General features: G+C 44.9%; 2 protein-coding genes across 4 annotated transcripts; both read right to left on the reverse strand.

The window, feature by feature from the left end:
- Nucleotides 1-20,167: 20,167 nt before the first annotated feature.
- Nucleotides 20,168-23,865, reverse strand: LOC126526760 (sulfotransferase 2A8-like). 2 transcript variants are annotated; one of them, XM_072289073.1, is made up of 3 exons: nucleotides 23,779-23,865; nucleotides 22,053-22,217; nucleotides 20,168-20,695 (listed from the first exon to the last, which is right to left on the reverse strand). In XM_072289073.1, the coding sequence occupies exons 2-3, from the start codon at nucleotides 22,194-22,196 to the stop codon at nucleotides 20,213-20,215; spliced, it is 627 nt and encodes a 208-aa protein (XP_072145174.1). In that variant the 5' UTR covers nucleotides 22,197-22,217; nucleotides 23,779-23,865; the 3' UTR covers nucleotides 20,168-20,212. The 2 variants fall into 2 exon arrangements, with proteins under 2 accessions (XP_072145174.1, XP_050030566.3); XM_050174609.3 differs by having other exon boundaries at nucleotides 21,741-22,217.
- A 28,987-nt stretch (nucleotides 23,866-52,852) lies between these two features.
- On the reverse strand, nucleotides 52,853-56,561 carry LOC126534786 (sulfotransferase 2A8-like). 2 transcript variants are annotated; one of them, XM_050182024.3, is made up of 3 exons: nucleotides 56,464-56,561; nucleotides 54,426-54,902; nucleotides 52,853-53,380 (listed from the first exon to the last, which is right to left on the reverse strand). In XM_050182024.3, exons 2-3 carry the CDS (start codon nucleotides 54,879-54,881, stop codon nucleotides 52,898-52,900), a joined length of 939 nt encoding a protein of 312 aa, XP_050037981.2. In that variant the 5' UTR covers nucleotides 54,882-54,902; nucleotides 56,464-56,561; the 3' UTR covers nucleotides 52,853-52,897. The 2 variants fall into 2 exon arrangements, with proteins under 2 accessions (XP_050037981.2, XP_072145175.1); XM_072289074.1 differs by having other exon boundaries at nucleotides 54,738-54,902; nucleotides 56,464-56,559.
- Nucleotides 56,562-72,089: the final 15,528 nt, after the last annotated feature.

A 72,089-nucleotide genomic window follows, 5' to 3' on the forward strand; every position in this document is an offset into this window, starting at 1 on the left:
CATCACAAGCAAATTTCGCAGTTCTGTGAACTGCATCCGTTACAGCACCTAGAGCGGACAAATTTCGTACGTATTTTATGTCTTACGTTATTTTTTTTCTGTATTTGCAAAGTTATTGCAAAAGTCCTAGGCATATACAAGTGGGAATATTAAAAATTCACGTACAATACACCAAAGCTTGCGCGCTTTAAATATAGTAGCAGATGCAGTTAAAAGAACTATAATGTCGATATTCTATGCTTAGTTACAAATTTATACATTTGAACAAGCTTTACAGTTTTGTTTTCTGAAAATTTGCGAATACAAAAAATGCCTAAAACACTACACCTAACCCTAAACTCCACTTCCAACAGTCACATTTTTACTGTTTTCTTAAAGTGCAACATATCTCATCAAGTTGGTTCAGAGGCTGCCGAGAACATGATTCCTCAGTTTTCATGTGTTTAGTGAAAAGCCCCTGAATTAGGCTTTCTGTGAACGACATTACAGAAATTATTACATCAGTAACGCTCATCTGGGATTTTTACTAAGTTCTTAAACACATCATCTGAAATTCTACTTTGATAACTTTGTTTTCGTCTCGCTGACAATACATGTTTGTTAACACACCTAGAGAAAGTCATGCCCCCCTCCCCCCCCCTAAAAAAATTACAGCACAGACAGGTCAAGAATTGCAACTATTCTTCACTTGGACTTTACAGTGGACGCCGTCGGCACCTGCCATGAAGCTTCGCGTATATACACGCAAAGGCGTGTAGGAACGAAAAATATAGGACGCGGCATTACGTCATGCAGCCAGCCTTGGCAAGCGAGCGCTCCGCGAAGCTACAGTGGTGGCCCAGCACGTGACCTCTTACCTTGAGATCCCCGAGCGAGAATCGATATTTGCTGAGATGTTACATTCCCGGTAGCTATGCGAGTAGTTTTATTCGGTGCAGGTTTGTTCGGCTGCCCGGCCCTGACTCTGCCTGCCGAGTGGGAACACTAAAAGCAACCGCGCACTTTGATGTGTGATCACGTGTTGGGCCACCAGGTTGGCTTTAATCGCTTTGCGGTATGCTCCCTCCTATATTTTTCCTTCCTCCATGTGTATAAGTATGCTATATGCCACCATGCCATGCTGTTTGACATGCTGCATTCGAGAGCTATATGGCCCCACCATTCTATCACTAGATTTGCGCATACAAGGCAGTGCATTACTTAAACAAATTTCTCCTAATGACATCATCATCATCATCATCATCATCAGCCTGATTACGCCCACTGCAGGGCAAAGGCCTCTCCCATACTTCTCCAACTACCCCGGTCATGTACTAATTGTGGCCATGTTGACCCTCCAAACTTCCTTATCTCATCTGCCCACCTAACTTTCTGTCGCCCCCTGCTACGCTTCCCTTCCCTCGGAATCCAGTCCGTAACTCTTAATGACCATCGGTTATCTTCCCTCCTCATTACATGTCCTGCCCATGCCCATTTCTTTTTCTTGATTTCAACTAAGATGTCATTAACGCGCGTTTGTTCCCTCACCCAATCTGCTCTTTTCTTATCCCTTAACGTTACACCTATCATTCTTCTTTCCATAGCTCATTGCGTCGTCCTCAATTTAAGTAGAACCCTTTTCGTAAGCCTCCAGGTTTCTGCCCCGTACGTGAGTACTGGTAAGACACAGCTGTTATACACTTTTCTCTTGAGGGATAATGGCAACCTGCTGTTCATGATCTGCGAATGCCTGCCAAACGCACCCCAGCCCATTCTTATTCTTCTGATTATTTCACTCTCATGATCTGGATCAGCAGTCACTACCTGTCCTAAGTAGATGTATTCTCTTACCACTTCCAGTGCCTCGCTACCTATCGTAAACTGCTGTTCCCTTCCGAGACTGTTAAACATTACGTTAGTTTTCTGCAGATTCATTTTTAGTCCCACCCTTCTGCTCTGCCTCTCCAGATCAGTGAGCATGCATTGCAGTTGGTCCCCTGAGTTACTAAGCAAGGCAATATCATCAGCGAAGCGCAAGTTACTAAGGTATTCTCCATTTACTCTTATCCCCAATTCTTCCCAATCCAGGTCTCTGAATACCTCCTGTAAACACGCTGTGAATGGCATTGGACAGATCGTATCTCCCTGCCTGACGCCTTTGTTTATTAGGATTTCGTTGCTTTCTTTGTGGAGGACTACGGTGGCTGTGGAGCCGCTATCGATATCTTTCAGTATTTTTACATACGGCTCGTCTACACCCTGATTCCGCAATGCCTCCATGACTGCTGAGGTTTCGACTGAATCAAACGCTTTCTCGTAATCAATGAAAGCTATATATAAGGGTTGGTTATATGTCGCACATTTTTCTACCACCTGATTTATAGTGTGAATATGGTCTACTGTTGAGTAACCTTTACGGAATCCTGCCTGGTCCTTTTGGTTGACAGAAGTCTAAGGTGTTCCTGATTCTGTTTGCGATTATCTTAGTAAATACTTTGTAGGCAATGGACAGTAAGCTAATCGGTCTACAATTTTTCAAGTCCTTGGCGTCCGCGTTCTCATTCATTAGGATTATGTTAGCGCTCTTCCAAGATTCCGGTACGCTCGAGGTCATGAGGCATTGTGTATACAGAGTGGCCCGTTTCTCTAGAACAATTTGCCCAGCATCCTTCAACAAATATGCTGTTACCTGATCTTCCCCAGCTGCCATCCCCCTTGGCATAACTCCCAAGGCGTTCTTTACTTTTTCCGCCGTTATCTGTGGGATTTCGAATTCCTCTACACTATTCTCTCTTCCATTATTGTCGTGGGTGCCACTGGTACTGTATAAATATCTATAGAACTACTCCGGCATTTGAACTATCTGATCCATATTAGTAATGATATTGCCGGCTTTGTCTCTTAACGCATACATATGATTGTTGCCTATTCCTAGTTTCTCCTTCACTACATTTAGGCTTCCTCCTATCCTGAGAGCATCCTCATTTCTATCCATATTATACTTTCTTATGTCAGCTGTCTTACGCTTGTTGATTAACTTGGAAAGTTCTGCCAGTTCTATTCTAGCTGTAGGGTTAGAGGCTTTCATACATTGGCGTTTCTTGATCAGATATTTCGTCTCCTGCGATAGGTTACTGGTATCCTGTCTAACGAAGTTACCACTGACTTCTATTGCACACTCCCTTATTATGCCCATAACATTGTCGTTCATTGCTTAAACACTAAGGTCCTCTTATAGGTAATCAAATTAGGTAATACTGCCGTTAAACAGGGATTCCTAGGAGAGCAATAACTCTTATGGCACTAAATAGACGTTCTGGATGAAGCTACAGAGTTGGTTATTATTGAGACAAAGTTTATATAAGCTGACCTAACATTGTCCATTGACGTAACACAAGACAAATGAGAGCTAGACATTATTAGTGCAAATTTAACACCAAATTCAACACCATCATTCGCATCAATTACACAACAAAAGTTGTGTAATTGATGCGAAGGCTGTTGTGAAAACAGAAAGCTATGGGAAAATGATCCATAATATGATTTTGAAGAATGAATGCGGAAGGATGGGAGTGGAGGTTGGACAGCGCATGATCAATTAGTGTTCCTGAGCCATCAACAGAGCAGCGAGTAGGAAGAGAAAGAGATTCAAGGCTGTTACCGTGAAAACGGCTAACCTATTGGAGAAGGCATGAGAAAGAAGGGTGAAGTAGGTTAATGTTTATGTAACCCATGAGGACAACAGACTTGCTTTCTTTCGAGATAATGCCAATAACGGTATCGAGTATATCCCAAAAAGGCGGAATTCATCATGAGAAGGAGCAATCAACGTAACTCTAAACTGACTCCCAGTCAATGATGTTTACATAAAGATCTAGCCGTCGTCTATATCTGTTCCCAGAAAATATAGACATGGCTACACCACCATGTTGTAAAGGCATACGGTTGCAAGATTCGGCATTATATTATGAAAAGCAGCAGAAATTTCCATAACTAACACTAAGCCATGTCTCTGAAACACATATTATTGAGAATGAGTGGAGGCGTGAGGATAAGAGCACTTGAAATTTGTGAAAATACTTACGCAGACTACATGCAATAAAAGGAATCACTGAAAGATAGCTATTGAAAAAATCGGATTTATTGTCATTAATGGAATTATGCACCATCGTGATAAAGTGATGAAAGAAGTTCATACAGCCACTACACGTACGAGCACGTACACTTCGTGTAATATTATAACTTATTGCTGCCGGATTCAATGCTTCGCCATGATGGCGAAAACGGAATTTTTTTCCACACAATCAAAAATATTTTCTATATTTGTCATTTAAATAAGTACACTGAGAACAAATGCAATCCGCAAACGCTTTTTAGCATCCATGCAGTTCAATGAACAAAGTAAATTATTGCTCATCCGTACGGCTGCGAATTCACCGTGACCCTTGTACTTCAAAAACAAGCTGTGCAAAGGAAGTGTCTGTCACAAAGATTCATGCTGAATCGCAGTGGAAAGTATAAAAAGGCACGTTACAGACAATAAAATGTCAGCAAATAGGCGACGCTGCGAAACAAGTTGCAGCCCCGGTGACACGTGTACTCCGGTATTGTCACTATTGCTCGCCGTGCAGTATGGAAACGTACACTTCGTGAAACGTGTTGTAGCGGACTTGCTCGATACAATACATTAATAACTATACAAGACACAAGGAGAACAAAAGTAATAACAGAACTTTGCATAAGAAGGAGCCCTTGAATCGTCACTGCATAATGCCGCCATTTATAGTGATAACGAACGTGCACGAAACTCAAACGACAAACATTAACGATTACTGAGCACAGGACAACGTTCGTCGCAATATTTGCTACGTTGTGTCACATCAGCTGAGGCATTTGGGCATTATATCATTGCACGTACAATGGCTACTGCGCGCTCATACGTACGCCTGAAATTTTGCCTCAGAGGCACGAATAGAGGTGTTCGTGTTGTTTCGCCTAAACTGCAATTCTCACTCATTCTTCAGTGACGTAACGCCACAGCAGGCCGCTTGCGTTTGGTTCGCTGCTTCTGAATCAACCACTTATGTTTCCATAGGAAATATAGTCCATATTATGCAGAAATAATTGCTTTATCAATTTTAGTTTCTCGGAGAATATGTTCAACTACCACAGCAGCTGCGAAGACCCCTTGTGCCTCGTCGAATTATATTATTTTGTAGCATTCAATGACAAGCTGCTAGAAACATTCCGTACGCAACCAGAGAACTCCTTTCCGATGCAGCCCGAGAATACGTGATTTCAGCGCATTCTGTACGCGGTTGATAGCTCTCATCCGAAGTGGTGTGACAAACGACCCAGTTTCCACGATAACAATAAGCGGGCTATCGCAAGACATTTGACCAGCCCGCCTGCTATTCAACGTTAACCATATTCCATACTTAGAAGGGAGGATTTATTCGTAGAACAGAAATTGCTAGGCCTAATCTACAAATACGGAAAGGAAGTAGTACTGGGCACCCAGATGAACTCGAGCAGTGAAGATGGAGGTTGACGAAAGTAACCCGAAACGAAAGAATGCGCCACTCGTTGTCAATATTGCATGTGCGTGCAGCTGTCTGCTCTCTGCTGCCTTTGACGGCATTCATACGTTGTTTAAGCCGCGTCGAGCACCGTGCTAACAAATTAGGACGTACCTCGCTAAAGAGGAACCATTGAAGATATCTGTAGCATTGCAAGATCATTGGCGTTATACAGAATATATTTGTTCGGCGATGTAGATATATGCGCTTCTCACTCGTGCTTGTCACACTCATATATATAAATAGTGCACACATACATGTACATAAGGGATGATGTATGGCGTATAATAGCACAATGGGGAGCGCCATGGCATGCGGTAAGGAATTGTGTAATATGTGTAAAATGAATAAAGAGAAAATCAGACATCCACCCGTTCGTAGCAATTACTACAAAGGAAACCCATACGGGTTCCTCGAAAGAAAAGCCTCTTAGTTGAAGAAAAATTCGTCCTGGTCCGGGACGATGTCTGATTTTCCCTTTATTCATTACTTCTCTCCACCTTGCGGGTTTCCGCAGAACTACTATGTGTAAAATGATCAGACTTCTAAATGTAGATGTGATGTGGCTGTAAGGAGGCTTAAGAACTTGTCGCTGTAGAATGTATAAAATATGCAAGCATGAAAATCATAAGAATCACTCACGAGAAAAAAGAGCATAAATGCTTCAGTATGGACAACTGACATATAAGAACGCATACAAGCACTACTGCCTCCACAGGGCTCCTGAAGTAAGAGGTGGGATGGATAGCCTGTAAAAACGTTTATCAGCGCAGCTACAGCCTGAAAAGCGAGTCTGCTTCACATGAACCGGCGAAATGATTTCTAAGATGCTAATCCCACTAAAAAGCTAAAAACTTTTCCCAGGTTAAAAATTCGTTCGTTACTAAGGAAAAATACTGCGTGAAGTTAAATGCGCTGACGATACGCAAAATAAGGGTATTTTTTAACCTCAGATTCTATTTCCCTGTTGTGGACGAGGACATGTAGAACTGTGAGGCTGTCATCACACTTCTATATGAGGGAGGGTGACTTCCAATCAATAGGTAAGAGTGTGTGCCGAAGGTATGACCTATTCTTAGTCGAGAAAGCAGCACTAGAGTGGTGCAGTTCGACCTCGTCAACGAAAAACCCTTGGTCCTGATTGGATCATTCAGCGCGCAAAATGGCACACGACACGAAGTCGAGAGCAAAGCACTTCTTGTTAGGTTCACGACGCAGTTCGAAGTCGCAGGAATCGGAGAGAACGTCAAGCTGCATTATAGAGTCAACATGCCAGTGTCCTTGGTGGGGCTGTCTTTCAGGGTCAAAGGTTTGGATGAGAACAGCGACGAAGTTCTGAAGATTGCTGCTTTCCTTCAACCCCACTTTCTTCGTGACATGTGGCATGGCATGCTCTTCTCGGAACTTGAAGCCCTCTTCTCTGAAATTCTGGAGAAGAGTAAATAAGAACATGGCTGCTCTTGTGGTTAAACAGGGTCGTTATGTAAATATAGCTTAAGCGTATCGCTTGCTCTGCAAGCTCAGTTTCTTCTCTGTTTCCTGCATGATACATAAAGAGAATATATTGTTATATTTCGTGTGCGCTAACGCAATTCTGCCACTGCCTAAATGATGTCTTGGAAGTAAATATGTTCTCTCCGGCTTGTACTCAATATGCGACTACTTTGCTAAGGACAGCCGCCATTTCTACCCTTATGACGTATAAGTAATAGACGAGAAGCGTTAGAAGAGGAAAACTAATAAGTATTGCTCTGGCAGTAAACAATAATTTCACTGCTGGTTAACAATATAAAGAGTGCTTGTTACGAAAATAATTTTACCATTGTTTACGTAACACATTATGTTGTGGACGTTTTTTTTTTCTTCAAATAAACAGACGCACGATTTGCGCTTTGTACACTACCTTTGCTTGTCTGCTTTTTCTGCAATGGGATTCTGCTGTTGGGAAAGATACTATTACGATATTATCGGTAGATACCCGAGAGACGAGCCACCGTGAGAACGACGACGAAGTGGGTCGGTGCCCTTGGCGCGAGTGAATGTCGGCCTGGCGCTCAGGCTCCAGTGTAATGTAAATAGTCTGTAAATAGCTTCTTTTGTCTGTGTATTTCTACACGTAACATTCTGGTGGAGGTCAGCGATCCCCGTCCTCACTACGGAACTCCGAAGTGGTCGGTACGTCGAGCTTGTCACCATGCCTCCCGGTGACGAGCCCACCTCTGCAACGGCTTCGCCTGGTCCGACTGCTCCCGTCGTCACGGTTGCCCAACATCGCGACCGTGGTGTGTTCTCTGGCCTGGAGGGACAGGACGTTGACGAATGGCTCAAGCTATATCAACATGCCAGCGCTAATAACAGGTGGGACCCAACCATTATGCTCGCCAATGTCATCTTTTATCTTGGCGGCACGCCACGCGTGTGGTACAAGACGCATGACGAAGAGATCAGCAGTTGGGACTCTTTCAAAGAAAAGCTACGGGAACTGTTCGGCGACCCCATTGGCCGCAAGGTTGCCGCGAGAAAGGCTCTTGCGTCTCGCGTTCAGACATCTACAGAGCCGTACGTTTCCTACATCTTCGACGTCTTGGCTCTATGCCGCAAAGCTGACGATGCTATGTCTGAATCAGATAAAGTGTCACATGTCGTAAAAGGCATCGCCGACGACGCTTTCAATTTGCTTGTTTTCGGCAATGTCTCGACAATCGACGCCATCATTAAAGAATGCCGTCGCCTTGAACAAGCCAAGAGCCGTCGTATCACACACCCCACCACGCGGCTACCCAACACCGCTGCTACGTCGACTTGTGAGGGTCGATGGCGTCAGGCCACCACCTGTGACGACGTCACCCGTATTGTTCGCCGCGAGCTTGAGGCCGCCTGTTCGCCAGCTTTCTCCACGACGCCTCCCGATCAGCCAGCAACCACGATTGCCATGACTCAGGCCGTAGTCCGACAAGAATTTGAGAACATTGGTCTGAACTCCGTGTGTTCAACATCTAAACCCAGCGTTCCCCAGTTCTCCACCCGCCCTCCTCGTCCCCGACAGTCCTTTTGCGCCACATCTCGCCGCAACCCGTCCGATTGGCGTACCCCATATGACAGACCAATCTGCTTTCACTGCTGTCGCATCGGCCACGTCGCTCGTCACTGCCGCAACCGATGGTCTCCACCTCCTCGGACATACGCCGCCAATTACTCCCGCACCTTTGGACCTTCTGTTCCCTATGCCACCCGCCGTGAACCCACTGCCGCTGATGCTCCTGCTCCGAACCTTCGCTACAGCCGCTCGCCCTCACCTCGACGCCGCCAGTCCCGTTCGCCCCAACCCCGCCGCTTCTCTTCGCCGCCTATCACCTCCCGGGCCCAGCCGGAAAACTAGGCACTGCAGCTTCTGGAGGTGAAGCTGCGTTGTCGACACTGCCCTCAAATCCTCTGCTCACGTTAAACACGAACCAAAACCTTCTTGACGTTGACGTTGATGGATATCCTGTCACGGCACTCATCGACACAGGGGCACATCTTTCTATTATGAGTGCTGCCTTCAGACGACGACTGAACAAGCTCCTCACCCCAGCGTCGGCACGCGTCGTCCGCGTTGCAGATGGCGGTACTGTGCCTATCATCGGCATGTGTACGGCACGTGTTAGCATCGCCGGCCGCCACACTCCTGTCCTCTTCACCGTGATTGCTCATTGCCCCCACGACCTCAATCTCGGCCTCGATTTTCTCTCCGCGCATTCTGCTCTTATTGACTGCTCTGCCAGTACCCTTCGCCTTGAGTTACCGATTCTCGCAGAACATTCCGACGCACCCCAGTGCCGCCTACGCCCCACTGGCTTTATTTGCCTGCCGCCAAAATCAATAGCCTATATTGAACTCTTGTCTTCCCCACCAGTCCCTGATGGCGAGTATGTCGTCACTCCTCTGCGCGACATTCCACTACAGTATGACGTTACCGTACCTCACAGTATACTTACTATTACTGCGAACCGCACTTTCATGCCTATCTTTAACTTTGGCTTGGCAAAGCAAATTCTACCACAAGGTATTTGCCTTGCCAACGTTGATTGTCTCGGCGACCATCACGTCGCAAAAACCGATCCTTCTTGCGAGCTTAGCAGGCCTCTCGTGCCAGCCTCAGCCGCCGATCCCAGGATACAGAAAATGGTTGCGACGGACCTGTCTTCTGCGCAGGCTGAAGACCTTTATCAAGTATTATCGGCCTACAGAGATATTTTCGACTTATACGATCGCCCTTTAGGTCAGACGCTCGCGGTCAAGCATCGGATTCTTACTGCCGATGCTACTCCTATTCACCGAAGACCGTACCGAGTTCCTGCGTCGGAACGCCAAGTTATTCAAAGCGAAGTGAACAAAATGCTCGACCAAAACATCATTTAACCTTCTTCGAGTCCCTGGGCGTCACCTGTAGTGTTGGTTAAGAAGAAGGATGGCACATGGCGCTTCTGTGTAGACTACCGTCATCTGAACAACATTACTAAGAAGGACGTCTACCCGCTCCCACGTATAGACGATGCCCTTGACTGCCTCCACGGTTCCAGCTATTTCTCTTCTATTGATCTTCGTTCTGCATACTGGCAGATTGCTGTTGACGATATGGACAGAGAAAAGACCGCGTTCATCACACCTGACGGCCTAAACCAATTTAAAGTAATGCCGTTTGGATTATGCAACGCCCCTGCCACCTTTGAGCGTATGATGGACTCCTTGCTCCGAGGCTTCAAATGGTCCACATTCCTGTATTCTGCGGTCACCAAACATGCATAGCTGAACAATTTATTTGATTGTTCTACAAACCGAGATTCTTCTGTACCCCTTGCACAGCATATTTTATCTTCAATTCATCATGTCCGATGAATAAACGCTGTTGTGGGATAAGTGATTTCATCAAGCTAACGATGATATAGCAGTCGTCTTTTTTTATTTTTCCACAATCTTTCTATATAATGAGCCATTTAACCCTTCGTTGACGACTGTTCTCTACGGCAACATTTAAACAACATGCCAGAAACATCTGGTTAGGCATTTCTGGCTAGATTAACTGGACCAACGCTGATTGGCAGGCAGCATGAACAATTTGTTGCTCTAGAGAACGAACACAGGAGGAGGAAGACGAAGTCTGGAACGCGACTCAATTTCTTTTGAAAACACGGTCAGAGGAGACAAGCCGATGCTAGATTGACGGAGCAGCGCTGTCAGACGCGTTAAATAAAGCACATAAATCTAGGGGTAATAAATGATGAGATCTGCCTGTACTATTTCCAAAAAGAATCCACTAGTTCTGTAGGGCACCGCGTTATGCAGAATACGGGGTATGGCTTGTCGTTTTTCGTCCGTAGCGGGTACCAGGGCAGATCAGACAAATGTACAGCATAACATGTTTTGGTTACATATTAGTAGCTGCCACAGAGCCGACTACACAACAACAACCTCGGAAGCCGTCCTTGTATGCGCACACAGGAACGGCATTCATGCGCCGACAGCGATAACGATAGCGTGATGAGTGTGCGAGGCGTCCATAAAGCGCCACGCTGCAGGGTCTTTGACTGAAGCCCTCTCCGAGAATTTTGTCGGCTGTTCCTACGATAATAAAAAAAAAAGCTTTCTTAAACGATTGTTTCCTTTCTTTCAATGGGCTTATTCTTGATGTGGCTTTTACATTCATATAGGTAGTAAACGTGATTTTGTTGGTATTGAAGTGTTCAGCTCGCAATAGTTTGGTCGTAGAACTTATCGTTTCAAAAAGTCACACTTTCGCCTGAAAGGCGAGGCATCGATTGCGCTATGAATTTAGTAGACAGCTATAAAGACTAAAGACAGTAGTTTTACCACTCGTATAAACTTGGAATCACTCGCTTTCTAACTAAATTAACGAGCATGGTGTCAGCGCGCACAGGCGTAAATGAACAAATTACAGCGGATGACCGAGGACACCAGCTGTCAAAATGCTGGCGTGAGACAGTGCGGCCACAGCAGCGAGTGAAGGGACATTTTTGCTGTCTATCGCTTCACCACAAACTGAAGAGCAAGCACACAACACGCACAAAGGCATAATCTGTCTGCAGATCGCTTTCGAGATAAGGCGCGCACGACCGCGTGCTTCCACGTAAAGTACGCATTTGCTGTCGGAGCAGAACGCATATAGCCCCCTCATATCTACATGGCCTCCCCGCTTTACTACCTCACGCGCGCGTTTGTGCCGCGATCGTCGGTTCCACTTGCACGCGGTTCCAAGTACGCAGGAGCTGCCGGAGAAAAACGCCCCCCCCGACCCCCCAGCCTTCCTTCCTATCCCGCCGTGCCGTTTCGCGCACCGGAAGACTGCGCAGTTTTCTCTCAGCTCTCCGCCCTTGCGTGCGCTAGATTAACTAGCGACTGTTGGCTCCCCTCGCGTGCTACACCATACGGCACGTGGCGATGGTGTTAGCGCCATTAGACTTTATGCGGAACATCACGCTGACGGCGATGCCTGTGTGGAAGGGAAACGGGCGTATTTAATATCTGTATAATTGCTATCACAACAAACGCATTGCGTATTTATTTACCATAAGGTTAGGCTGCAGAGATTGGCCCAGAAATCAAGGGATCGGTGCCCGTTTGTTTCTGACGACATGCTTTCAGTGTTGTACTTATAACACGCTGTACATTGTTAATATATTGTTCTCAGAAATTAATGGAAGCATGATTGCTTATTGTACATACATAGGTACAATCAGACAAGTGTCTGATTGTATTAAAAGCGTTCTTGTTATTGTTTTAGGAAAGAAGCGTCAATATTTGTTGGCATAAAAGTCATGTTTTGGTATACTGCTTTATTGCTTGCCACTAAGTGAGTGGCAAACTCGTTCGTAGACAACTCCCATCGGTTTGGTCGAATGGTTCACTACAAAAGAAATGATCTCCTCACACGTACATTTTACCCAATGTTTCATTTAACTGTACGTAAGTGGTACCCTTTACGTATTGTGGCGACGACCAACAGGTGTTTATCAGGTGAGAGACTGCACTTGCCAAATTTTTTCGGCGTGCAGGAGCCATTGACAGAAAGAGTATCGGGCACGCACAAGCGCTATCCTGAAACGATAGTTTGATCTCTGAGAATATATTTTTTCTACACAAAGCAGTCTTCCTTTTAGCCCATCGCACAACCACACAGATAGCGGGAACGGAAGGAAGTTGCGATAGCATAATATATTAAACTAAAATAAAAAAAAATAATGTAAGGTTCCAGAATTTACGCGTCAGCCAGTATCTGCCCATGTAACGCCGAGACGCACCCAAACTTTTGCTTAAAACAATAAATATTCCTTCAATAGGCAAGGAACGAGAGCGACACATGTTGCTCTTTATAGTCACAGTGAAACTCGTGTTTTGTTGCATTTATTTTAGTTGATAAAATTGCTATCCCGGGGCGAGCAATACCCGCTTTACAATTCCAGCTTTGTGTTCAATGTCGTTCATAGACATTTGCTGCGTTTTTACCACAGGCTTCGCTGAATGTCTGTAACCGTGGTAGTTGTCTCCTATACTTCCACAAACCCTAGCACTACCATCTATGGTGGCACCATGAAGCAGTGCTGCACATGAAGCTCACACATTGAATATGTGCTTGTGTCAGGTTCATTGAGAAGCACGTATTTGGGCGGTTCAGTAGTGTCCCTAGTGTGCTCCATAGAACACAGTATTTTGTAGCTGATGGCAACATGATGCAACATCCCAATTTCTGTTATAAGATATTCACTAGGGGTGTCAGTGCAGCTCTAATCATTTATTATAGTTCTTTATATATCAAAACGCGTAAGGCCGTATGACTGCATTTAGACTTTCACGTTGGCACCATAATTTCCGCTGCACATTTTCACGCATGAGTCATAAGCGGGCGTTTTACACATCGCGGCGTGGAGCGAAATGGAGTGCAATCATTTCATCTACTGGTGCTAACATTGGGGCATGACTTCGGAGCTCAACAAAGAAGCTCGAGGAAAGTTAAGGACTGTGCAAGGAGTAATAGAACAAAAAAAAAATGTTACGCGTAACATTAAGAAAGAGAAAGAAGCAGTGTGCATCAAGCAGCAAATCGGGATGACTGATATTTCAGCAGACAATAGGAGAAATAATGGAACTGAGAAGCCATGTAATGCGTAGGGGAGGTAACTGGCGGACCATTATAGTGACAGAAAGAACCGCCGTTGTTGCTCTGTTGCAATGGTGTCGGGCTGATGAGCAGGAGGTCGCGGGATCGGCTCCCGGCATAGCGGCCGCATTTCGATGGAGGCGATATGCGAAAACACCCGTGTACTTAGACTTAGATGCACGCTAAAGAACCCCGCGTGTTCGAAATTTCCGGAGTCCGACACTACATCGTGCCTCATAATCACAAAGTGGATTTGGCACGTGAAACCCCATAGTTTGATTGTTAAAAATGTGACAGAATCGGCGCCGAGGAAGAGAAACTTAGTCGAACACAGCCGATAGTTCATTAGGTGGGGGTGATAAAATGAGATTTGTAGACGCTAGGTGAAACCAGCTTGGGCCAGTTCGGGGTAGTTGGAGATCGCTGGGGGTGTCCTTCCTCCACAGGGAAGATGAGTGAGTGAGTAAAGACTTTATTGAAAAACAAGGTATTGAAGGATGACCTTGTTGTTAGGCAGCCACGAGCCCCTGGGCCCGGGCGGCATCTTCAGGTCTCTCGATGACCTTAGCCTGCAGGTCAGGGTCGGAACTGAGCAACACGGCCTCCCACTGCTCAGTATTACTTATTTCGTGATTTGTGTGATTTTCGGCTGGGCACGACCACATAATATGGAATAGATCCGCTTTTTGCTTACAATGCTTACATGTATTAGGGTATTGGTCCGGGTAGTAGTAGTGATAGGCTACGGGGTTGGGGTAGGTGCACGTCTGAAGTCGTCTCCAAGCTACTTCTTGTCGCTTGTTAAGCGATTTGTGTGCTGGCGGGTACACTGCCCTGGCCAACCTGTAGTGCTGGGTTGTTTCCTGGTAACTGACCATGCGATCCCCCTCTGATCCTAGCGTGAGCCGTCCAGGTGCTCGGTTGGCGAGTCCTCGAGCGGCCGTGCGGGCGGCATCGTTGCCGGGTAGGGAGGAGTGTGCTGGTGCCCAAATGATCTGGATTGGTCGTGGGTGTTGGTTGGTGCCTACTATGTGTTTTACGGGAGCCGAGACCCGACCTTTCGCAAAATTGCGTACTGCTGCTCTGGAATCGCTAATAATGTAATGACAATGTGTGGAGGCTATTGCCAGAGCGATAGCCGCCTCTTCCACTGTTTCTGAGCTTCTGGTGCTAATTGAACCACCAGCGCGTATTTGACCTGAGGAGTTCACCACTGCCAGGGACATACAGTTGCGTTCTATATATTCTGCTGCGTTGACATAGACTACGTCTTTGAAGGCGTGGAATTTATTTTGTAGGGTTTTGGACCGCTCGGCCCTCCTTTCCTTGTGGAATTCGGGGTGCATGTTTTTAGGGAGTGGATTAATTTTGAGATGGCGCCTCTGATTGTGAGGAATGTCTACTTTAATGTTTTGCATCGACTCGTAGTTGATGCCGAGATTCTGGAGGACGTTTCGCCCGGCGGCACTCTGAGCTAGCCTTTCGTATTGAGATATAAGGTGCGCTTCTATAAGTTCATCTAGGGTGTTGTACACACCTAGAGCTAGCAATTTAACGTTGGCCGTTCTTATAGGTAGCCCAAGAGCCTGTTTATAGGCCCTCCGGATAATTCCCTCTATTTTCTCTCTCTCTCAGCTGCTTTGAGGCAGAGGTACGGGGTGATGTAGGTGATGCGGCTGAGAACGAAGGCTTGTACCAACCTTATGAGGTTGGCTTCTTTCATGCCAGAGTGTCGGTTGGCAATTCTTGAAATGAGTCGCATCGTCTGCTGAACGCATGCTTCAAGTTTATGAATTGTGTTGCCGTTGCACCCGTTAGCTTGCATGAAGAGGCCTAGTACACGGATGGTGGTCACCACCGGGATCGCGCCTCCTCCGGCTCGCACAGTGATTTCTGGAGGTGGCGCAGTGTAGGATTTGCGGTTTGTAGGGGCTCTGAGTAGGAAGAGTTCTGATTTTTGCGGGGAGCAGGCGAGGCCTTTGTCGGTAACGTACTTTTCAACCGTGTCTACAGCTTGTTGCAGCGTGGTTTCTATATCTCCATCGCTACATTTCACCACCCACAGCGTGATGTCGTCGGTATACAGACTATGGTGTAGATCTGGAATCTGATTAAGTTGTTCCGGTAATCGGATCATCGCTAAATTAAAGAGGAAGGGGGATAAGACTGATCCCTGCGGTGTGCCACGACTTCCAAGAGGGATCTTGTCCGATAGTAGTTCTCCTATTCTTAGTTCTGCTGTGCGGTGGTTGAGGAAATCTTTGATGTAGTTGTAGGTCCTCTGGCCCACACCTAGGTACTGTAGATTCTCTAATATAGCCTGATGCGCTACGTTGTCAAAGGCCTTTGTAAGATCAAGGCCCAGGACAGCCCGGGTGCCATTCTTGGATATGTGGTCTAGAACTTGATGTTTAAGCTGAAGCATGATGTCTTGCGTGGAAAGTTTTGGAGGAAAGCCAATTATTGAGTTCGGGAATAAGTTGTTGTCCTCCGCAAAATTGTGGAGGCGGTTAAGTATAACGTGCTCCATGAGTTTTCCTACGCATGAGGTCAGAGAGATCGGGCGTAAGTTATCGAGCTGTAGTCCCTTACCATGTTTAGGTATGAATATTATTTGTGCATGCTTCCATTGCGAGGGGATAGAACCTGTTTCCCAACAGCGGTTGAAGTACTCTGTTAGGGCAGTGATAGATACGTCGTCAAGATTTCGGAGGGTCTTATTTGTTATGCCATCGGGGCCTGGTGCAGATTTGATTCGGAGTTTCAGCAAGACGGCTCGTACTTCAGCCTCTAGGATGGATGCGTCTAGGTTAAGATTCTCCGGACCAGTGTATGGCTTCTGGGGGATTTGTGCATTTGTGCCTATGTACCGGGTTTTGAGCTCTGTTAGGAGCTCGTCGTTCGTGCCCTGGTATTGGTGAGTGATCTTATTGAGGCATTTCCTCTGCTCGGATTTACTCTTATCCGGGTCCATAAGATATCGAAGGAGATTCCACGTTTTGGCTAGACCGAGTTGTCCCTGCATGCTGTCGCATACCTTTTCCCATTGGTTTTTCGTTAATTGGTTAGCGTATTCCTCGATTTCTATGCTGATTTGCGCGATGCGCAAGCGGAGTGTACGGTTTAGTTTATTCTTTTTCCAGCGGGTTTGCATGCTCTTTTTGGCTTCCCACAAGTGCAGGAGGCGGCTATCTACCTCGACCAGACCATCGTCTTCAGGGATTTCCCTCGTGGCGCGTTTCACGCAATCTCTGAGATCCCCAATCCAGGCCTTGAGATCGTTTATATGCTCGATGGCGGCTGTCTCCCGAATCTGGTGGAAGCGGTCCCGTGAGCGAAACTCGTTTGCCCTTCTTGTGGGGTGGACCCGCCTGAATGTGGATTTCCATAATATAATGATCGCTACCGAGGCGTTCCCCTGTATTAGTCCAATCATAGTTGCCTATGTTTTTGATGAAAGTTAGGTCGGGAGTGGTGTCATCACTGACACTATTCCCGATACGGGTGGGTGTCTGGGGGTCTGTGATGAGAGTCAGTCCCTGTTGTTGGGCTTCTAGCCAAAGATTACGACCTTTGACTACCTCTGTGCGGTATCCCCATGCAGTGTGGGGAGTGTTAAAGTCACCTAATAATAATATGGCCTTTGTTGGGAGATTCTGAGAGCCTTCCTGAATAGAGTTCCGAACTTGTGACGTCGGAACTTTGGGCTACTATAGACATTAAGAATGAATATGCTTTCATTATCCTTACGTTTACGGATGAGTTCAATAAAGACGTGGTCTATGTCGACTTCTTCAATATCATGTTTAATGGCTGTTAGATTTCTGTGAACTAGAATAGCGGTGGTGGAATCCGACCCAGAAGCATTATAGGATTTGTACCCTGCCAATTTTGCGTGGCCTCCCGTCTCCTGAAGGGCAATGATATCCGGGGCCGCCTTACCCCCAAGGAACTGCTGAAGGTTTCCCCGTTTGCGCCGAAACCACGACAGTTCCGCTGCCAGATCTTGTAGTTAGGAGTGTGAGCCATTTTGAGGTGGCGGAGGTTCAGCGATCGGTTTGGAGATTTCGGATAGGGGTGGACGGTCATAGGGTTTAGATGCCACGCCCTTAATGGAGCCGGAGGCCGTGGATGTGAATCTCGGCTCACAGCGAAGTGCTTTGGCTTCGGTCGCGGCTACCCGAGACTCTAGGTTGGTGGTTCTGGCTTCCAGAGCGTCTAGACGTGCGCTTATTTGTTGCAAGTGGGCACCATTCTCCTGATGTTGCTGAAGCATCTGGTTGGCAAGTTCAGTAATCATATGTTCTAGTTTCTCGAATCTTGGGGATATGTCTGAAGAGTTGTCTGTATGATCTTCTGCCTTCCGTTTCTGTGGTGGTGCTGTGGTGTTGTGCGAGGGATTAGATGGTGGTGTTGGGCGCGGCGTCTGACTGCGCTCCTGTTGTCTTTTTTGTAGTCGGGTGATTTCTGCACGCTGCTTAGTGATTTCGGCTCTCTGTTGTTATATTAACTGCCTCATTTGTTGGAGTTCTGCCTCGAGAGCCTGCATCTTAGGATACTGAGCATTGGGAGAAGAGACAATGTTAGCCCAGCTCACCTGTGGACCACTGTTAGTCAGGGTCGTTCGTCTCCCGGAACTCGACCGGTTCCGCGATATCCCATCGGAGTCGGTGGCACTCGGAGTTGAGCTTAGTCTCGGGTAAGATCGAGATCGGCTCCTACTGCTCGATCCTCCGGGAAAAAAACTTGCACTGGTTTCTTGGCTGTTCTGCGTCGGTCGGCGTTCTCGCGATCTACTTTGCCTGCCCTCGTTGGGGTGGTTCTGTTCTTCCACCGATAGTTTCTACCACTGTCGTTGTCGGATGATGTAGGGGATTTGGAAACGCTTCTTGCATTGCTTTGAGCCGGAGAGATGGTTGCCGTTGCAGATAGCGCATACGAGTTCACAGTCATGGTCCGTTGGCGGGTTTTGCTTGCCGCACCGGATACAACATTTTTCGTTCGGGGTCGGGCACACATCGTCCCGGTGGCCGACTTTTCGGCAGATTCCACCCACTTCGATCTTCTTCTTGTACAGAAGGCATCGGTACGTAGTATTTCGGTAGTTGACGTAGTGGGGTACTTCTTCACCTTGAAAAACGATGATTACTGAGGACGTCTTGCCCATGCGCCTGTCGTGCAGCACCCGGGGGGTATTACGCTCCAAACTTCTAGTAATGTCTTCTTGTGGGTCGTAGTCCGGAATCCTATGGATGATTCCTTTGGCCGAGTTTTCGGGCGCCGTAATGTAGGTAGTGATGCTGAATCTCTTCTCTTGTAATTTGAGCTCCTTGATTTGGCTGTACTTGACGGCGTTGTCTTCTCTTGGTGTGCTGACAATAATGATATTTGGCTGGTGTTGATTCGGGTCTTGTCTTCTAGTTGCGTCGCCGCTTCCAGAGCGGCCGTTCTCATGATGTTGTCGGTGATGAGCGCGGAGCTCCAGCTGGCTGTATTGAATCCGTCACGCGGTCGGAGAACCACTTTGAAGTCGTCTTCCGGCAGCGGTGGGGGCTTCGGCACTTGCCGACGCGGACGGGACGACGGCGTCTGCGCTACCGAATTAGTTCTTGTACGCGATATGGCGTTGGATTCGTTAAGGCTTCGTTTGCTTCGCTGTAGGTTCTTATGGGCGGCGAGCCATCCGGCCTCGTTTAGTTCTTCTGGGGCGATTTCAGTCCCCTCCACTTCTATTTCCATAGCTGCCTGATGAGTTAGTAGAGATGCCGGGCTGCCGAACCGGCGTTAGGGTTAACGCGGCGGCCGGCGAACCGGACACGTAATGTGGCGTATTATAGATGGATATGGAAGCACTTTTAGAGATGTTGATCTCTTCGTGGTCCGGACGACTTCCCGCAGTAGCGGCGATGATTACTTCCAGGAAATCTATAGGTTGACGGTCGCTGTGAGGGGAAAAAGCCGGAAGATAAACTATGCTGCTGGTGATGGTGCCATCTTCACATGTTCTTCTATAATAAACATTTCTTCTGGCTTTTACATATCCCGTCCCTAAATATTTTCTATCAAAATACATGCAAATGTAAACATCCCGCAAATAGCCCATGAGCTTTGCTATAGTTATTAGCTGGTAAATTTTAAGTAGGTATAGTACAAATGGGTTTAATTTGAAAAGCTACACGCGGCAATATATGGACAACGACAGCCTTACAAATGTTTAGAATTTCGAAGTTAAATTCTGACATAAGGTCAACAAAGAACATTTTTCAGTCGCAGGACATTTTTTTCGTCAAACTACAGAATCCAATCACTTGGAAGGCACTGCACACACATTGAGAATATCCTACTAACTCCTTCTTGCTGTCAAAGATATGTACTCTGCTGACGTATGATAACTTACCGGTATCAGTATATCAATAGCGAATAGAGCATAAAATAATTTGATTTGTACAAAATGCGCTGCTTTTTATTCTTTATTGTAGTACCATTTTTCACCTATGAATCATGGAAGGTCCAGGTCGGCCCACAGCTGCATGACAGTTGAGTTCTTACATTTGTCCGCAATCCACGCCTTTGTAATTTCAATCTGCTTAGCAGTGAAGTGGTTCCTCCAGTCTCCAACAGCTCCCTTTCGGACGAATCCCGATCCTTCATGCCTTGACTCGGGCGGAGTGACATAGGAATATTCGTCACGAGTCGTGGACGTATTCCTAAACATACCAGAAAACTTTATAATTCTCTCCTCTGGATCATCATTGTGAAGGATTCTCATGTTCTCCATGCTGCACGAATCCAAGACTTTTTTAAGTGTATTAGTGTCTTCTCGCAAGATGGCTCCATGATCGCTCCCGATGAAGTCTGCAATCCTGAGGATCTGCCCCTTTGTGTCCGCTTTAAGCTGCTCGTAGGTGATGAACAGGACGTTGTGTTTTTCTCGGATGTCGTACCACGGCAGCAAATGGTCGAAGTAGTTACCGTAACCCACCTAGTTTGGTGAAAAACAAACAGGATTGTGATAAGAACCTAAGAAAAGGTGTCATTGAAACGACAGACACTTTGTAATGCCCAAAAAATGGAAGTGACACCCAACACGCTGAAGAGAATATGTAAAAATCCGATAAAATGTTAACAAAGCCCGCGTGTAGTGGCCGAAAGGTTGATTATAAATCCTGTGCTCACTGAGGTATGCACCAGCCCCCTTTATGGTGACTGATTCTTCCAGACTTCTAGACAATATTTCATGACGTTCTTGGCTTTAAATTCATTCTCAGTTGAAATACGAGTCTACCATAATAAAATTAGGTTGTACTATGTCGATATCAAATGTACAGTTTTTTTAGAATCAGCAAAAGTTATAATACGGCAAAAAATCCCAGCAATATCAAGCCGGCAGCTGACAGGTAACCTAATGCTCAATGAGTCTGCACATTTATTTTTTCAGAGTGAATGGTTTGAGTGATTTTTAGACGTCCCACCCTTATTTCAGCAAACGCCAAAAGTATGACAGCTAAAAACAGGTATTGAAATTTCAGTCGCAGGTGTTACAGGATAAATCCACCTTTGCGGCAGCGTTATAGGAGACCAGGCCACAGCTTAATTTTTTAGCTCTTTGGTAATGTCACTCCGCTGAAAAATGCGAGTTCCGCTGAATCATTTTTACGGATTATTTAAGAAGGATTGGCGTGTTATTATTTGAAGATAATTTGTTTATTCTTCAAGTAAGCTGTCAATTTCCAGTTTAGTTCGTGTAAGAATGCATCAATGTAACATTTAGAATAAAAATATTATCCAAATGCACATGCTGCCGCGTGAGGAATATAACAATCAAATATGTCTTTTTTAATATAAAGAGGAGAATCATGACTGAAGAATATTTGGAAAACGCACGAACTAAGTCCGGTGAGAGTGGTACAGTACATGTATTAGAGGAAGTGCTCGCTAGTAAAATAAACCTTCAGGGACAGGAGCAGTGGTGCAATGAAACTTGCAAGGAAAAGAAACAAATAAATCTAATCTCTAAAAAACATTACCTTTCCCTCGATAAACAACGGAAGGAATCTCTGGAAGGAGACATCAGTGACCGTCTTCCGAGTGAATCCCTTAAGGAAATAGTAGCGGGATACGGCAGCGTCATAGGGATTTCGTGCTACGTAAATATACTTTGCCCTGTCATTTGGGCGAAGGAGACTTGGTGGAATATGGGTAACAATGGGTCCGGTCCTCTTGGGATTTTCTGCAGCAGCTGCGCCACTGACGTCGATAAAGGGAGCCATCGCGTGAAGATCTTCAACGTTATTAGGTGGCTTTCCTCTAGTTAGGATGCTGCAGACGATGTACTGTACCCACGACGTGCCGCATTTCGGATGGCTGACGACGAACAGGTCTCCATCTCTTGGGATGTACTTGGCTGCCGAACGAAAGTTTTCCTCGCCAAATATCTTAGGTATCCGCACGCCATCGACGTTCACGTAACAGTCTGAGTCCATTGTTGCTTCTTCCTTGTTATTCTGGCAAAAGAAATGGGTGTATAGAATGTGTAAGAGACCCTACATACCACACAGTGTAGGGAGAGATCAATAGGGCGAGGACAACGTGAAACATAGGGATATCCTGATTAGATAATATGGCTGCAATTTCAAAATATGAACACTGGTGCTCTAAAACCTGTAGTCACAGATCTTGCAATGAAAAAGGCGGTGTAATGGTACTGCTTCATCAGGTACACGTGACGTGCATTGCCAAACTCGCAGTGTTTACTACTTAATATCATTTGTTATCTACTTCAATCCTAAAGCAGCGTCCACAGCCAAAAACTAAGAATCAATCCAGTTACCTTGTCTGAAGGGCCCTCCTCAATGTGTGATCGCTTAGAACATATCTTTTTATCCAATTCCTACTACTGTTTTATTGGGTAGTAGAAACCGCATCAATTCTGAAACTCGTGCGCTGATTGCTAGCTGCATTGTGGTTCAGTGAATTATTCCTTCTAAAGGTAACAAACCAGATAGTTCATACAAGACTGCCAAGTCTGTCGCCAAATTCGAATTGAGCTCTGCCTTCTTGGAAATGTCAACGTGTACTCTTGAAGGCAGGGGCTTTATGAATAATTCTTTGTATTTATACTGGCTCTCAAAGCCTTATTCTGAGACTAATTTAGAAGCAATAATGGAAATTGTGACCTCTGAAAAACACTTTCCTGCTCTCAGGCGAGTGAAAAATTCCTGTGTAAATACAACTAAAACTGAAGGGGTGGTGCCGAACTGAAGCCCGTGTAGATGACAAGCACTTTTCAGTGGATATTAATTTTTACTTCACTTTTGTGTTTATTTATTGTTCAGTATGTCATTATATTGTGCACCCTGCCTGACATGTTATTCGCACGCAGCCATTTCTAGTGTCCATAACTACACTTCGTGTTATATTAAGTTGTTCATTATTTCAATGCATTTCATCACGTTCTGAAAAACCCACCCAGGCCTAACGCTTTCATCACATGCTGGAAATAGCGAATAAATTATCAATACAGTAATAAAAATGAAAATTAATAGAATGATGTGGCCTGCGGATAGGACTGTTCAAGGAAGATAAAGATACATTCTTTTCTGTGTGCTAATGACGCCCTTTTATAATTCTCTACATGTTTATTTCTTAAAATGGAAATATATTGACCGTCTGCCCAAACACATTTCTGAAGTTTTTAGAGTTATGGTAAACAACAAGAAACGCGATGCCAATATGATATTACAGAAAGTCGTAATATCATGCGGCCTGGTTCATTGTTTCCGATATTTTCGATGTGGTGTTTGTTCTGCTATTATGACTTGTACAGGAACGACAGAGTTCAGTGGAGTCGGTATTGCAGCAACCGTAAGCGAAATCCTCAAGGTTACTTTTTAAAAAGAATGAGCAATCACAACTGTCTTGTAAATCGCAGATTCTAAACACCAAATGATCACTCGGCTAAAAGTGGAAGCCCCACCAGTACAACTCTAAAACATGCGCGAAAATGAAGGTATTCAAATTAAACAGGCCGTAGTCCTCTTTTGGAAAAAACGAGCTTGAACCTACCTTCCTCTACGAAGATTATACACGGCAATGCGGCCAGCCGAATTTCGCTGAATGCATGGTCTCCTAGATTTTGATTGCGAAAGAAGGCGAAATATATCCGTTCGCGTAGGTTAACAGGCACGCAGATGGCGTGGCAGATGGTAACACGTGTAGGACGCTGCCCTGAATTTCGCATCCGGCGATTTGGCGAATTGGCCTTTTCTTTATAGCAGTGCACAAAGGCAAAACGTTTTTCAATTAGTGGTTCGGAAAAGCCCGTGCTGCTTCGCCGAGCCGGGACCTGTAATTGAACACTTGGCATGGATGGGCCTTCCAGTTTCATAAACCGGTTCTCATTCTAAAACTAGACCGAGGAACGCTGTTTGTTCGCCTAACCTACGTGCCTTATTAAGCAAGCAGTAATACAAATATAATAGTTTTTTATAAAATAAGGAGTTGCTAATGCTTGGTGCTAAAAACTGGTTCTTTTGGCCCAAGAGTAAACAGTGTACGTGAGGCGGCTAAAAGGTGGCAGAAATTACGAATGCCTTGTATTTTTTTGCATCATGCAATTGCAGGCGGTTCATGGAAACATGTGCGTGCGCAATAAAGTTTCTTCACTCACTCACTCACTCACTCACTCACTCACTCACTCACTCACTCACTGAACATGTTGGTGCGAACGAGACATAAGTCAACGTAAAATTCTGCGTGTTTCCAACTGTAAGTTCTTCAGAAATAGTCACACGTGTAAATGTTACTCTTTCTCCGATGACCACATTTTTCAGCTAACTAATGTTAAACGTTCGCACTCCGCCCAGGACGCGCCTATATGAATGATACCCTTCTCGGATCTTGTAGCTGGTTCTACCTGTAGGCTGTTTTATCGCAGAGACTTTCGTAGTCAGATTGAATGCGTGATGAGAATAGTGCTGTACGTTCTGGAACTTGTGCGCTCACCGGCGAATACGCTGGAATCTTCCATGGGCGAACAGTAAATATCTGACTGGTCTCACAAGCGGACCACTTTTTCGATGGCCGCGCAAGTTTTGTGCAAGTTCGAGCACTAAAACGTTAGTCTCGTGTCTCGCGCTTTTGCTAGCGTGTTCTTTGCCGGTACTACAATGTTACATCTGTTGGCGTTGCTTCATCGTTGAGGTTCCTGACACCGTCTCAAAGCCAAATAACCAAGCCTTTAAACGAGACTTGCGAAGGGTTGATGCCAACGTAGTTCCCTCCGGTAGACCAATTTATCTTCCAATAATTTTCGTTTGAGCACACAAAATGGTTGGTGCCGCCGTGTACGGGGCTGGATGTAGCGAAACTACCATCTTTCCGCGTCATACACAAACACATGGCTCGCTAACCACGAAAAAAAAGAACAACTTAAAACAAACCTCGCTTTACGTTTTCGCAGCGCAGGCTTGGGGGCCCTCGTTATGTTGTAAATGACAAGAGGGCACAAATATAGCCTTGCCTGATAGTGCACAGGTTTGCTGCATTGAGCGGCAGAGCTTGGGCTCCATGCTGTGCGGCCACGCGTTCCCTTGTACCGCCATATATTGTGGGCAAGTGCACGTCTTCCAAAAAGAAACCTAAATGCTACACTTCTGGCAAAGGGCGACCATAGGCAAGATGTTGAAATTAAAGCTTGTATAAGGGGTGTCAGTGAAAAGGTTCAGAGAAAGCACGCACAACATGATTAGTTTAGCACAGTGGCTGCCTTCATTTAAATGGCTTGTGAAACGCATGGACTAAAGCGCCGGCGACCAAGCAAGACAGAAAATGTCTCGTAGAGGGAGGACACAATGCTCATTTGCAATCAGTGCAGCACAAAAAATCTTGATTTAGGGTATGGAATATCTTAGAAAAAAATTGGGAAGCTTAACAAAGCTTGAAGCCCGGAGTTCACAAATTTGTACCTCTGCATCATAAGCAAATTTCGCACTTCTGTGAACTGCATCCGTTACAGCACCTAGAGCGGACAAATTTCGTAGGTATTTTATGTCTTACGTTATTTTTCGGTAGTTGCAAAGTTATTGCAAAAGTCCTAGGCATATACAAGTGGGAATATTTCAAATTCACGTACAATACACCAAAGCTTGTGCGCTTTAAATATAGTAGCAGATGCAGTTAAAAGAACTATAATGTCGATATTCTATGCTTAGTTACAAATTTATACATTTGAACAAGCTTTACAGTTTTGTTTTCTGAAAAATTGCGAATAAAAAAAATGCCTAACACACTACGCCTAACCCTAAACTCCACTTGCAACAGTCACATTTTTACTGTTTTCTTAAAATGCAACATATCTCATCAAGTTGGTTCACAGGCTGCCGAGAACATAATTCCTCAGTTTTCATGTATTTAGTGAAAAGCCCCTGAATTAGGCTTTTTGTGAACGACATTACAGAAATTATTACATCTGTAACGCTCATCTGGGATTTTTTCTAAGGTAAAGAATATACGAGTGAAGTTCTTAAGCACATCACCTGAAATTCTACTTTGATAAGTTTGTTTTCGTCTCGCTGACAATACATGTTTGTTAAGACACCTAGAGAAAGTGATGCCCCCCTCCCCCCCCCCCTAAAAAAATTACAGCACGGACAGGTCAACAAATGCAACTATTCTTCACTTGGACTTAACAGTGGACGCCGTCGGCGCCTGCCATGAAGCTTCGCCTATATACACGCAAAGGCGTGTAGGAACGAAAAATATAGGACGCGGCATTACGTCATGCAGCCAGCCTTGGTAAGCGAACGCTCCGCGAAGCTACAGTGGTGGCCCAACACGTGACCTCTTACCTTGAGATCCCCGAGCGAGAATCGAGATTTGCTGAGATGTTACATTCCCGGTAGCTATGCGAGTACTTTTATTCCGTGCAGGTTTGTTCGGCTGCCCGGCCGTGATTCTGCCTGCCGAGTGGGAACACTAAAACCAACCGCGCACTTTGATGTGTGATCACGTGTTGGGCCACCAGGTTGGCTTTAATCGATTTGCGGTATGCTCCCTCCTATCTTTTTCCTTCCTCCATGGGTATAAGTATACTATATGCCACCATGCCATGCTGTTTGACATGCTGTATTCGAGAGCTATATGGCCACACCATTCTATCGCTAGATTTGCGCATACAAGGCAGTGCATTCCTTAAACAAATTTCTCCTAATGGCAGGCCACCAACGAATGTCATGAAAAATAGCACTGAAAGCGCATATCTTATATTATAAATGTTGAAAACGTTAAACAAAGTCAGACCTGAAACTGATCTATTTTACTTGCGCGACTTTTTCAGGCTGCACCATCTCCGGGATCCGCCCACGAGAGTGGTTTGAAACATACCCGGTGCTGAAAACTGATGGTAAGTCGCGAAGAAAGACATTGTCTACACTTAACAATCACAAATGAAACTGTCAGATGGCAGAATCCAAACTGACGGCCACTAACAAAGCAGCTCGATCCTCTAACCCTTAGGCGACGGGTGCAGGCCTAAGTAAACCGAATAGAACACCTTTAAAAATCTCCTGCGTGCAAGCGTGGGCGTTGAGGCGCTTGGTGCATTTTATAAAAACTTCCCGTGGTTTTTACCGCCATCAATAATTACGCATACAAATATGAATTCATTCAAGTTTAATATGATTTCTGAAAAACGTAACCTCCATTACCTGCACGGTTTCTCTTTCAGTCTGAAGTTGAACGCCAGGTGGCGAAACGTGTCTAAGTGTGTTCATGTTCCGATCACTGAGACTGGTGCACCACACACGCTGTATTCTATGACCTCTAAGAAAGTAATATTAGTTAGAAAGACTTATAGGTTTATTTAGAAAAGAATTGATCAAGTGCCACTGCTTTTTATAGGTAAGAACCAGAACGAATAAGTTGTTTAATAGTTCTTCGCCTTCTTCATCAGTATATTCAAGGTTTTACAATAATGTGTGTAGCGATATTTAGAGCGCAAATTCAGTGGTTGCGTTTTAGTTTTTTATATAAATTATCCTTTTTTACAGAAGATATACACTTTTCTCTTGAGAGATAATGGCAACCTGCTGTTCATGATCTGAGAATGCCTGCCAAACGCAGCCCACCCCGTCCTTATTCTTCTGTTTATTTCAGTCTCATGATCCGGACCCGCGCTCACTACGTGCCCTAACTACATGTGTTCCCTTACCACTTCGAGTGCCTCGCCACCTATTGTGTACTGCTGTTCTCGTCCGAGACTGTTAAACATTACTTTAGTTTTCTGCAGATTAATTTTTAGACGCACCCTTCTGCTTTGCCTCTCCATGTCAGTGAGCATGCATTGCAATTGGTCCCCTGAGTTACTAAGCAAGGCAATATCATCAGCGAATCTCAAGTTACTAAGGTATTCTCCATTAACTCTTATACCCAATTCTTCCCAATCCAGGTCTCTGAATACCTCCTGTAAACAAGCTGTGAATGGCATTGGACAGATCGTATCTCCCTGCCTGACGCCTTTGTTTATTGGGATATTGTTGCTTTCTTTGTAGAGGACTGCGGTGGCTGTGGAGCCGCTATCCATATCTTTCAGTGTTTTTACATACGGCTCGTCTACACCCTGATTTTGTAAGGCATCCATGACTGCTGAGGTTTCGACTGAATCAAACGCTTTCTCGTAATCAATGAAAGCTATATATAAGGGTTGGTTATATGTCGCAAATTTCTCTACCACCTGATTTATAGTGTGAATGTAGTCTACTGTTGAGTAACCTTTACGGAATCCTGCCTGGTCCTTTTGGTTGACAGAAGTCTAAGGTGTTCCTGATTGTGTTTGCGATTATCTTAGTAAATACTTTGTAGGCAACGGACAGTAAGCTAATCGGTCTACAATTTTTAAAGTCCTTGGCGTCCGCATTCTCATGGATTAGGATTATGTTAGCGCTATTCCAAGATTCCGGTACGCTCGAGGTCATGAGGCATTGCGTATACAGAGTGGCCCGTTTCTGTAGAACAATTTGCCCACCATCCTTCAACAAATATGCTGTTACCTGATCTTCCCCAGCTGCCATCCCCCTTGGCATAACTCCCAAGGCGTTCTTTACTTTTTCTGGCGTTATCTGTGGGATTTGGAATTCCTCTAGACTATTCTCTCTACCATTATTGTCGTGGGTGCCACTGGTACTGTATAAATATCCATAGAACTACTCCGTCATTTGAACTATCTGATCCATATTAGTAATGATATTGCCGGCTTTGTCTCTTAACGCATACATATGATTGTTGCCTATTCCTAGTTTCTCCTTCACTACTTTTAGGCTTCCTCCTATCCTGAGAGCATCCTCATTTCTATCCATATTATACTTTCTTATGTCAGCTGTCTTACGCTTGTTGATTAACTTGGAAAGTTCTGCCAGTTCTATTCTAGCTGTAGGGTTAGAGGCTTTCATACATTGGCGTTTCTTGATCAGATCTTTCGTCTCCTGCGATACGTTACTGGTATCCTGTCTAATGAAGTTACCACTGACTTGTATTGCACACTCCCTTATTATGCCCATAACATTGTCGTTCATTGCTTCAACACTAAGGTCCTCTTATAGGTAATCAAATTAGGTAATACTGCCGTTAAAGAGGGATTCCTAGGAGAGCAATAACTCTTATGGCACTAAATAGACGTTCTGGATGAAGTTACAGAGTTGGTTATTATTGAGACAAAGTTTATATAAGCTGACCTAACATTGTCCATTGACGTAACACTAGACAAATGAGAGCTAGACATTATTAGTGCAAATTTAACACCAAATTAAACACCATCATTCGCATCAATTACACAACAAAAGTTGTGTAATTGATGCGAAGGCTGTTGTGAAAACCGAAAGCTATAGGAAAATGATCGATAATATGATTTTGAAGAATGAATGCGGAAGGAGGGGACTGGAGCTTGGACAGCGCATGATCAATTAGTGTTCCTGAGCCATCAACAGAGCAGCGAGTTGGAAGAGAAAGAGATTCAAGGCTGTTACCGTGAAAACAGCTAACCTATTGGAGAAGGCATGAGAAAGAAAGGTGAAGTAGGTTAATGTTTATGTGACCGATGAGGACAACAGACTTGATTTCTTTCGAGATAATGCCAATAACGGTATCGAGTACATCCCCAAAAGGCCGAATTCATCATAAGGAGAAGCAATCAACGTCGCTCTAACTGACTCCCAGTCAATGATGTTTACATAAAGATCTAGCCTTCATCTATATCTGTTCCCAGAAAATATAGACATGGCTACACCACCATGTTGTAAAGGCACACGGTTGCAAGATTCGGCATTATATTATGAAAAGCAGCAGAAATTTCCATAACTAACACTAAGCCATGTCTCTGAAACACATATTATTGAGAATGAGTGGAGGCGTGAGGATAAGAGCACTTGAAATTTGTGAAAATACTTACGCAGACTACATGCAATAAAAGGAATCACTGAAAGATAGCTATTGAAAAAATTGGATTTATTGTCATTAATGGAATTCTGCACCATCGTGATAAAGTGATGAAAAAAGTTCATACACCCACTACACGTACGAGCACGTACACTTCTTGTAATATTATAACTTATTGCTACCGGATTCAATGCTTCGCCATGATGGCGAAAACGGAATTTTTTTCCACACAATCAAAAATATTTTCTATATTTGTCATTTAAATAAGTACACTGAGAACAAATGCAATCCGCAAACGCTCTTTAGCATCCATGCAGTTCAATGAACAAAGTAAATTATTGCTCATCCGTACGGCTGCCAATTCACTGTGAGCCTTCTACTTCAAAAACAAGCTGTGCAAAGGAAGTGTCTGTCAGAAAGATTCATGCTGAATCGCAGTGGAAAGTATAAAAAAGCACGTTACAGACAATAAAATGTCAGCAAATAGGCGACGCTGCGAAACAAGTTGCAGCCCCGGTGACACGTGTACTCCGGTATTGTCACTATTGCTCGCCGTGCAGTATGGAAACGTACACTTCGTGAAACGTGTTGTAGCGGACTTGCTCGATACAATACATTAATAACAATAGAAGACACAAGGAGAACAAAAGTAGTAACAGAACTTTGCATAAGAAGGAGCCCTTGAATCGTCACTGCATAATGCCGGCATTTATAGTCATAACGAACGTGCACGAAACTCAAACGACAAACATTAACGATCACTGAGCACAAGACAACGTTCGTCGCAATATTTGCTACGTTGTGTCACATCTGCTGAGGCATTTGGGCATTATATCATTGCACGTACAATGGCTACTGCGCGCTCATACGTACGCCTGAAATTTTGCCTAAGAGGCACGAATAGAGTTGTTCGTGTTGTTTCGCCTAAACTGCAATTCTCACTCATTCTTCAGTGACGTAACGCCACAGCAGGCCGCTTGCGTTTGGTTCGCTGCTTCTGAATCAACCACTTATATTTCCATAGGAAATATAGTCCATATTATGCAGAAATAATTGCTTTATCAATTTTAGTTTCTCGGAGAATATGTTCAACTACCACAGCAGCTGCGAAGACCCCTTGTGCCTCGTCGAATTATATTATTTTGTAGCATTCTATGACAAGCTGCTGGAAACATTCCGTACGCAACCAGAGAACTCCTTTCCGATGCAGCCCGAGAATACGTGATTTCAGCGCATTCTGTACGCGGTTGATAGCTCTCATCCGAAGTGGTGTGACAAACGACCCAGTTGCCACGATAACAATAAGCGGGCTATCGCAAGACATTTGACCAGCCCGCCTGCCTTTCAACGTTAACCATATTCCATACTTAGAAGGGAGGATTTATTCGTAGAACAGAAATTCCTAGGCCTAATCCACAAATACGGAAAGGAAGTAGTACTGGGCCCCCAGATGAACTCGAGCAGTGAAGATGGAGGTTGACGAAAGTAACCCGAAACGAAAGAATGCGCCACTCGTTGTCAATATTGCATGTGCGTGCAGCTGTCTGCTCTCTGCTGCCTTTGACGGCATTCATAGGTTGTTTAAGCCGCGTCGAGCACCGTGCTAACAAATTAGGACGTACCTCGCTAAAGAGGAACCATTGAAGATATCTGTAGCATTACGAGATCATTGGCGTTATACAGAATATATTTGTTCGGCAATGTAGATATATGCGCTTCTCACTCGTGCTTGTCGCACTCATATATATAAATAGTGCACACATACATATACATAAGGGATGATGTATGGCGTATAATAGCACAATGGGGAGCGCCATGGCATGCGGTAATGAATTGTGTAATATGTGTAAAATTATCAAACTGACTTCTAAATGTAGATGTGATGTGGCTGTAAGGAGGCTTAAGAACTTGTCGCTGTAGAATGTATAAAATATGTAAGCATGAAAATCATAAGAATAACTCACGAGAAAAAAGAGCATAAATGCTTCAGTATGGACAACTGACATATAAGAACGCATACAAGCACTACTGCCTCCAAAGGGCTCCTGAAGTAAGAGGTGGGATGGATAGCCTGTAAAAACTTTTATCATCGCAGCTACAGCCTGAAAAGCGAGTCTGCTTCACAAGAACCGGCGAAATGATTTCTAAGATGCTAACTCCACTAAAAAGCTCAAAACTTTTCCCAGGTTAAAAATTCGTTCGTTACTAAGGAAAAATACTGCGTGAAGTTAAATGCGCTGACGATACGCAAAATAAAGGTATTTTTTAACCTCAGATTCTATTTCCCTGTTGCGGACGAGGACATGTAGAACTGTGAGGCTGTCATCACACTTGTATATGAGGGAGGGTGACTTCCAGTCAATAGGTAAGAGTGTGTGCCGAAGGTATGACCTATTCTTAGTCAAGAAAGCAGCACTAGAGTGGTGCAGTTCGACCTCGTCAACGAAAAACCCTTGGTCCTGATTGGATCATTCACCGCGCAAAATGGCACACGACACGAAGTCGAGAGCAAAGCACTTCTTGTTAGGTTCACGACGCAGTTCGAAGTCGCAGGAATCGGAGAGAACGTCAAGCTGCATTATAGAGTCAACGTGCCAGTGTCCTTCGTGGGGCTGTCTTTCAGGGTCAAAGGTTTGGATGAGAAGAGCGACGAAGTCGTGAAGATTGCTGCTTTCCTTCAACCCCACTGTCTTCGTGACATGTGGCATGGCATGCTCTTCTCGGAACTTGAAGCCCTCTTCTCTGAGATTCTGGAGAAGAGTAAATAAGAACATGGCTGCTCTTGTGGTTAAGCAGGGCCGTTATGTACATATAGCTTAAGCGTATCGCTTGCTCTGCAAGCTCAGTTTCTTCTCTGTTTCCTGCATGATACATAAAGAGTATATATTTTCATATTTCGTGTGCGCTAACGCAATTCTGCCACTGCCTAAATGATGTCTTGGAAGTAAAAATGTTCTCTCCGGCTTGTACTCAATATGCGACTACTTTGCTAAGGAAAGCCGCCATTTCTACCCTTATGACGTATAAATAATAGACGAGAAGCGTTAGAAGAGGAAAACTAATAAGTATTGCTCTGGCAGTAAACAATAATTTCACTGCTGGTTAACAATATCAAAAGTGCTTGTTACGAAAATAATTTTACCATTGTATACGTAACACATTATGTTGTGGACGTTTTTTTTCTTCAAATAAACAGACGCACGATTTGCGCGTTGTACACTACCTTTACTTGTCTGCTTTTTCTGCAATGGGATTCTGCTGTTGGGAAAGATACTACTACGATATTATCGGTAGATACCCGAGAGACGAGCCACCGTGAGAACGACGACGAAGTGGGTCGGTGCCCTTGGCGCGAGTGAATGTCGGCCTGGCGCTCAGGCTCCAGTCTAATGTAAATAGTCTCTTTTGTCTGTGTATTTCTACACGTAACATTCTGGTGGAGGTCAGCGATCCCCGTCCTCACTACGGAACTCCGAAGTGGTCGGTACGTCGAGCTTGTCACCATGCCTCCCGTTGACGAGCCCACCTCTGCAACGGCTTCGGTTGGTCCGACTGCTCCGTCGTCACGGTTGCCCAACATCGCGACCCTGGTGTGTTCTCTGGTCTGTAGGGACAGGACGTTGACGAATGGCTCAAGCTATATCAACATGCCAGCGCTAATAACAGGTGGGACCCAACCATTATGCTCGCCAATGTCATCTTTTATCTTGGCGGCACGCCACGCGTGTGGTACCAGACGCATGACGAAGAGATCAGCAGTTGGGACTCTTTCAAAGAAAAGCTACGGGAACTGTTCGGCAACCCCATTGGCCGCAAGGTTGCCGCGAGAAAGGCTCTTGCGTCTCGCGTTCAGACATCTACAGAGCCGTACGTTTCCTACATCTTCGACGTCTTGGCTCTATGCCGCAAAGCTGACGATGCTATGTCTGAATCAGATAAAGTGTCGCATGTCCTAAAAGGCATCGCCGACGACGCTTTCAATTTGCTTGTTTTCGGCAATGTCTCGACAATCGACGCCATCATTAAAGAATGCCGTCCCCTTGAACAAGCCAAGAGCCGTCGTATCACACACCACATCACGCGGCTACACAACACCGATTCTACGTCGACTTGTGAGGGTCGATGGCGTCAGGCCACCACCTGTGACGACGTCACCCGTATTGTTCGCCGCGAGCTTGAGGCCTCCTGTTCGCCAGCTTTCTCCACGACGCCTACCGATCAGCCAGCAACCACGATTGCCATGATTCAGGCCGTAGTCCGACAAGAATTTGAGAACATTGGTCTGAACTCCGTGTGTTCAACATCTAAACCCAGCGTTCCCCAGTTCTCCACCAGCCCTCCTCGTCCCCGATAGTCCTTTTCCGCCACATCTCGCCGCAACCCGTCCGATTGGCGTACCCCTGATTGCAGACCAATCAGCTTTCACTGCTGTCGCATCGGCCACGTCGCTAGTCACTGCCGCCACCGATGGCCTCCGCCTCCTCGGACATACGCCGCCACTTACTCCCGCACCTTTGGACCTTCTGTTCCCTATGCCACCCGCCGTGAACCCACTGCCGCTGAGGCTCCTGCTCCGAACCTTCGCTACAGCCGCTCGCCCTCACCTCGACGCCGCCAGTCCCGTTCGCCCCAACCCCGCCGCTTCTCTTCGCCGCCTATCACCGCCCGGGCCCAGCCGGAAAACTAGGCACTGCAGCTTCTGGAGGTGAAGCTGCGTTGTCGACACTGCCCTCAAATCCTCTCCTCACGTTAAACACGAACCAAAACCTTCTTGACGTTGACGTTGATGGATATCCTGTCACGGCACTCATCGACACAGGGGCACATCTTTCTATTATGAGTGCTGCCTTCCGACGACGACTGAACAAGCTCCTCACCCCAGCGTCGGCACGCGTCGTCCGCGTTACAGATGGCGGTACTGTGCATATCATCGGCATGTGTACGGCACGTGTTAGCATCGCCGGCCGCCACACTCCTGTCCTCTTCACCGTGATTGCTCATTGCCCCCGCGACCTCATTCTCGGCCGCGATTTTCTCTCCGCGCATTCTGATCTTATTGACTGCTCTGCCAGTACCCTTCGCCTTGAGTTACCGATTCTCGCAGAACCTTCTGACGCACCCCAGTGCCGCCTGCGCCCCACTGGCTTTATTTGCCCGCCGCCAAAATCAATAGTTTATATTGAACTCTTGTCTTCCCCACCAGTCCCTGATGGCGAGTACCTCGTCACTCCTCTGCGCGACATTCCACTACAGTATGACGTTACCGTGCCTCACAGTATACTTACTATTCCTGCGAACTGCACTTTCATGCCTATCTTTAACTTTGGCTTGGCAAAGCAAATTCTACCAGAAGTTATTTGCCTTGCCAACGTTGATTGACTCGGCGACCATCACGTGGCAAATTTATCAACCGATCCTTCTTGCGAGCTTAGCAGGCCTCTCGTGCCAGCCTCAGCCGCCGATCCCAAGATACAGAAAATGGTAGCGACGGACCTGTCTTTTGCGCAGGCTGAAGACCTTTACCAAGCGTTATCGTCCTACAGAGATATTTTCGACTTTGACGATCGCCCTTTAGGTCAGACGCTCGCGGTCAAGCATCGGATTCTTACTGCCGATGCTACTCCTATTCACCGACGACCGTACCGAGTTCCTGCGTCGGAACGCCAAGTTATTCCGAGCGAAGTGAACAAAATGCTCGACCAAAACATCATTGAACCTTCTTCCAGTCCCTGGGCGTCACCTGTAGTGTTGGTTAAAAAGAAGGATGGCACGTGGCGCTTCTGTGTAGACTACCGTCATCTGAACAACATTACTAAGAAGGACGTCTACCCGCTCCCACGTATAGACGTCGCCCTTGACTGCCTCCACGGTTCCAGCTCTTTCTCTTCTATTGATCTTCGTTCTGGATACTGGCAGATTGCTGTTGACGATATGGACAGAGAAAAAACCGCGTTCATCACACCTGACGGCCTATACCAATTTAAAGTAATGCCGTTTGGATTATGCAACGCCCCTGCCACCTTTGAGCGTATGATGGACTCCTTGCTCCGAGGCTTCAAATGGTCCACATGTCTCTGCTACCTCGACGACGTCATCGTCTTCTCACCCACGTTCGACACTCACCTTGAGCGTCTCACAGCTATACTTGATGTATTTCGAAAGGCGAAGCTGCAACTTAACTCGTCCAAATGTCGTTTCGGCCGCCGCCAAATTACTGTTCTGGGGCCATCTCGTTGACGCTTCCAGAATACAGCCTGATCCTGACAAAACTCGCGCTGTCCGAGACTTTCCGGTTCCGAAGACAGCCGCCGACGTTCGAAGTTTTCTAGGGCTATGCTCGTACTTTCGTCGTTTCATTCAAGATTTTGCGGCAGTTGCTATACCCCTCACTAATCTTTTGAAGAAAGGCGTACAATTCTCGTGGGGTACTGCAGAAGCCGCCGCCTTCTCTCGTCTCGTTACTCTTCTCTCCTCACCACCAATTCTCGCCCACTTCGACCCTGATACCCGAGAGACGAGCCGCCGTGATAACGACGACGAAGTGGGTCGGTGCCATTGGCGCGAGTGAATGTCGGCCTGGCGCTCTGGCTCCAGTCTAATGTAAATAGTCTGTAAATAGCCTCTTTTGTTTGTGTATTTCTACACGTAACAATACGTCCCGATTGCATGGCTTATATGTAACTTGGTAGTATACATTTGATTAAGTACCACTACATAAAGACCATATTTTAGAAATAATAGTTTTCCTAACACATTATAGCTTCCTGCGCACGTACCAAAAGGCAACTCGCAGAACCTTTGCCAAAGCATACCACTGTTGTATCTTGCGCGTTTTCTCTTCAACACTGACTCTTCTTATACTGCGCATCACAGACACAGTATACCCACCTCCCGTTAGACGATAGTTTCCATGACTACGCTCGAATATTTTGTTAGGAAATCAACCTTCTGCTTAGAAGCCCACGTTCTGCATTATTTCTGTAGAAATGCTAAAGAAGAAGTGTTATTTTAACGAAGAATATTTCTCTAAGTCACGTGAGTTTATAGTGTTTGTGTGTTCCGGTGTTTTCGTGGGCCACCAAGTGGACGCCTACTGGCTTTTGCAGTCAAGGATAGAAACTTGCTGAGGGGACGCGTGAGAAATAGTCAATGCAAGTGTCGACCGTAGTGCCTTCTTTTTCGATTCGCCTCTTTTACCAATAGTACGCGAGCAAATGTCACGCCGGAACAGGCTGGTACGGTGCCGCCAACGGCGTCCTAAAAGCCTAAGAGTGGTAAACTCAGAGCTGAAGATTCCTGTTTAGCTATACAGCCACAATGTTAGGTAACTTGTAAATGGTAGGCATGCGAACATGCCTGCAAAGTCCGGGAAATCATTAGAACACTGATCATCCAAGGAAGTGCGTTAAGCCGGGTTCCCTTTTACAGAGAACCGTCGAAAGAGCTCTTGCCGCATGCCCTTGTTCGTTTAGCTACCTGATGGCCCGGGACTTCATTTGGTAGGCGCGAAACGCCTGCTGAAGGCACCTAAAAATAGTACATCTTACACAGTGTGTCGAACTCATATCACAAACTTGCACGTGTTAACGTGAAATTAGCGCTATCATTTGCTTGGTAAAGCAATGATTGGCCCAACAGTAGAAGAGCAGTTACAGCAACATCTACTAAGAAATATTAGGTGATGAGGTGTAGTCAGGATCGCGTTTGTCACGCTTTCTGTAGGTGCAAGTATTATTCCCATCTATGGGCGAGCAATTGGCTATTAAAGCCGCGAGCTTTTCATAAAATTTATGATATGTTACTGATCTTTTATTTCAAAGCGAAGCTTTCTTGGCGAATCCTCTCAGACTTTCATGACCGTGCCTGGTGGGTTCTGCTGTCGTCTTGGCGAATAGTGCATACCCTTAACCATAACATGTGAAAGTCCCTCACAAACCATTATTATGGTGCGAAGGAATTTATGTAGGCTGCTTATTCGCGCACTTGCGGGCTATGTGTTCTTGCTTTTCCTTTTTCCGTTAGGCTAGGGAAGCGGTACCCAACCCTCCTACCTATCTCGCTACCTTTTATGCCGCCTGACGTAGAAGCAACGCTGCCCTTCGGTAGTCCACACATGTTTGCGGTCCTAGCGATAACAGACGCAACTGTGGAAAGTAGCGACCGGTTCTGAGGTCACATCATTGCTCCAATCAGCGCGAATCTGCGCGACAGATGCACGTCAGTTGCACGGGAACGTGTCGGGACTTTGGACGTTCTTGCGGGTGATGTAGCCCTGGGGACCAGAGGACTCTGAGCCCCCATATTTATATTATATTCCCGTATTTCACCCTAACCGAAACCTAACGCTACAAATACTATAAGGATTGACCATTTCAAGCACCCAAGTTAGCTTATCACTTCATGCTTTTCAAAAACCAATAAATTAAGTTTAATTTTAAAGGCCAAGAATATATTACTTTGTGTATCGTCATAATATTTTTTAGCAATACAGACATCCTTAGGCCTAGTATAAAACTCTCAAATCCTTGTCACAACGTGTAGCATGTTGGGCGACAGCTCAAGCGTTTGAACCGAATTAGAGGAAAAGGGGCTACGTTAGGACAGCATGTAACCTGAATTGCGTTGTTTGGGAGAAATCCTTCGGTATGAATTTGTACCAGCAATGCAATAACACGGAAACTCACTAACGTCTAAGCACATGCTATGCACTTAAACAAAGCTTCACTCTATGTTAAGTTTCACAAGGTGCGTCGGATCTGCCGCAATTTCGTCTGCAAGCTTTCCTGAATGCCGTTCGCTTCGGCTCACAGTCTGCTTTACTTACATAGACCCAGATCTTCATCCCTCTCGAGGATGTGGACATCACTATTAAACCTAGGCATCTCAAATGAGCCGCCAGAAAGGAAGTGAAGGGTGCCGCCGCTAAGGATAGCTGTCATAAGTTTTCTGGACGCTTTGAGAGAAGGAAGCAGAAAGAAATGAAGCACGAAGAAACTGTGTATTTCCAAGGACGTTTTACAAGGATCATATGCAAGGTGCACCGCAACACCTATAGGCTTTGAACAGCACGCTTCTGAGGTTCGCACGCAAGCTAAAGCAAATCCTGGTAATGAACATAGTGTAAGTATACCGAAGACACACGACTGATTTAGCTGCCTACTCGACGTCTGACAGTGACAGAGAGAACGACATTAGAATTCGAATGAAATTATTCATCCTAATAGGGACAAGTTATTCACAACATAGGAAGCGTTCGTTTAATGAACACCAATTATAGTGAATATGAACAACTGAACAGTGCATAAAAAATAATCTGTTAGTATGTCGACGAAACCTCAACCTTGTTCTGCGCTTCCCCGCAAAAATGAAGATGCACTCTCTCTCTCGCCCGTATATACATAATAAGAAGACCGTACTTGCAGGCCCACAGGTTTTATGTATCGTGCCGCATGAGGGAGAAAGGTAATTGGCAAGTCAGGTGAGACTTGAAAATTGATTTGAAACCTCTGGATGTCGAGGTAAAAATATATCCGTCGCTATGGACTGCCAGGACATAACCTCTGTTATGTCTGTTGAAATTCGAAAAGTTATACGGGCTTTGTGACAGTGCCTTATTTCCAGTCAAGGGCCTCTGGGCTATACCGCAAGCTTAGCTTCTTTTCAGAAGAAGCTGCTAGTACAACTTGTGTCGGGGTTACAAACAGGCCTTCGGTTTCTGGCTTCACTAACCGCGACGACGCTCGGCTAGTTTTCGCCAAGTTGCAAAGAAACGTGCACATATATATTATTCCAAATCGAAAGATGTCAAACTAGCTAGTCACTTGGAGGTGTTCACCGCAAGACAGCATGAACGACAACAAAAGTAGTGTTTGAACAGCCGGCAGCCTGCCCAGTATTCCTATCCAATGCCTATGTCTAGAAAGCATTGTCATGAACTGGCAGTTTCATGTTTCTCGGGCCACTGGAATGTTTAGTGGCGGGCAAACGTTCTCGCCAATTAGCAATATTAAGGATGTAATAACATAAGATGTGGTTCATTTGACCGGCATGTTTTCCTGACGTCGTTACCTAGACCAAGGAAGACTGTTGTATGCTCTTAATGTGCATTTATGTTTTGTGCAAGTTTGACTGCCACGTACAGTAAGGCAGTTTGTGCGCGTGTGTGCGTGTGTACGTCCGTGTGTACGTGTGTGTCTGTGTGTGCGTTTGTGTGTGCGTGAAATAAACTTCTTGACAGGGGACGCCCGTCAATATTTGCGAGGGCACATTGTTGTTGATTTTCGTAAAAAGCCGATAACAACGCAGAAAGGCGGTACTAGTGTTGCAATGAAATCCATCGGCGAAGATGACGGGAGCTTTGGCATGATGCTCCAGAAGAAGCTAAGCCGTGAGAAGCATTCATGGAGGAGAAGAGTCCCGCGCAGACGGCGAGTGTGGCAGAGGGGGTGGATTGGAGAAGGCGCCGGAATAGGGGCCTGCAAAGGCCCAGGCCGAAGGTCACTGCCAGCTCCCACCTGGCGAAGGACGTCGCATCAAGCTTCGCGGTATGACGTTCGTTCTGCAACGTCGCCAGGGCGTGAAACTCGAGTCGTCCGAAGCGTTGCAGCACCATTCCTGAGCTCTCTCTGGCTAACGAACGCCGAACTGGCGTCTAGCTGTATCTTTTCGCCGTTGTCAACGCCGTCGCCTTGCTCAGTTGTGCCCATCTTCCGGTCTCCGCGTCATTACTTCATGACTCGGTCAAACTCTTTATTCACTGAAACCCACGCCATCAATTGCAGAGTAATGAATAAAGTGAATGAATAAACACACACAAACACAGCGCTATACAAGAGGGCAACAAAACGGGGCGTCATAACACAAGCATTTTCCTTTGTCGTCCTGGTCCAATGAAACCGCCTTTTACCTCTTACTAAGATTTACCAACTAGTCCCAACGTGAGGACTTGCCAAGGATATTAAACAATTAAAGATATGCAAGAAATTACTCTTTCTGATAACTGAAAGGTCCACACGGCAATGACAGGAAATTTCACCAGCAAGTTCAGCACATCTCCGCGAGAATGAAGGCATTTCATATACACACAAAAAAAAAAAAAGAAAAGTGATGCCAATTGCACCCGTCGTCATTCTATAGCGAAGCTGTTAACTTGAACAGAAGTTCTCGAAGAACGATTTATGTAGTTTTTGGTACATACTGGTGGAAGTAAATTATTTATAACATTTTAGTCTGGAAGTCGACGTGTGACGGCCTAGTGTGAATGTGCAGAAAAGAATATATGTGTGGTAAAGATGGCCTCAATTGAAATTTCTAGTCCCTCATGTTTTTCCATGTTTAGAGGTGCACTTGAAAGCACTTAGAAATGTTCTCACTTTATATAGAAAACTAATCAATGAAGCAATTAAATATTTTTTAGAGAGAGAAGGTCAAGATATTAGAGACGTGGCCAAATCTTTTAGTGTGTAAAGTAATAACAGTCTTTGGAGAAAATTACTTATGCTGGCGTTCCAGAGCTTACCAAGCATAATATAGGAACGGGATCCAAAGTTTGCACAAAAAATGAAATAACTCTAATCAACACCAAGTAAGATATTTAGCGAGACGTTCGCAGATTGTGCCTGATGCATGGGCTGCTTCAAAAGCGTCACCTAATTAACGTATTTTATGTATCGACGCTACATGTAACAATTCTATATGCATTAGCTATGTCACTAGTATCACGAGAGAGTTCTACGTAATGCCAAGCTGACATTTTCTGAAAATCCAGAGAAATATATCTGTAATGCCTGGTGTTAAGTTAGCGTTTGTGGCCTAATCTCGAGCTTTGGAAGCTTTTGCTGTGCCTTTGTTTTCTTTGTATTTTCATGCGTTCCAATAGGCCCGTAGTAGGCTCGGTAAGTGTCTTGGTGAACTCAAGAAGATACTTTGTCCCTATTTGGAGAGAATAAGGAAAATGCTATGGGCCATGCGTAGCAAAGCTTCAAGTCATTGGGTCAATTACAACTCTTTTTAATATATAGGTATGCAACTGGTCCCGAGCATTATAAATGCGTTTTACGAATACAGCAAAATTTATTCCTTCGTAAATCAAGAACTCTAACTACTGGAAGAGTAGATGATAAAATGACCGCTTCTTTTCAAGCTATTATATAGCACATAAATCTAGGGGTAATAAATGATGAGATCAGCCTGTACTATTTCCAAAAAGAATCGACTAGTTCTGTAGGGCACCGCGTTATGCAGAATACGGGGTATGGCTTGTCGTTTTTCGTCCGTAGTGGGTACCAGGGCAGATCAGACAAATGTACAGCATAACATGTTTTGGTTACATATTAGTAGCTGCCACAGAGCCGACTACACAACAACAACCTCGGAAGCCTTCCTTAAGTAAAACTCTTGCTTGGGCTAGTTGGTTCATGCTTGAAGTACGTAAAGGCAAGGCGCAGAAGACCAGGACTTAGGAAGAAACACAAACGACAAGACGGGCGCCACTCACAACTTAGTTTATTTTCGCAACAAGCCTGCCTTATGTAGGTCATTCACGCCGAGTCACGCACAAAACTTTAGAAGGAAAAATAACACAGCAATCTATCGACCATTCAGGAATGTCATCTGCGCAGCTATCGACAGAGCAAACAAGAACCACACGTGGATCAGCACAGGAGCCAACAGGTATGAGCGGGAAATTGTGGAAGCCTTTTTCATCAAAAAAGAGGGGAACGCATGCGCCAGCAGGCCGTCCATTATGCTTAGTGACAAGCAGACGACTTTTTTAGAAGGTTTCATTTAGGCCTCTTGTTAGAGTGATTTCATTTGTTTTACCGTCTGTCATCCTTTTAATTAACTAGTTTTATTTTGCTGACGATTTTCTAGTGGCTTTTAGGCTTTTGTTGTTTTTTGACGCAGACGCTGTTCTTAGACCTTTATGGTTCATCATCACTTCTGTCCATTTCATTGTTTGTCGCGTGGTTCATTTTTCGCGCGGTTACATGTTCTATCAATTTTTATTTGAGTGACTATTAGAGATTTTAGTTTTGACGCAGACACTGTTGTTAGACGCATTTTTCATGTTATTTCCGTGTTATTCGTTGGTCATTATTCCCATCGTCGTGCGGGTTTTATCACTGACTGGGTCTTAGGCGTTTGAAGTGTGCTTAGATTGGTTGGTAGTGAAGTGTAGACGGTACTTTTTATGTCTGGTTTTTTGTCCCCGTTGGCGTTGAAAAAAAGGCTGTACTAGTTCAGTTGGCTCCTGTGCTGATCCACGTGTGGTTCTTGTTTGCTCTGTCGATAGCTGCGCAGATGACATTCCTGAATGGTCGATAGATTGCTGTGTTATTTTTCCTTCTAAAGTTTTGTGCGTGACTCGGCGTGAATGACCTACATAAGGCAGGCTTGTTGCGAAAATAAACTTAGTTGTGAGTGGCGCCCGTCTTGTCGTTTGTGTTTCTTCCTAAGTCCTGGTCTTCTGCGCCTTGCCTTTACGTACTTCAAGCCTTCCTTGTATGCGCACATAGGAACGGCATTCATGCGCCGACAGCGATAACGATAGCGTGATGAGTGTGCGAGGCGTCCATAAAGCGCCACGCTGCAGGGTCTTTGACTGAAGCCCTCTACGAGAATTTTGTCGGCTGTTCCTACGATAATGAAAAAAAAAGCTTTCTTAAACGATTGTTTCCTTTCTTTCAATGGGCTTATTCTTGATGTGGCCTTTACATTCATATACGTAGTAAACATAATTTTGTTGGTATTGAAGTGTTCAGCTCGCAATAGTTTGGTCGTAGAACTTATCGTTTCAAAAAGTCATAGTTTCGCCTGAAAGGCGAGGCATCGATAGCGCTATGAAATTAGTAGACAGCTATAAAGACTAAGGACAGTAGTTTTACCACTCGTATAAACTTGGAGTCACTCGCTTTCTAACTAAAATAACGAGCATAGTGTCAGCGCGCACAGGCGTAAATGAAGAAATTACAGCGGATGACCGAGGACACCAGCTGTCAAAATGCTGGCGTGAGGCAGTGCGGCCACAGCAGCGAGTGAAGGGACATTTTTGCTGTCTATCGCTTCACCACAAACTGAAGAGCAAGCACACAACACGCACACAGGCATAATCTGTCTGCAGATCGCTTTCGAGATAAGGCGCGCGCGACCGCGTGCGGCCACGCAAAGTACCCATTTGCTGTCGGAGCAGAACGCATATAGCCCCCTCACAGCTACGTGGCCTCCCCGCTTTACTACCTCACGCGCGCGTTTGTGCCGCGATCGTCGGTTCCACTTGCACGCGGTTCCAAGTACGCGCACCAGAAGATTGCGCAGTTTTCTCTCAGCTCTCCTCCCTTGCGTGCACTAGATCAACCAGCGAGTGTTGGGTCCCCTCGCGTGCTACAGCATACGGCACGTGGCGATGGTGTTAGCGCCATTAGACTTTATGCGGAACCTCACGCTGACGGCGACGCCGGTATGGAAGGGAAACGGGCGTATTTATTATATGTATAATTGCTATCACAACAAACGCATTGCGTATTTATTAACCATAAGGTTAGGCTGCAGAGATTGGTCCAGAAATCAAGGGATCGGTGCCCGTTTGTTTCTGACGACATGCTTTCAGTGTTGTACTTATAACACGCTGTACATTGTTAATATTTTGTTCTCAGAAATTAATGGAAGCATGATTGCTTATTGTACATACATAGATACAATCAGACAAGTGTCTGATTGTATTAAAAGCGTTCTTGTTATTGTTTTAGGAAAGAAGCGTCAATATTTGTTGGCATAAAAGTCATGTTTTGGTATACTGCTTTATTGCTTGCCACTAAGTGAGTGGCAAACTCGTTCGTAGACAACTCCCATCGGTTTGGTCGAATGGTTCACTACAAAAGAAATGATCTCCTCACACGTACATTTTACCCAATGTTTCATTTAACTGTACGTAAGTGGTACCCTTTACGTATTGTGGCGACGACCAACAGGTGTTTATCAGGTGAGAGACTGCACTTGCCAAATTTTTTCGGCGTGCAGGAGCCATTGACAGAAAGAGTATCGGGCACGCACAAGCGCTATCCTGAAACGATAGTTTGATCTCTGAGAATATATTTTTTCTACACAAAGCAGTCTTCCTTTTAGCCCATCGCACAACCACACAGATAGCGGGAACGGAAGGAAGTTGCGATAGCATAATATAATAAACTAAAAAAAAAAAATAATGTAAGGTTCCAGAATTTACGCGTCAGCCAGTATCTGCCCATGTAACGCCGAGACGCACCCAAACTTTTGCTTAAAACAATAAATATTCCTTCAATAGGCAAGGAACGAGAGCGACACATGTTGCTCTTTATAGTCACAGTGAAACTCGCGTTTTGTTGCATTTATTTTAGTTGATAAAATTGCTTTCCCGGGGCGAGCAATACCCGCTTTACAATTCCAGCTTTGTGTTCAATGTCGTTCATAGACATTTGCTGCGTTTTTACCACAGGCTTCGCTGAATGTCTGTAACCGTGGTAGTTGTCTCCTATACTTCCACAAACCCTAGCACTACCATCTATGGTGGCACCATGAAGCAGTGCTGCACATGAAGCTCACACATTGAATATGTGCTTGTGTCAGGTTCATTGAGAAGCACGTATTTGGGCGGTTCAGTAGTGTCCCTTGTGTGCTCCATAGAACACAGTATTTTGTAGCTGATGGCAACATGATGCAACATCCCAATTTCTGTTATAAGATATTCACTAGGGGTGTCAGTGCAGCTCTAATCATTTATTATAGTTCTTTATATATCAAAACGAAATTTATCTCGGCATATATTGGCTCCACAAAAGTATTCACATTAGAAAGCACAAATAATGTAACTATCACCTGTTATCCTAAGTTTAACTGTCCACTGAAACGTGCCCTGGTATAAGAACAAAGTTCCTGTTGCGCGTAAGGCCGTATGACTGCATTTAGACTTTCACGTTGGCACCATAATTTCCGCTGCACATTTTCACGCGTGAGTCATAAGCGGGCGTTTTACACATCGCGGCGTGGAGCGAAATGGAGTGCAATCATTTCATCTACTGGTGCTAACATTGGGGCATGACTTCGGAGCTCAACAAAGAAGCTCGAGGAAAGTTAAGGACTGTGCAAGGAGTAATAGAACAAAAAAAAAAATGTTACGCGTAACATTAAGAAAGAGAAAGAAGCAGTGTGCATCAAGCAGCAAATCGGGATGACTGATATTTCAGCAGACAATAGGAGAAATAATGGAACTGGGAAGCCATGTAATGCGTAGGGGAGGTAACTGGCGGACCATTATAGTGACAGAAAGAACCGCCGTTGTTGCTCTGTTGCAATGGTGTCGGGCTGATGAGCAGGAGGTCGCGGGATCGGCTCCCGGCATAGCGGCCGCATTTCGATGGAGGCGATATGCGAAAACACCCGTGTACTTAGACTTAGGTGCACGCTAAAGAACCCCGCGTGTTCGAAATTTCCGGAGTCCGACACTACATCGTGCCTCATAATCACAAAGTGGATTTGGCACGTGAAACCCCATAGTTTGATTGTTAAAAATGTGACAGAATCGGCGCCGAGGAAGAGAAACCTAGTCGAACACAGCCGATAGTTCATTTGGTGGGGGTGATAAAATGAGATTTGTAGACGCTAGGTGAAACCAGCTTGGGCCAGTTCGGGGTAGTTGGAGATCGCTGGGGGTGCCCTTCCTCCACAGGGAAGATGAGTGAGGGAGTAAAGACTTTATTGAAAAACAAGGTATTGACGGATGACCTTGTTGTTAGGCAGCCACGAGCCCCTGGGCCCGGGCGGCATCTTCAGGTCTCTCGATGACCTTAGCCTGCAGGTCAGGGTCGGAACTGAGCAACACGGCCTCCCACTGCTCAGTATTACTTATTTCGTGATTTGTGTGATTTTCGGCTGGGCACGACCACATAATATGGAATAGATCCGCTTTTTGCTTGCAATGCTTACATGTATTAGGGTATTGGTCCGGGTAGTAGTAGTGATAGGCTACGGGGTTGGGGTAGGTGCTCGTCTGAAGTCGTCTCCAAGCTACTTCTTGTCGCTTGTTAAGCGATTTGTGTGCTGGCGGGTACACTGCCCTGGCCAACCTGTAGTGCTGGGTTGTTTCCTGGTAACTGACCATGCGATCCCCCTCTGATCCTAGCGTGAGCCGTCCAGGTGCTCGGTTGGCGAGTCCTCGAGCGGCGGTGCGGGCGGCATCGTTGCCGGGTAGGGAGGAGTGTGCTGGTGCCCAAATGATCTGGATTGGTCGTGGGTGTTGGTTGGTGTCTACTATGTGTTTTACGGGAGCCGAGACCCGACCTTTCGCAAGATTGCGTACTGCTGCTCTGGAATCGCTAATAATGTAATGACAATGTGTGGAGGCTATTGCCAGAGCGATAGCCGCCTCTTCCACTGTTTCTGAGCTTCTGGTGCTAATTGAACCACCAGCGCCTATTTGACCTGAGGAGTCCACCACTGCCAGGGACATACAGTTGCGTTCTATACATTCTGCTGCGTTGACATAGACTACGTCTTTGAAGGCGTGGAATTTATTTTGTAGGGTTTTGGACCGCTCGGCCCTCCTTTCCTTGTGGAATTCGGGGTGCATGTTTTTAGGGAGTGGATTAATTTTGAGATGGCGCATGTGATTGTGAGGAATGTCTACTTTAATGTTTTGCATCGACTCGTAGTTGATGCCGAGATTCTGGAGGACGTTTCGCCCGGCGGCACTCTGAGCTAGCCTTTCGTATTGAGATATAAGGTGCGCTTCTATAAGTTCATCTAGGGTGTTGTGCACACCTAGAGCTAGCAATTTAACGTTGGCCGTTCTTATAGGTAGCCCAAGAGCCTGTTTATAGGCCCTTCGGATAATTCCCTCTATTTTCTCTCTCTCTCAGCTGCTTTGAGGCAGAGGTACGGGGTGATGTAGGTGAGGCGGCTGAGAACGAAGGCTTGTACCAACCTTATGAGGTTGGCTTCTTTCATGCCAGAGTGTCGGTTGGCAATTCTTGAAATGAGTCGCATCGTCTGCTGAACGCATGCTTCAAGTTTATGAATTGTGTTGCCGTTGCACCCGTTAGCTTGCATGAAGAGGCCTAGTACACGGATGGTGGTCACCACCGGGATCGCGCCTCCTCCGGCTCGCACAGTGATTTCTGGAGGTGGCGCAGTGTAGGATTTGCGGTTTGTAGGGGCTCTGAGTAGGAAGAGTTCTGATTTTTGCGGGGAGCAGGCGAGGCCTTTGTCGGTAACGTACTTTTCAACCGTGTCTACAGCTTGTTGCAGCGTGGTTTCTATATCTCCATCGCTACATTTCACCACCCACAGCGCGATGTCGTCGGTATACAGACTATGGTGTAGATCTGGAATCTGATTAAGTTGTTCCGGTAATCGGATCATCGCTAAATTAAAGAGGAAGGGGGATAAGAATGATCCCTGCGGTGTGCCACGACTTCCAAGAGGGATCTTGTCCGATTGTAGTTCTCCTATTCTTAGTTCCGCTGTGCGGTGGTTGAGGAAATCTTTGATGTAGTTGTAGGTCCTCTGGCCCACACCTAGGTACTGTAGATTCTCTAATATAGCCTGATGCGCTACGTTGTCAAAGGCCTTTGTAAGATCAAGGCCCAGGACAGCCCGGGTGCCATTCTTGGATATGTGGTCCAGAACTTGATGTTTAAGCTGAAGCATGATGTCTTGCGTGGAAAGTTTTGGACGAAAGCCAATTATTGAGTTCGGGAATAAGTTGTTGTCCTCCGCAAAATTGTGGAGGCGGTTAAGTATAACGTGCTCCATGAGTTTTCCTACGCATGAGGTCAGAGAGATCGGGCGTAAGTTATCGAGCTGTAGTCGCTTACCATGTTTAGGTATGAATATTATTTGTGCATGCTTCCATTGCGAGGGGATAGAACCTGTTTCCCAACAGCGGTTGAAGTACTCTGTTAGGGCAGTGATAGATACGTCGTCAAGATTTCGGAGGGTCTTATTTGTTATGCCATCGGGGCCTGGTGCAGATTTGATTCGGAGTTTCAGCAAGACGGCTCGTACTTCAGCCTCTAGGATGGATGCGTCTAGGTTAAGATTCTCCGGACCAGTGTATGGCTTCTGGGGGATTTGTGCATTTGTGCCTATGTACCGGGTTTTGAGCTCTGTTAGGAGCTCGTCGTTCGTGCCCTGGTATTGGTGAGTGATCTTATTGAGGCATTTCCTCTGCTCGGATTTACTCTTATCCGGGTCCATAAGATATCGAAGGAGATTCCACGTTTTGGCTAGACCGAGTTGTCCCTGCATGCTGTCGCATACCTTTTCCCATTGGTTTTTGGTTAATTGGTTAGCGTATTCCTCGATTTCTATGCTGATTTGCGCGATGCGCAAGCGGAGTGTACGGTTTAGTTTATTCTTTTTCCAGCGGGTTTGCATGCTCTTTTTGGCTTCCCACAAGTGCAGGAGGCGGCTATCTACCTCGACCAGACCATCGTCTTCAGGGATTTCCCTCGTGGCGCGTTTCACGCAATCTCTGAGATCCCCGATCCAGGCCTTGAGATCGTTTATATGCTCGGTGGCGGCTGTCTCCCGAATCTGGTGGAAGCGGTCCCGTGAGCGAAACTCGTTTGCCCTTCTTGTGGGGTGGACCCGCCTGAATGTGGATTTCCATAATATAATGATCGCTACCGAGGCGTTCCCCTGTATTAGTCCAATCATAGTTGCCTATGTTTTTGATGAAAGTTAGGTCGGGAGTGGTGTCATCACTGACACTATTCCCGATACGGGTGGGTGTCTGGGGGTCTGTGATGAGAGTCAGTCCCTGTTGTTGGGCTTCGAGCCAAAGATTACGACCTTTGACTACCTCTGTGCGGTATCCCCATGCAGTGTGGGGAGTGTTAAAGTCACCTAATAATAATATGGCCTTTTGTTGGGAGATTCTGAAAGCCTTCCTGAATAGAGTTCCGAACTTGTGACGTCGGAACTTTGGGCTACTATAGACATTAAGAATGAATATGCTTTCATTATCCTTACGTTTACGGATGAGTTCAATAAAGACGTGGTCTATGTCGACTTCTTCAATATCATGTTTAATGGCTGTTAGATTTCTGTGAACTAGAATAGCGGTGGTGGAATCCGACCCAGAAGCATTATAGGATTTGTACCCTGCCAATTTTGCGTGGCCTCCCGTCTCCTGAAGGGCAATGATATCCGGGGCCGCCTTACCCCCAAGGAACTGCTGAAGGTTTCCCCGTTTGCGCCGAAACCACGACAGTTCCGCTGCCAGATCTTGTAGTTAGGAGTGTGAGCCATTTTGAGGTGGCGGAGGTTCAGCGATCGGTTTGGAGATTTCGGATAGGGGTGGACGGTCATAGGGTTTAGATGCCACGCCCTTAAGGGAGCCGGAGGCCGTGGATGTGAATCTCGGCTCACAGCGAAGTGCTTTGGCTTCGGTCGCGGCTACCCGAGACTCTAGGTTGGTGGTTCTGGCTTCCAGAGCGTCTAGACGTACGCTTATTTGTTGCAAGTGGGCACCATTCTCCTGATGTTGCTGAAGCATCTGGTTGGCAAGTTCAGTAATCATATGTTCTAGTTTCTCGAATCTTGGGGATATGTCTGAAGAGTTGTCTGTATGATCTTCTGCCTTCCGTTTCTGTGGTGGTGCTGTGGTGTTGTGCGAGGGATTAGATGGTGGTGTTGGGCGCGGCGTCTGACTGCGCTCCTGTTGTCTTTTTTGTAGTCGGGTGATTTCTGCACGCTGCTTAGTGATTTCGGCTCTCTGTTGTTATATTAACTGCCTCATTTGTTGGAGTTCTGCCTCGAGAGCCTGCATCTTAGGATACTGAGCATTGGGAGAAGAGACAATGTTAGCCCAGCTCACCTGTGGACCGCTGTTAGTCAGGGTCGTTCGTCTCCCGGAACTCGACCGGTTCCGCGATATCCCATCGGAGTCGGTGGCACTCGGAGTTGAGCTTAGTCTCGGGTAAGATCGAGATCGGCTCCTACTGCTCGATCCTCCGGGAAAAAAACTTGCACTGGTTTCTTGGCTGTTCTGCGTCGGTCGGCGTTCTCGCGATCTACTTTGCCTGCCCTCGTTGGGGTGGTTCTGTTCTTCCACCGATAGTTTCTACCACTGTCGTTGTCGGATGATGTAGGGGATTTGGAAACGCTTCTTGCATTGCTTTGAGCCGGAGAGATGGTTGCCGTTGCAGATAGCGCATACGAGTTCACAGTCATGGTCCGTTGGCGGGTTTTGCTTGCCGCACCGGATACAACATTTTTCGTTCGGGGTCGGGCACACATCGTCCCGGTGGCCGACTTTTCGGCAGATTCCACCCACTTAGATCTTCTTCTTGTACAGAAGGCATCGGTACGTAGTATTTCGGTAGTTGACGTAGTGGGGTACTTCTTCACCTTGAAAAACGATGATTACTGAGGACGTCTTGCCCATGCGCCTGTCGTGCAGCACCCGGGGGGTATTACGCTCCAAACTTCTAGTAATGTCTTCTTGTGGGTCGTAGTCCGGAATCCCATGGATGATTCCTTTGGCCGAGTTTTCGGGCGCCGTAATGTAGGTAGTGATGCTGAATCTCTTCTCTTGTAATTTGAGCTCCTTGATTTGGCTGTACTTGACGGCGTTGTCTTCTCTTGGTGTGCTGACAATAATGATATTTGGCTGGTGTTGATTCGGGTCTTGTCTTCTAGTTGCGTCGCCGCTTCTAGAGCGGCCGTTCTCATGATGTTGTCGGTGATGAGCGCGGAGCTCCAGCTGGCTGTATTGAATCCGTCACGCGGTCGGAGAACCACTTTGAAGTCGTCTTCCGGCAGCGGTGGGAGCTTCGGCACTTGCCGACGCGGACGGGACGACGGCGTCTGCGCTACCGAATTAGTTCTTGTACGCGATATGGCGTTGGATTCGTTAAGGCTTCGTTTGCTTCGCTGTAGGTTCTTATGGGCGGCGAGCCATCCGGCCTCGTTTAGTTCTTCTGGGGCGATTTCAGTCCCCTCCACTTCTATTTCCATAGCTGCCTGATGAGTTAGTAAAGATGCCGGGCTGCCGAACCGGCGTTAGGGTTAACGCGGCGGCCGGCGAACCGGACACGTAATGTGGCGTATTATAGATGGATATGGAAGCACTTGCCGAGATGTTGATCTCTTCGTGGTCCGGACGACTTCCCGCAGTAGCGGCGATGATTACTTCCAGGAAATCTATAGGTTGACGGTCGCTGTGAGGGGAAAAAGCCGGAAGATAAACTATGCTGCTGGTGATGGTGCCATCTTCACATGTTCTTCTATAATAAACATTTCTTCTGGCTTTTACATATCCCGTCCCTAAATATTTTCTATCAAAATACATGCAAACGTAAACATCCCGCAAATAGCCCGTGAGCTTTGCTATAGTTATTAGCTGGTAAATTTTAAGTAGGTATAGTACAAATGGATTTAATTTGAAAAGCTACACGCGGCAATAAATGGACAACGACAGCCTTACAAATGTTTAGAATTTCGAAGTTAAATTCTGACATAAGGTCAACGAATAACATTTTTCAGTCGCAGGACATTTTTATCGTCAAACTACAGAATCCAATCACTTGGAAGGCACTGCACACACATTGAGAATATCCTACTAACTCCTTCTTGCTGTCAAAGATATGTACTCTGCTGACGTATGATAACTTACCGGTATCAGTATATCAATAGCGAATAGAGCATAAAATAATTTGATTTGTACAAAATGCGCTGCTTTTTATTCTTTATTGTAGTACCATTTTTCACCTATGAATCATGGAAGGTCCAGGTCGGCCCACAGCTGCATGACAGTTGAGTTCTTACATTTGTCCGCAATCCACGCCTTTGTAATTTCAATCTGCTTAGCAGTGAAGTGGTTCCTCCAGTCTCCAACAGCTCCCTTTCGGACGAATCCCGATCCTTCATGCCTTGACTCGGGCGGAGTGACATAGGAATATTCGTCACGAGTCGTGGACGTATTCCTAAACATACCAGAAAACTTTATAATTCTCTCCTCTGGATCATCATTGTGAAGGATTCTCATGTTCTGCATGCTGCACGAATCCAAGACTTTTTTAAGTGTATTAGTGTCTTCTCGCAAGATGGCTCCATGATCGCTCCCGATGAAGTCTGCAATCCTGAGGATCTGCCCCTTTGTGTCCGCTTTAAGCTGCTCGTAGGTGATGAACAGGACGTTGTGTTTTTCTCGGATGTCGTACCACGGCAGCAAATGGTCGAAGTAGTTACCGTAACCCACCTAGTTTGGTGAAAAACAAACAGGATTGTGATAACAACCTAAGAAAAGGTGTCATTGAAACGACAGACACTTTGTAATGCCCAAAAAATGGAAGTGACACCCAACACGCTGAAGAGAATATGTAAAAATCCGATAAAATGTTAACAAAGCCCGCGTGTAGTGGCCGAAAGGTTGATTATAAATCCTGTGCTCACTGAGGTATGCACCAGCCCCCTTTATGGTGACTGATTCTTCCAGACTTCTAGACAATATTTCATGACGTTCTTGGCTTTAAATTCATTCTCAGTTGAAATACGAGTCTACCATAATAAAATTAGGTTGTACTATGTCGATATCAAATGTACAGTTTTTTTAGAATCAGCAAAAGTTATAATACGGCAAAAAATCCCAGCAATATCAAGCCGGCAGCTGACAGGTAACCTAATGCTCAATGAGTCTGCACATTTATTTTTTCAGAGTGAATGGTTTGAGTGATTTTTAGACGTCCCACCCTTATTTCAGCAAACGCCAAAAGTATGACAGCTAAAAACAGGTATTGAAATTTCAGTCGCAGGTGTTACAGGATAAATCCACCTTTGCGGCAGCGTTATAGGAGACCAGGCCACAGCTTAATTTTTTAGCTCTTTGGTAATGTCACTCGGCTGAAAAATGCGAGTTCCGCTGAATCATTTTTACGGATTATTTAAGAAGGATTGGCGTGTTATTATTTGAAGATAATTTGTTTATTCTTCAAGTAAGCTGTCAATTTCCAGTTTAGTTCGTGTAAGAATGCATCAATGTAACATTTAGAATAAAAATATTATCCAAATGCACATGCTGCCGCGTGAGGAATATAACAATCAAATATGTCTTTTTTATTATAAAGAGGAGAATCATGACTGAAGAATATTTGGAAAACGCACGAAATAAGTCCGGTGAGAGTGGTACAGTACATGTATTAGAGGAAGTGCTCGCTAGTAAAATAAACCTTCAGGGACAGGAGCAGTAGTGCAATGAAACTTGCAAGGAAAAGAAACAAATAAATCTAATCTCTAAAAAACATTACCTTTCCCTCGATAAACAACGGAAGGAATCTCTGGAAGGAGACATCAGTGACCGTCTTCCGAGTGAATCCCTTAAGGAAATAGTAGCGGGATACGGCAGCGTCATAGGGATTTCGTGCTACGTAAATATACTTTGCCCTGTCATTTGGGCGAAGGAGACTTGGTGGAATATGGGTAACAATGGGTCCGGTCCTCTTGGGATTTTCTGCAGCAGCTGCGCCACTGACGTCGATAAAGGGAGCCATCGCGTGAAGATCTTCAACGTTATTAGGTGGCTTTCCTCTAGTTAGGATGCTGCAGACGATGTACTGTACCCACGACGTGCCGCATTTCGGATGGCTGACGACGAACAGGTCTCCATCTCTTGGGATGTACTTGGCTGCCGAACGAAAGTTTTCCTCGCCAAATATCTTAGGTATCCGCACGCCATCGACGTTCACGTAACAGTCTGAGTCCATTGTTGCTTCTTCCTTGTTATTCTGGCAAAATAAATGGGTGTATAGAATGTGTAAGAGACCCTACATACCACACAGTGTAGGGAGAGATCAATAGGGCGAGGACAACGTGAAACATAGGGATATCCTGATTAGATAATATGGCTGCAATTTCAAAATATGAACACTGGTGCTCTAAAACCTGTAGTCATAGATCTTGCAATGAAAAAGGCGGTGTAATGGTACTGCTTCATGAGGTACACGTGACGTGCATTGCCAAACTCGCAGTGTTTACTACTTAATATCATTTGTTATCTACTTCAATCCTAAAGCAGCGTCCACAGCCAAAAACTAAGAATCAATCCAGTTACCTTGTCTGAAGGGCCCTCCTCAATGTGTGATCGCTTAGAACATATCTTTTTATCCAATTCCTACTACTGTTTTATTGGGTAGTAGAAACCGCATCAATTCTGAAACTCGTGCGCTGATTGCTAGCTGCATTGTGGTTCAGTGAATTATTCCTTCTAAAGGTAACAAACCAGATAGTTCATACAAGACTGCCAAGTCTGTCGCCAAATTCGAATTGAGCTCTGCCTTCTTGGAAATGTCAACGTGTACTCTTGAAGGCAGGGGCTTTATGAATAATTCTTTGTATTTATACTGGCTCTCAAAGCCTTATTCTGAGACTAATTTAGAAGCAATAATGGAAATTGTGACCTCTGAAAAACACTTACCTGCTCTCAGGCGAGTGAAAAATTCCTGTGTAAATGCAACTAAAACTGAAGGGGTGGTGCCGAACTGAAGCCCGTGTAGATGACAAGCACTTTTCAGTGGATATTAATTTTTACTTCACTTTTGTGTTTATTTATTGTTCAGTATGTTATTATATTGTGCACCCTGCCTGACATGTTATTCGCACGCAGCCATTTCTAGTGTCCATAACTACACTTCGTGTTATATTAAGTTGTTCATTATTTCAATGCATTTCATCGCGTTCTGAAAAACCCACCCAGGCCTAACGCTTTCATCACATGCTGGAAATAGCGAATAAATTATCAATACAGTAATTAAAATGAAAATTAATAGAATGATGTGGCCTGCGGATAGGACTGTTCAAGAAAGATATAGATACAATCTTTTCTGTGTGCTAATGACGCCCTTTTATAATTCTCTACATGTTTATTTCTTAAAATGGAAAGATATTGACCGTCTGCCCAAACACATTTCTGAAGTTTTTAGAGTTATGGTAAACAACAAGAAACGCGATGCCAATATGATATTACAGAAAGTCGTAATATCATGCGGCCTGGTTCATTGTTTCCGATATTTTCGATGTGGTGTTTGTTCTGCTATTATGACTTGTACAGGAACGACAGAGTTCAGTGGAGTCGGCGTTGCAGCAACCGTAAGCGAATTCCTCAAGGTTACTTTTTAAAAAGAATGAGCAATCACAACTGTCTTGTAAATCCAAGATTCTAAACACCAAATGATCACTCGGCTAAAAGTGGAAGCCCCACCAGTACAACTCTAAAACATGCGCGAAAATGAAGGTATTCAAATTAAACAGGCCGTAGTCCTCTTTTGGAAAAAACGAGCTTGAACCTACCTTCCTCTACGAAGATTATACACGGCAATGCGGCCAGCCGAATTTCGCTGAATACATGGTCTCCTAGATTTTGATGGCGAAAGAAGGCGAAATATATCCGTTCGCGTAGGTTAACAGGCACGCAGATGGCGTGGCAGATGGTAACACGTGTAGGACGCTGCCCTGAATTTCGCATCCGGCGATTTGGCGAATTGGCCTTTTCTTTATAGCAGTGCACAAAGGCAAAACGTTTTTCAATTAGTGGTTCGGAAAAGCCCGTGCTGCTTCGCCGAGCCGGGACCTGTAATTGAACACTTGGCATGGATGGGCCTTCCAGTTTCATAAACCGGTTCTCATTCTAAAACTAGACCGAGGAACGCTGTTTGTTCGCCTAACCTACGTGCCTTATTAAGCAAGCAGTAATGCAAATATAATAGTTTTTTTATAAAATAAGGAGTTGCTAATGCTTGGTGCTAAAAACTGGTTCTTTTGGCCCAAGAGTAAACAGTGTACGTGAGGCGGCTAAAAGGTGGCAGAAATTACGAATGCCTTGTATTTTTTTGCATCATGCAATTGCAGGCGGTTCATGGAAACATGTGCGTGCGCAATAAAGTTTCTTCACTCACTCACTCACTCACTCACTCACTCACTCACTCACTCACTGAACATGTTGGTGCGAACGAGACATAAGTCAACGTAAAATTCTGCGTGTTTCCAACTGTAAGTTCTTCAGAAATAGTCCCACGTGTACTTGTTACTCTTTCTCCGATGACCACATTTTTCAGCTAACTAATGTTAAACGTTCGCACTCCACCCAGGACGCGCCTATATGAATGATGCCCTTCTCGGATCTTGTAGCTGGTTCTACCTGTAGGCTGTTTTATCGCAGAGACTTTCGTAGTCAGATTGAATGCGTGATGAGAATTGTTCTGTACGTTCTGGAACTTGTGCGCTCACCTGCGAATACGCTGGAATCTTCCATGGGCGAACAGTAAATATCTGACTGGTCTCACAAGCGGACCACTTTTTCGATGGCCGCGCAAGTTTTGTGCAAGTTCGAGCACTAAAACGTTAGTCTCGTGTCTCACGCTTTTGCTAGCGTGTTCTTTGCCGATACTACAATGTTACATCTGTTGGCGTTGCTTCATCGTTGAGGTTCCTGACACCGTCTCAAAGCCAAATAACCAAGCCTTCAAACGAGACTTGCGAAGGTTTGATGCCAACGTTGTTCCCTCGGGTAGACCAACTTATCTTCCAATAATTTTCGTTTGAGCACACGAAAGGGTTGGTGCCGCCGTGTACGGGGCTGGATGTAGCGAAACTACCATCTTTCCGCGTCATACACAAACACATGGCTCGCTAACCACGAAAAAAAAGAACAACTTAAAACAAACCTCGCTTTACGTTTTGGCAGCGCAGGCTTGTGGGGCCCTCGTTATGTTGTAGATGAGAAGAGGGCACAAATATAGCCTTGCCTGATAGTGCACAGGTTTGCTGCATTGAGCAGCAGTGCTTGGGCTCCATGCTGTGCGGCCACGCGTTCCCTTGTACCGCCATATATTGTGGGCAAGTGCACGTCTTTCATAAAGAAACCTAAATGCTACACTTGTGGCAAAGGGCGACCATAGGCAAGATTTTGAAATTAAAGCTTGTATAAGGGGCGTCAGTGAAAAGGTTCAGAGAAAGCACGCACAACATGATTAGTTTAGCACAGTGGCTGCATTCATTTAAATGGCTTATGAAACGCATGGACTAAAGCGCCGGCGACCAAGCAAGACAGAAAACGTCTCTTAGACGGAGGACACAATGCTCATTTGCAATCAGTGCAGCACAAAAGATCTTGATTTAGGGTATGGAATATTTTAGAAAAAAATTGGGAAGCTTAACAAAGCTTGAAGCCCGGAGTTCACAAATTTGTACCTCTGCATCATAAGCAAATTTCGCACTTCTGTGAACTGCATCCGTTACAGCACCTAGAGCGGACAAATTTCGTAGGTATTTTATGTCTTACGTTATTTTTCGGTATTTGCAAAGTTATTGCAAAAGTCCTAGGCATATACAAGTGGGAGTATTTCAAATTCACGTACAATACACCAAAGCTTGTGCGCTTTAAGTATAGTAGCAGATGCAGTTAAAAGAACTATAATGTCGATATTCTATGCTAAGTTACAAATTTATAAATTTGAACAAGCTTTACAGTTTTGTTTTCTGAAAAATTGCGAATAAAAAAAATGCCTAACACACTACGCCTAACCCTAAACTCCACTTCCAACAGTCGCATTTTTACTGTTTTCTTAAAATGCAACATATCTCATCAAGATGATTCAGAGGCTGCCGAGAACATGATTCCTCAGTTTTCATGTATTTAGTGAAAAGCCCCTGAATTAGGCTTTCTGTGAACGACATAACAGAAATGATTACATCTGTAACGCTCATCTGGGATTTTTTCTAAGGTAAAGAATATACGAGTGAAGTTGTTAAGCGCATCATCTGAAATTCTACTTTGATAACTTTGTTTTCGTCTCGCTGACAATACATGTTTGTTAACACACCTAGAGGAAGTCATGCCCTCCTCGCCCCCCTAAAAAAATTACAGCACAGACAGGTCAACAAATGCAACTATTCTTCACTTGGACTTAACAGTGGACGCCGTCGGCACCTGCCATGAAGATTCGCCTATATACACGCAAAGGCGTGTAGGAACGAAAAATATAGGACGCGGCATTACGTCACGCAGCCAGCCTTGGCAAGCGAACGCTGCGCGAAGCTACAGTGGTGGCCCAACACGTGACCTCTACCTTGATATCCCCGAGCGAGAATCGAGATTTGCTGAGACGTTACATTCCCGGTAGCTATGCGAGTAGTTTTATTCGGTGCAGGTTCGTTCGGCTGCCCGGCCCTGACTCTGCCTGCCGAGTGGGAACACTAAAACCAACCGCGCACTTTGATGTGTGATCACGTGTTGGGCCACCAGGTTGGCTTTAATCGCTTTGCGGTATGCTCCCTCCTATATTTTTCCTTCCTCCATGGGTATAAGTATGCTATATGCCACCATGCCATGCTGTTTGACATGGTGCATTCGAGAGCTATATGGCCACACCATTCTATCGCTAGATTTGCGCATACAAGGCAGTGCATTCCTTAAACAAATTTCTCCTAATGGCAGGCCATCAACAAATGTCATGAAAAATAGCACTGAAAGCGCATATCTTCTATTATAAATGTTATAAGTCTACAAAATGTTGAAAACGTTAAACAAAGTCAGACCTGAAACTGATCTATTTTACTTGCGCGACTTTTTCAGGCTGCACCATCTCCAGGATCAGCCTACGAGAGTGGTTTGAAACATACCCGATGCTAAAAACTGGTGGTAAGTCGCTGAGAAAGACATTGTCTACACTTAACAATCATAAATGAAACTCTCAGATGGCAGAATCGAAACTGACGGCCACTAACGAAGCAGCTCGATCCTCTAACCCTTAGGCGACGGGTGCAGGCCTAAGTAAACCGAATAGAACACCTTTAAAAATCTGCTGCGTGCAAGCTTGGGCGTTGAGGCGCTTGGTGCATTTTATAAAAACTTCCCGTGGTTTGTACCGCCATCAATAATTACGCATACAAATAATGATTCATTCAAGTTTAATATGATTTCTGAAAAACGTAACCTCCATTACCTGCACGGTTTCTCTTTCAGTCTGAAGTTGAACGCCAGGTGGCGAAACGTGTCTAAGTGTGTTCATGTTCCAATCACTCAGACTGGTGCACCACACACGCTGTATTCTATGACCTCTAAGAAAGTAATATTAGTTATAGTAGGACTTATAGGTTTATTCGGAAAAGAATTGATCAAGTGCCACTGCTTTTTATAGGTCAGAACCAGAACTAATAATTTCTTTATTACTTCTTCGCATTCTTCATCAGTATATTCAAGGTTTTACAATAATGTGTGTAGCGATCTTTAGAGCGCAAATTGAGTGGCTGGGTTTTAGTTTTTTATATAAATTATCCTTTTTTTACGGAAGATGTACACTTTTCTCTTGAGAGATAATGGCAACCTGCTGTTCATGATCTGAGAATGCCTGCCAAACGCAGCCCACCCCGTTCTTATTCTTCTTATTATTTCAGTCTCATGATCCGGATCCGCGCTCACTACGTGCCCTAAGTACATGTGTTCCCTTACCACTTCGAGTGCCTCGCCACCTATTGTGAACTGCTGTTTCGAGACTGTTAAACATTATTTTAGTTTTCTGCAGATTAATTTTTAGACGCACTCTTCTGCTTTGCCTCTCCAGGTCAGTGAGCATGCACTGCAATTGGTCCCCTGAGTTACTAAGCAAGGCAATATCATCAGCGAATCGCAAGTTACTAAGGTATTCTCCATTAACCCTTATACCCAATTCTTCCCAATCTAGGTCTCTGAATACCTCCTGTAAACTAGCTGTGAATGGCATTAGAGAGATCGTATCTCCCTGCCCGACGCCTTTCTTTATTGGGATTTTGTTGCTTTCTTTGTGGAGGACTATGGTGGCTGTGGAGCCGCTATCGATATCTTTCAGTATTTTTACATACGGCTCGTCTACACCCTGATTTTGTACGGCATCCATGACTGCTGAGGTTTCGACTGAATCAAACGCTTTCTAGTAATCAATGAAAGCTACATATAAGGGTTGGTTATATGTCGCACATTTCTCTACCACCTGATTTATAGTGTGAATATGGTCTACTGTTGAGTAGCCTTTACGGAATCCTGCCTGGTCCTTTTGGTTGACAGAAGTCTAAGGTGTTCCTGATTCTGTTTGCGATTATCTTAGCAAATACTTTGTAGGCAACGGACAGTAAGCTGATCGGTCTACAATATTTCAAGTCCTTGGCGTCCACTTTCTCATGGATTAGGATTATGTTAACGCTGTTCCAAGATTCCGGTACGCTCAAGGTCATGAGGCATTGCGTATTCAGGGTGGATGGTTTTTCTAGAACAGTATGCCCACCATACTTTAACAAATATGCCGTTACCTGATCCTCTCCAGCTGCCTTCCACCTTTGCATAGCTGTCAAGGCTTTCTTTACTTCTTCCGTCGTTACTTGTGGGATTTCAAATTCCTCTAGACTATACTCTCTTCCATTATCGTCGTGGGTGCCACTGGTACTGTAAAAATATATATAGAACTCCTCCGGCATTTGAACTATCTGATCCATATTAATAATGATATTGCCGGCTTTGTCTCTTAACGGATACATATGATTGCTGCCTATTCCTAGTTTCTCCACTACTTTTAGGCTTCCTCCTACCCTGAGAGCATCCTCATTTCTATCCATATTATACTTTCTTATGTCAGCTGTCTTACGCTTGTTGATTAACTTGGAAAGTTCTGCCAGTTCTATTCAGCTGTAGGGTTAGAGGCTTTCATACATTGGCGTTTCTTGATCAGATCTTTCGTCTCCTGCGATAGCTTACTGGTTTCCTGTTTAACGAAGTTACCACTGACTTCTATTGCGCACTCCCTTATTATGCCCATAACACTGTCGTTCATTGCTTCTACACTAAGGTCCTCTTATAGGTAATTAAATTAGGTAATACTGCCGTTAAACAGGGATTCCTAGGAGAGCAATAACTCTTATGGCACTAAATAGACGTTGTGGATGAAGTTACAGAGTTGGTTATTATTGAGACAAAGTTTATATAAGCTGACCTAACATTGTCTATTGACGTAACACAAGACAAATGAGAACTATACATTATTAGTGCAAATTTAACACCAAATTCAACACCATCATTCGCATCAATTATACAACAAAAGTTGTGTAATTGATGCGAAGGCTGTTGTGAAAACAGAAAGCTATGGAAAAATGATCCATAATATGATTTTGAAGAATGAATGCGGAAGGAGGGGAGTGGAGGTTGGACAGCGCATGATCAATTAGTGTTCCTGAGCCATCAACAGAGCAGCGAGTAGGAAGAGAAAGAGATTCAAGGCTGTTACCGTGAAAACAGCTAACGTATTGGAGAAGGCATGAGAAAGAAAGGTGAAGTAGGTTAATGTTTGTGTGACCGATGAGGACAACAGACTTGCTTTCTTTCGAGATAATGCCAATAACGGTATCGAGTACATCCCAAAAAGGCGGAATTCATCACAAGAAGGAGCAATCAACGTCGCTCTAAACTGACTCCCAGTCAATGATTTTTACATAATGATCTAGCCTTCGTGTATATCTATTCCCAGAAAATATGGACATGGCTGCACCACCATGTTGTAAAGGCATACGGTTGCGAGATTCGGCATTATATTATGAAAAGCAGCAGAAATTTCCATAACTAACACTAAGCCATGTCTCTGAAACACATGTTATTGAGAATGAGTGGAGGCGTGAGGATAAGAGCACTTTAAATTTGTGAAAATACTTACGCAGACTACATGCAATAATAGGAATCACTGAAAGATAGCTATTGAAAAAATCGTATTTATTGTCATTAATGGAATTCTGCACCATCATGATAAAGTGATGAAAAAAGTTCATACAGCCACTACACGTACGAGCACGTACACTTCGTGTAATATTATAACTTATTGCTGCCGGATTGAATGCTTTGCCATGATGGCGAAAACGGAATTTTTTTCCACACAATCAAAAATATATTCTATATTTGTCATTTCAATAAGTGCACTGAGAACAAATGCAATCCGCAAACGCTCTTTAGCATCCATGCAGTTCAATGAACAAAGTAAATTATTGCTCATCCGTACGGCTGCGAATTCACCGTGAGCCTTCTACTTCAAAAACAAGCTGTGCAAAGGAAGTGTCTGTCAGAAAGATTCATGCTGAATCGCAGTGGAAAGTATAAAAAGGCACGTTACAGACAATAAAATGTCAGCAAATAGGCGACGCTGCAAAACAAGTTGCAGCCCCGGTGACACGTGTACTCCGGTATTGTCACTATTGCTCGCCGTGCAGTATGAAAACGTACACTTCGTGAAACGTGTTGTAGCGGACTTGCTCGATACAATACATCAATAACTATAGAAGACACAAGGAGAACAAAGGTAATAACATAACTTTACATAAGAAGGAGCCCTTGAATCGTCACTGCATAATGCCGCCATTTATAGTCATAACAAATGTACACGAAACTCAAACGACAAACATTAACGATTACTGAGCACAAGACAACGTTCGTCGCAATATTTGCTACATTGTGTCACATCTACTGAGGCATTTGGGCATTATATCACTGCACGTACAATAGCTATATACTGCGCGCTCATACGTAGGCCTGAAATTTTGCCTCAGAGGCACGAATAGAGTTGTTCGTGTTGTTTCGCCTAAACTGCAATTCTCACTCATTCTTCAGTGACGTAACGCCACAGCAGGCCGCTTGCGTTTGGTTCGCTGCTTCTGAATAAACCACTTATGTTTCCTTAGGAAATATAGTCCATATTGTGCAGAAATAATTGCTTTACCAATTTTAGTTTCTCGGAGAATATGTTCAACTACCACAGCAGCTGCGAAGACCCCTTCTGCCTCGTCGAATTATATTATTTTGTAGCATTCTATGGCAAGTCGCTAGAAACATTCCGTACGCAACCAGAGAACTCCTTTCCGATGCAGCACGAGAATACGTGATTTCAGCGCATTCTGTACGCGGTTGATAGCTCCCATCCGAAGTGGTGTGACAAACGACCCAGTTTCCACGATAACAATAAGAGGGCTATCGCAAGACATTTGACCAGCCCGCCTGCCTTTCAACGTTAACCATATTCCATACTTAGAAGGGAGGATTTAATCGTAGAACAGAAATTGCTAGGCCTAATCTACAAATACGGAAAGGAAGTAGTACTGGGCACCCAGATGAACTCGAGCAGTGTAGATGGAGGTTGACGAAAGTTACCCGAAACGAAAGAATGCGCCACTCGTAGTCAATATTGCATGTGCGTGCAGCTGTCTGCTCTCTGCTGCCTTTGACGGCATTCATACGTTGTTTAAGCCGCGTCGAGCACCGTGCTAACAAATTAGGACGTACCTCGCTAAAGAGGAACCATTGAAGATATCTGTAGCGTTACAAGATCATTGGCGTTATACAGAATATATATGTTCGGCAATGTAGATATATGCGCTCTGACTCGTGCTTGTCGCACTCATATATATAAATAGTGCACACATACATGTACATAAGAGATGATGTATGGCGTATAATAGCACAATGGGGAGCGCCATGGCATGCGGTAATGAATTGTGTAATATGTGCAAAATGATCAAACTGATTTCTAAATGTAGATGTGATGTGGCTGTAAGGAGGCTTAAGAACTTGTCGCTGTAGAATGTATAAAATATGTAAGCATGCAAATCATGAGAATCACTCACGAGAAAAAAGAGCATAAATGCTTCAGTATGAACAACTGACATAAAAGAACGCATACAAGCACTACTGCCTCCACAGGGCTCCTGAAGTAAGAGGTGAGATCGATAGCCTGTAAAAACTTTTATCAGCGCAGCTACAGCCTGAAAAGCGAGTCTGCTTCACATGAACCGGCGAAATGATTTCTAAGATGCTAACTCCACCAAAAAGCTAAAAACTTTTTTCAGGTTAAAAATTCGTTCGTTACTAAGGAAAAATACTGCGTGAAGTTAAATGCGCTGACGATACGCAAAATAAAGGTCTTTTTTAACCTCAGATTCTATTTCCCTGTTGTGGACGAGGACATGGAGAACTGTGAGGCTGTCACCACACTTGTATATGAGGGAGGGTGACTTCCAGTCAATAGGTAAGAGTGTGTGCCCAAGGTATGACCTATTCTTAGTCGACAAAGCAGCACTTTCTTGTATTGTGTTGTTTTCCCCGATATACGGTGCCCTAGTTTGGGTTTGATTCAGTGCAGTTTATTAGATGCCTGAGTAGCCCACTGTTTCTGCCAGTAGTTCTTAAGTTTGTGACATAAGTATGGTTCGAGGTCCGTGGCGCGAATGGATATGTTTATGTCAGGGTCAGAGGTCGCGTTCTCGTCAGCAGCTTCATTGCCTTCTATGCCACTGTGGCCATGCACACAGGAAGATATGATGACTTGCTTAATCATATACGCCGAGCATAGCAATGCATATAGTTCCTTAAAAACATTGTTCGTAAGTTTTCGTTAGCGCATTAGGGCTCGGACTACGTCCAATGGGTCCGTAAACCGAATAGCCGTAGTGAGATTTGTCTGTTTAAAGTGTTTAACTACAGAGAGGATTGCATGTGCTTCTGCAGTAAACATACATGTCTGTCGATTCAATGTACCGGGTATTAAAAACGATGGTCCTAGAGCTGTGTAAGCAACAGCAGGAGGAGCCTTCGAACCATCTGTATAAAATTGACCACAGGAATACTTCCTAAGTTAAATAAAATGCGATTGGATGTGGCAATGTCAGATTCGATGGTCTGCCACTCCGAAGGAGGTGGAAGCCTAGTTGGAGCCACCAGGACTTGATCAAGAAGGAGGACGCCTGTTTCTTCTGACGGTGATTCCAATCGGAGGACAGAGGATGCCTGTGGCTGGGCGGTTACTGAAAGGCCTCGCCGTAGAAAAGTAATGAATGATTGAACGACACGGGTGATCTGCAGTTGGTTTTACCTTCAAGGCGTAGGAAAAGCTTAAATATGTCTTTTCGAAGTACAGAGACCATTCGTTAGATTCAGCGTATAAGCTTTGCACCGGACTACTTCTGAAGGCATGTGCAAGAAAGCGGATGCCTAACTGGTGGGTAGGGGCTAACAATCTCATAGCCCTAGACACAGCAGAATTGCAGACTGTGATTTCGTACTCATGGCGTGATCATATTAGATTTTTGTGCAAGCTTACCAGGCATTTCCTGTCGCTTCCCCAGGATGTGCATGACAAGAGCATCAGCAAATTCATAGCCTTGAGGCATTTTGTCTTTAATAACTTCAGGCGTGGGACAAATGTTAACTTGACGTCTAAAAGGTACCTAAAATTTGTATCTACGGCTCATAGCTAGCTGTTGTCCATTGAGATCTATTACGCGGTCCGGCATTATAGCTATCTTGGTAGAGAAATTGGCACAGATATTTTTTGAGGGTTTAGTGCTCAGAGCAATGCCACGCGACATGTGAGTAGGCATTACCCGTTAGTGATCGCCTATGCGCAGACGATCTAATGTTCAGGCATCGACCTGTTTGGCCGATGTAGGCGCGACCACACGAAAAACTGCAGAACTGTAGAACTGTAGAAGGAACTGTAGAACTGTACACTGTAGAATAGGAGTTGTTTGCCAACTTCTATTTTCCTGCGGTAACGTCTATATCGGCCAAACAGGTCAATGCATGAATATTAGATCGTCTGGCCATAGGTGCTCGCTAACGGGTAAATGCCTACTCACATGTCGCATGGCGCTGCTGTGAGCATGGGTGCACTCCAATCTATGAAGACACCATAATAATTTCTGCGCATAGAAATCAGACTACGAGAGAGATTATTGAGGCCTACTGTATCAGGAAAAAAGGGTCGCGTTGTGTAAGTATGCCATCGTTAAATTTGTATCACAATAAATTTGAATTTTTAATTTCTTTTAACGTGTTCTAAAACTTCGTTCCTTGCTTGCTTTGCTATTTCGTTGTGTGTGCGTGTTATATTTCTTTTTCGCTTTTATGTTCCGTTTGTAGTATCGTGACGATGCATATTGAGAGGAGGTCATTGAAACGCTTACATTGTTTATCCTTTTCTGGGGACCTCTTTTCCCCTGCTAAGGACTGGTAAACTTATCGCCTAGCGCAAGACGCGCCTTGATGCCTAGGAATATTATATCGAATCGGCGACCACATTTGACAGTGTCCTTATGTTGACCGAACCATGTCTATTGAGGTTGAACCCGCAAGGCGAATAGTGGTGTATGATTTAGGACATGCACGAGCAGCAGCGATCGCGCTAAAATTGATAATGAGCCATGTTTTTATATACTCGACGGGTCTGATCCATACATCAAATTTCGATAACCTTGCGAATGTGGTCGCCGATATCTTTGTACGTTGAACGTCAGTTGCATTCTTTGGTGCAAGTTCGCCTGATGAATCCTATTTTACAACTCACGTTTTCGACACTATCTCTCTTTTCTTGTCACAAGGGCAAATATGGGCCTGAAGGCTTTATTTCTCAGTGAAGATTCTTTACTAGCCAATCTTTGTTCCAATGGCATCACTCGGCGCGTTACGCTGCTTCATGCATGAGGATTTACTCGAATATTGCCACGTATTCTATAGCAAAACAATATTGTCGGCAATAATAATCTATGCCAGACTCGAATAGTGGTGCACATTCAAGAACAGTAAGAGGCTCTTATAATTACGCTGTTACGTTCCATGATTCGAGTGCGAATATGTGACGCACCTTACCGACTAATGATATTTTCGACAGTCAATGCCTGAACACCCCACAGTCGTTGTGTTATAGTGTAACTTGTATTGCGTGCAAGAAATTTAATTCCATTACAGTTTAGTTTTGTGACTCTTAGTAGTGTCATGGTCTGATTCTTGACCTTCACAATTTCTTTTTACTTCGGTACCTTCTTTTGCATAACGGTTACTTCCTAGAAAAAAAAAACGTACGTATAAGAGCAATTGAATTTGAATAAATTCCTTCCTAGTTTGCGACATACTGGGTGGCATGGACATGTGCAGTGGACCGTAATATAAGGAAATTTCAGGATGAGTGCATTGCGCGAAAACAGCCAAATTTTTTGGCTGTTTAAGATGTATTCCTCTACTTTATTTTTGTTTTAACCTTAGGCAGCCATACATAAGATTTCGAAGATTAACGATCCTGCTCACCCCTTCGTTGGGCAGTTAATGCTACTTATTATCCTGTGCATAAATCTGGCCACTGAAATGTTAAATTCTTTTTCACTGTAGAACTGTAGAAAGAACTGCAGAACTGTACACTGTACAATGGGAGTTGTTTACGAGCTTCCATTTTCCTGCGGTCACGTCTATATCGGCCAAAGAGGTCGATGCCTGTTTGCCGTTGGCACAATGCTACAATAACAACTGTTTCTTGAAGAAACAAAAAAAAAAGAAACAGTATGCACAATACGTTCACATAAATACAGACTCACATTTGTGAAGGTATGTGCGTGTTTTGTCCGGAAAGACGTATGACTCATTTTACAGAAAGCGTAACTGGCTTACTTGAAGCTGTTACAGTATGATAATCAGATGCCATACCCAAGCATAAAGCAGAGCTCGGCCAGATACCTTGCCGAAATTTCAGATACGACCACAGATTACGCTAATAGCTAGATTTGGGGCAGGGACACTGAGGATGACTGCTCCTCCCGAAGGTGCAGTACAAAGGACTGCTGGGTATAAACAAATTATGCAGAACCAACGCACGTTCTCGGACATATGTGAAGCGAAGCTTTCTGGAAATGATAATGCTAGTAGGCTAAATGTGATACAAAAGTTTTTGTTGGTATTCACCCTACGCGAGGTGTAATTTTTCTTTTTTGCATTTTGGCAAAGGTATGATAAAAAACAGCTTGACTGTAAAACAAGTCACCACAAAGTGCTCAACCATAAACACAAACGCTCAAGCTTACCTCAGGCGATATCCCTCGTTCAGCTGTGCCCAATATTATCTTATAGCGCTCAATCTACCACTGACACTGACTAGCTACGTCAGGCTATCTCTTTATAATTGAAATGGCCATGGTGTCACGCTTCAGTGAACTATTGCGCACTCTTGCTACGGTTGTATACAGTCCGTGCGTGTTAGAAGTGGAAATGAAAGCAACATTGTTTGCAATAAACCTATAGCAAGCTCCACTGAGCCGTTTACAATGAAAGATTAGATGTATATTTGGTGCTGATGCGTTCGAGTCACGCTGGTACCACGCTTGACTTATCGTTATAGTGATGGCTAATTACACCTGAATTTGTCAATTTTGAATCGAAGAAAGTTCTTTGGTCTCTTGTTTAAATCAAATGATCGCATTTCATATCTGCATAAGTGGAAAGAAATTCTCATTTACCCTCATCTTTGCACCATTGTATTCTTTTAGCAACATCATAAACCTGGCGCGAAGCTCTAAAATATACGAAGAGGGAATCACCTATGGTTAGTTACCGCCACAAACGACATTGGGATAGAGCGGCGCGTATACCCGTTAGTATCGAGAACTACGTGTGCAGTCAAAATTGAACAACCTAATAAAGTAGCTGTCCACGCAATAGAATTGACTACTATGAAGAAATGTGCGTCTACCACTCCACATAGATGAACTACAGTGAAGAATGAGAGTGTGTTCAGTTTCTGTCTGAAATATAACTATCTCTAATTGTTCAAAAGTCAGGTAAAAATTTTTACCACCGTGCTTTTCGACTGAAGTACCTGATTCCTCTCTAGTGACGCAACTAAATACCTTTGAATCAAGCCGCTTATTCTTCAGCTACGTGGTAGGCAGGATAGAAGGTATAGTCTTGGTCAAAAAACTTGAATCCGCTGTGAACGGAAAAGGAGCAGATGCGCTCCGCTGTCGCGGCGCCTCCGCCGTCGGCGCACGCCGACGGCGGAGCATGCTGTCATAACAGGACTCGTGAAAAACTAGTGCGACGTCCGTTCTGCCAGCTGCGGGGTCGTCTTGCGGCCGCCGTGTTACGGCGCTCTGGGCGAGTAAATGCGGTGGCCTGGGCGGAACTGCCCGGCTCCCATGCAGCGCATTATAGCATAAAAGTTTTCCTAATCATCGAAATTACCTATTACAAGTTTATCCTACACATTCAAAGGCGAGGACTTTCGCATTATGCTTTTAGATAAACATTTCGAATATGTTTCTGAGTGCGATGAAAACAAAAAGATAAAAAATAAACTAACATCTCTCAGTGCTGTCTAGCGTTGTTTCAGGTTTTATTGAAATATGTGTGCGATTCAATCATCGTTCATTCAGAAAAGACCAGAAGCAGTAATTTCGACTACAAAGGCTCTGTTCGGAAAGGGCCTGCAACCACAGTTACAATATTTCAAATACGTTGACCACATCTCTCCATTAAAGAACGACCAAACGAGTGTGTTTGGCGCTGAAGTTCTTTAAATAAACCCACAATGAGATTATGAAAATTTTTCCGGACTAGAAGCCATTTGCGCTACCTGAGTAGCCGATTGAGTTAGACCCATTCCCTCTGGATTTTGGAAAGTGCCCACTACCTCGCCTTTTTTATATCTTCGTGCACACTGCCTCATTGTAGTTAGGGCCCAGTTTCATGTACACATGAGGCCATTGTTTGTTCATCCCGTTTTCATTGGGCATCACGCGTTTGAATCGCTTAAAGTAGACCAGGGCCACGAGGTTATAGGATTCTCGTACAGTGAATTCGTCACACCGCCGTAGCTGTCGCTGTCACGGGTTCATTGCAAAAAGTATTTTGGATATAGTTTACTGAGGTATCGTTCGCCTCCATGAGAAAGCGCTTCACAGGCAGCTTGAAAAAGTGGGTTATATGTCGCGTCCTTTCAACCAGAGACCTTGGTTAATAAACAGTCAAGCACAAGGGCAAGCTGCAATTGTTCAGGCAACCACAGACCAAGCCCAATGCCTTGAAGGCATGCTCTCCCCGGTGATTTCGTCGAGAGACGCAGATGCCACCCTGAAGTTTATGCTTTCTTGACTAATTTGCTACTTGTGACATTCATGATTACAAATAAGAGATGCCATTATGGCATGTTATTGAATACATCAATAAGCTGCTGAAGTCAGATCTTAGCTGAGATCCTCGCGAAGTGACCGTGTTCTAGCATGTGCAGGACTATTCGTAGCGCTGTTCATTTAATTTTGTCCCGGTAAACAATACCTGATGATTATGGTACTCGGAATTGTGAAATTTGTGCATATCGCGTTTGACAGCAATCGCCAGAGACCCCCGCGCGTTCATCCAGCGTACGCTGCAAATGGCATGCTAGCCGGTGGGGTGGCTTCCGCTTCGCCACCGTCGCGTTCGCGCCGCACTGGTCGCCCTAGTTTTTCATGAGCGCTCTTATCAAACGACGCTTGAGAGTAAGAACATGCTTCCCTCGCCTTCTTTATCCGCGACGCAAGCGAGCAGCGGCAGCGCCGACGGTGGCAGCGCCGCCATAGCGGAGCGCAGCTAATCCCCGGCCGCTCACAGCGGGTTCAAGGTTTTGACCAAGACTTGACATGCACTCTTTAACAAAACTACACCCTTTGGGTCTTATCTTGCCACACAACACCGGTCGTCATCTGCCTTGCCCGCGCTTCCTTTCTATAGAGCTGCGAGCCCGATACTTCCCAGTCACGAACGGCTTGCGCCATAGAAAAAGAAATTTCAACAAGAGCGGACACTCCCATAGAGCCCAGCGGCCGAATTGGCTGTAGCACACCAAGCGGATGTTATTGACTCCTTCCGGTTCCGGTATTGGGCGCGCGCGTTTTGAACACCAGTTGGTACACGCCGCGCCGGCTAAGCTGCTCGGCGCGGCATTCATTTTTTTTTTCTGCTTCTGCTGAACCTCGCCTGGCCTTGGCGTGGAATCCTTTCATTATTAGGTTGAAATGATTGCGATTGATGTTTACAAGACTGCGCCGAATCTGTCAGGTGCAATTTTATAAAGAAAACGAAAGACGTCTTCTGAAATGATGAAATGTTTATTTTG

Source organism: Dermacentor andersoni, chromosome 7, assembly GCF_023375885.2.
Source record: "Dermacentor andersoni chromosome 7, qqDerAnde1_hic_scaffold, whole genome shotgun sequence".
Lineage (NCBI taxonomy): Eukaryota > Metazoa > Arthropoda > Arachnida > Ixodida > Ixodidae > Dermacentor > Dermacentor andersoni.

Excerpts from the sequence above, each read along its gene's own strand:
- LOC126526760 (XM_050174609.3), bottom strand. The coding sequence starts at position 22,196 with ATGGACTCAGACTGTTACGTGAACGTCGATGGCGTGCGGATACCTAAG. Across the intron at positions 20,696-21,740 it reads CGTTGTTTATCGAGGGAAAG|GTGGGTTACGGTAACTACTT; the intron begins GTAATGTTTTTT and ends TCACCAAACTAG.
- LOC126534786 (XM_050182024.3), bottom strand. The coding sequence starts at position 54,881 with ATGGACTCAGACTGTTACGTGAACGTCGATGGCGTGCGGATACCTAAG. Across the intron at positions 53,381-54,425 it reads CGTTGTTTATCGAGGGAAAG|GTGGGTTACGGTAACTACTT; the intron begins GTAATGTTTTTT and ends TCACCAAACTAG.